This window comes from Pleurodeles waltl, chromosome 3_1 (genome assembly GCF_031143425.1).
Source record: "Pleurodeles waltl isolate 20211129_DDA chromosome 3_1, aPleWal1.hap1.20221129, whole genome shotgun sequence".
NCBI classification, from domain to species: domain Eukaryota; kingdom Metazoa; phylum Chordata; class Amphibia; order Caudata; family Salamandridae; genus Pleurodeles; species Pleurodeles waltl.
In genome coordinates, this window is record NC_090440.1 from 1,934,241,180 (window position 1) to 1,934,313,268 (window position 72,089).

At 45.1% G+C, this 72,089-nt stretch overlaps 1 long non-coding RNA gene across 1 annotated transcript; it reads left to right on the plus strand.

Moving 5' to 3' along the window:
- Nucleotides 1–11,338: 11,338 nt before the first annotated feature.
- LOC138283483 (uncharacterized) lies at nucleotides 11,339–53,674 on the plus strand. Its single transcript, XR_011201267.1, has 3 exons — nucleotides 11,339–11,447; nucleotides 39,136–39,208; nucleotides 52,930–53,674. It is a non-coding gene; the product is annotated as an uncharacterized lncRNA (long non-coding RNA).
- Nucleotides 53,675–72,089: the final 18,415 nt, after the last annotated feature.

The window sequence follows — 72,089 nt, forward strand, 5'->3', positions numbered from 1 at the left end:
TTAACTGAAACTTCAGATGAGCATTGTGAATTTTTTCTTGGTTTTACATACTTGTTTCGTTATTCTGACCACCCTCCTCTCGCACTGCATTTGTCGGGTGAGTCTTGAAAGGAACAAGATTGGCGAGTGTCAGTATATTGGTATTTATTGGGAGTTTTTAAAGTTTCCCTATTTCTAAAATTATGGTATTTGTCAGAGATCTCCGATCACAGAGATTCTCCTTTTTTGTTTTTGACTGTCTCCATCCCAGCATGTTTTAGAGCCCTCTTTGTACTTATTTGGTAGAATCCTTATTGGATTTACCTTGTTATTGTAATTTACCTGGTCTGGCTTCCAAACTGTCCCGACTTATGCTAGTGTAGGTTTCGGCGCTAATTTTTGGCAGCTCACATTCTTGATCCTGTGCAAGAACGTCCTGGAGCTGCTAGCGTACAGCTAATGTAATTGAAGATTACTTAATATTATTGCGGAGACTGTGTCAAAATTACCCATTAATTGCATCCCCAAATCCAGGGCTTGGGCAACCCCGTATTAATCTTGAATCTGCTTTAACACTTCCGGAAGGTTTGCAAGTGTTGGTACACCGCGTGCAGTAGTGTAGAGTGCAGCAAATACTGCAACCCATCTGCCGCAGTTGTCCATTGAGGGAACCATCCCAAAGGGCAAGCACATTGTGAGAATTCTATATTTATATTGGGGTCCCATATGGGGAATTACTGCTTCCAAAGCGCTTATTTTTTTTGCTAGCCAAAACTGAATTTCTTCACGTTTGGTGGGTACCTTACCCAATATTGAATACACTGTTGCAGGATTAATTCCTGCTGTAGCCAAATGTGGTTGCGCTGGAGCAGCCCTTGCTGGGGCGTTGTTCAAGCTCCGCATCACAAATTGTAATAAGCATCTGTCTTATCCAGGTGACTGGTTGACACCTGTTCGGTATAAGTCAATAAGGACGCTCAATGAAGGACCACACGCCAATTATAAATACAATTTAGCTTTACTAGAATTGCAGGTAAATGTAGGCATTTAGCACATTAACAATAGTAGAATAAGAATAGCAACGAAAAGCATCTATTTATATATAAGTACACTACAAAGAGCATCTATGCATATATATATAAGCAAAGAGTTCATTGACAGATATAAGTTTTGATTAACTGTAAACCAAAATGCATCACACTACGATGTTCAGGAAGCAAAATATAAATGAGTTGAATACTTCAGATAAGCTTTGATTTACTGCACACCAAAATGCATGTTTCAATTACTGCAGCAGGCTCTCACTAGACACGAGGTTTAGAAAGCAAAATATAAATGAGCTGAATACTTCAGGTTATAAACACAGTGCAAGCATAAATAATCAGTCATAATAATAGAGCAGAGAAACAAAGGCCTTTCATCCCTGTGTGGAACTTAACTTAGTCCATGAAATGCTGGGAAGCCCTCTACCGCCTGCTTGGACCTCTCTCCTCCTCAAGCATCACGGTCAGCAAAACAGGGAGGCAGCGCTGGGCCATGGCAGCTTTCACAACTCCATCTGCGAGCTTCAAATCCCTCACCCACACTTCAGTGCTTAAATAACTCGAAGCTTGGATTCTATCTCTTTCTGGCAGTTTCTAGCTATGTTATCAGCACTTGGCTGCTCGGCCCTTCTCCAGCCTTTGTTTTCATTCCATCTTCTCCCTGTACTCTCGTTCTCAAGGTTGAGACAGAGTCTTCTACACAAACAAGCTTGAAAATAATATCATGAACTTTTCCACGTTGTTTGGGGGGGTTTCAACAGGCATCATACTCATCTACACTGCTCAAGCTAATTAACCCTTCACGTCACAATGTCTTCTGCACCTTTCCCTATACTGATCAGCATCTATAAATTTCTACTAAATGATTATATAAGCGGCGTACGTACACTACTTGTAAGTTTGCTACATTAGGATGTGGTGTATATGTGGCCAGTTCTGGCCATAAAGGACCTTCGTTACTGAAAGGGCCTCGTCTAAAATTTTGTGGAACGTGTGGTAGGGTGGCATCAAGCCAATTTTGGTGTTCTTGAAAAGATAGTGGTATTTCTAAATATACATATGGTCTGTATATTGCCGGTGTATGTGCTACAGTGTAGTTGTGGAATGTGTGTTCCCATCTGCTGCAAATAGAGCATTTCAGTTCTGTATGCTTCATGTGCCTCAACCACGAACGTAACTTCCCCTCCCTCATCTGTGAGGCCATGATTTAACAAATGTTGTGTGAGAGGTTGTCTCATGTTTGTTGCAATTGCCACCCGTCGAGGGTCCACCATGTTTAAAGAAAAACAGTCAGTTCAGAGATAGAAACACTAATTTGGGGAAATCTTTTTTTAAGGTTCAAGCTTATAAGACCTTCAACCTAAAATAGGGACTACCTATATAGCTAAGGATATTCCCTAATACTACGGACATCTCCTTATAAGGTCATTAGTATGCCTTTAGCTCGTAAAGAAACAGAGATACTTGGGAGATTCATAAAGTTAGTGCCTGACCAAGGTTGGTGGCGCCATGTCATAGGATTCATGTCAAAGGGACGAGACTGTTGGTTTCTGGTGGAAACTAGCATCACCTCCCCAGAACGCATGACACTCACTGACTTCTCAGGGTGGAACAGATCTTACCCCTTTCTCTCAGTTACACAAGTCTCATACATGCAGAGACAAACAGAAGCAGGTTATGGATCAAAACATTTATTGAAGCAACTACGTTCTAGTAAAAAGGCATGAATTGTGATTATTAGGAAGATGAAACACTACACAACCATTATTATAACCAGGAAAGTGAAACAGATGAAAAGTCCCAACATTCTGTCACACTGGTGAATCTAAAATCACCACATGTGCTACTGAAAACCTACATGAGAGCGATAGCAGTGTTAGCCCTAATCTGCCCATACTGGTCTCTGCAAAGAAGCCCCACCCCCATACCTGAATAATAAGCAGGGGTTTTCTGCCTGTGATCTGCTGGCAGCCCTCCCAAGTAGATGGAGCGACGAGGCCAAGTTGAGCACAGCTGTGATGACATGGTACAGCATGAGATGGCTGGCTGGAATGTCCCCCCTAACTTAGTTTGTAGCAGCGTGTTGTTTAACAACAAAACATACTGTTGTTCTGAGAACTGGCCAGTTGTGATAATGCATTTTTTCTCTATAAGGTAGACATCGTACTCTTGGACATGCTGACCACAAGATGAAATGTGATGCAAACAAACTAAATTCTGAGGGGAAGGGCAGCTGATAAAAATAATAAAACATCTCTGATAAAATGAAGCCATGCTAAAATAATGAAAAAGGAATAAATGAAACAAACTAAGTAAAAGGGAACAGGCAGCAGACCCAGAGCAGAAATGAATGTGCACATGCAAGGCTCTAAAATAGCCCCACAACAAGATTGTGTGTTACTAAAAAATAGTTCACAATTTCTGTTAGTAATTTAGACCTTATTTGACTTTAATATACTACATTGTTAGCAAATGGATTTTCGTATTTGTGCAATATAGATGAACGTTACATTGTGTCTGTTCTGTTAGCTAGTTTTTCCATTCCTTTTTGGCTTATGTTTGGTTTTGAATGTTGTGGTAGGTTTTTTCCTACTTTAATTTTTATGTGTAATTATGTCTATGATTTCACTGTTTTTTAAATTTTGTGGCGTATGAACAAAATACGTTGGCTGCATGGCTTTATTTTATAAAGAAAATTGGAAGAATAATAAATAATTGAATTTTAATTACAATTGTTTCAAGAAGTCTGGAGCCTTAATTGTGGAGTTTATTAGCTAATTGTTAGATGTTTTCTCTCAATTGTTGTATTATCTCAACATTTGGGGTGTTAGATACCTGACTCAGGGAGGTGCGTAACTTGCTAGCGGAATAAGGGCAACAAACTGGACAGTGCAGTTGAGTAGTTCTTAGCTGTCCTAAGGTTGTCTTAGGAAGATATGTGCCAACTAGACCCAACAGACAGGAGGAGGGGAACTGGAAGACAAGGACCAGAAAGACCAGGACCTGAAGGCTCAGGCCAGGAGAAGGGCCTGTAGAACTAGGCACAGTACAATAACCTGAGAATGAATACTAAGAGGACCAAGACCTGGAGAATCAGGAACAGGAAGACAGGGACAAGGAAGACAAACTGTACCAGCATATGAACATCATGAGGCTAAAGAGTAAGGCCAGAAAGAGGACAAAAGGAGGGGTGTTGGATCAACTGGAGACAAACCAAAAGGAAAATGAGCAGACAAGAGGAGAGGAGAAAGACGAGGAGACTGAGGAGTAGGAGTAAGATCAAGAGCACCACTACTAGCAAGAGGAAGTGGAGGCAACAGGATCAGGAGATGCTGAAGGAATAGGAGGGTGAGGGTCAGGATGCTGGCAATGATGAGGAGGAGAAGGACCAGAAAGGAGAAGAGGAACAGGACGCAAAAGGGGGCGAGGGAAAAGTAACTGGGGATTGGAGCAGGAGGAAGATCTGAAAGAGTAGCAGGGCAAAAATACAGACCATGAGAAGGAGGAGAACGAGGAGGGTGAGGAGGAGGACCCTAAAAAGAAGAAAGAGAAGGAGGAAGAGGAAGACTGGGAAGAGGATGATGATGAGGAGGAGAAGGGGATGCAGGACGAGGAGCACAGAACTTTAACAAGTTCAAGGACAGGACTCTGTGGAGGAGGACCAGGGGGGTAGGACCAGGGGGGGTAATGTGTAGAAATAAGGGGAAGATGACCAGGAGATAAACCAGGAGGATGAGGAGAGGGGTCTGGACAAGGAGAACTAAGACCAGAACCACTGGGACTAGAATGATCAGGGACACAAGGGCTTGGACACAGGGAGAAAGACAGGCCAGTTGGACTACACAACTGGGGGTAGGCCCATGGAGATACGGATGAGCAGCCCTGTCACCTGTGAGGGTATCCTTGCACTGAGCAGGTGTGTATGTCTCCTCCTGCCTGTGGTAGGTTGGTTAATTGAAAAGTCAGGTCTTCAGCTTCTTGTGGAATTCAAGAAGAGTGGAGCAGGCTCCGATGTGGAGGGGGAGGTTGTTCCATGCTTTAAGAATGATGTAAGACTTTGCAAAACAGTCCAACAGTAAAATACCGAAGATGTTCTTCACCCAGCTGGATGCCCTGGTGAGGATGTTACTTTGGGCAGACCCTATGATGTTCCTAATACTCTGAGGCAACACGGGTCAGCACAGTGAATTACTGGGTGTATGGGAATCAGTGATCAGGGTTATGTACAATGCTATATGGGGGCAAACAGCAATCGGGCGTCAGACATGGTTCTTGCAGTGTGGAGAGGTTTGCTTCGGGAGCTGCAGTGGGACAAACGGCTCACACCCTGCATGTTGCTCTGGGAAGGGACAAGACTGTGACAAGTGACCGCTCTAAAGGGCTTCAAGGCTGAAATAGGATAGGCATCACCTTACTTGGAGATAAATGGGATGGTAATAGAGTGGTTCCTTTTAACTACCTATCAAAACAAGGGTATGTTTTTCCTTCTGAAGAAAATATAAAGAATGAGATAGGTATATTTAAAGTCTGAGGTACAAGAAGAGGTCTGGTCACTCAAGAGTAAGAGCCCTCACACACCCAGAAGGGTGTCATGCTTTATCATATGTCATGCTCCTCATCGGTCCCATGATGCACTGTCTGACTGGCACCCGCTAGGGGGCTCTTTGTCGGACATCTTTTATGTAAAATGCCATATGTGAGGTAAGGGTGTGGGGCTAATGGTGTAGATTGGAAATACAAAGTTGTGAGTGTGAATGAATGTGCAGGATAAAATAGACTAAGTGGTCCTCAGAGGAATTTATATAGAGGAGTCCATCTGTCTAATTAAAAGAATGGTCACTAGCTTAAGACTACCTCCAGAGGAATATCAGATGCTGACTACCCAATGGCTGAAATTTGAACAGTTGAGGCATGCACTCAACCGGAGTATAGATAAAGAGGAGCAGAACCAAGAGGACAGCCCATTGGAAACGAGGCTGCTAGATGGGTGAGTGACAAAACATTGATATCCCTAAAATATGGCACGTTAATGCGGAACACACAGGGGATACTAACACACCTTAAAGACCGATCGGAACAGGCATTGCGGGCCCATTTACAAGGCCATAGCGGCACCCTGTGCCACCGGAGCATAATTATTTTTTCGCTCAGGTGACGCAGGTTGCTGGCCTATATTTACAAGTCCTCTCAAAGCCACCTTGCATGGCTTTTCATGGCCTTGTAAATATGGCCCTCTTTTACGCATAACTGTGCATGAAAGGGGCGTTCCATGGGTGTTGCTGTGGGCATTCCCATACAACATCCATGGAACCTGATGCATTCTGATGCATTCCCAGATTTAAAAGGGTCCTACCCACCTCAGGGGTGCGTTTCTTCCTGCTTTTTCCCTCTTTCTAGGTGTGCTGCGTTCTGCAGCACACCTAGAAAGAGGAAAACACCACCAGTGGTTGTTTATGTGCAGGATGGCACAAGGGTCCGGCGTTGGCCCTAGGCAGCAGTTTGCGCGCCAGTGCAGAGGAAAGTACAGAGATGCATCATATTTCTGTAAATACGATGCATCCCTGCACTTTTGAAATGACGCAGCATGGGGCAGCTGCTAGCTGGCTTGCAGCTCCACATTGCATCCTTTCCTTGTAAATAAGGCCCTGAGTTTCCCAACAGAGGTGGCCAACTACCGGCTAATCCAACTAAAATTACTCCTTAGGATATTTTACACCAGAACATTGATCCACAAAATTGGGAGGGTGGGCTCTGGATGTGTGGTATGGAGGATGCATTTATTCACACATGGTGGTTCTGTCCTAAGATACACCATTTCTGAGAACAGATGAAATCCCTTGAGGGAGCAGTCGGCGCTAGCATTGAGCGAGCTGATGCTCCGGATAGCTCTCCTGGGCATATGGTAACACTCGGACCTCACAAGCTACCAGAAGATCCCAGTAAATGTAGGATTTATGGTGGAGAAACGAGATATCGCTCAGAAGTGGGGATGCGAGGCTGGGACACTGTGATGCAATGCTGTAAAATCCTAGAACAAGAGGTATACAAGGGTACAGGATATGAGATTTTTTTTTAAAAAGATCTGGGGGACCTGGGACCCCAGGGATACAAGCTAGCTACCGGGGAAACAGGATGGTACCATATCAAGTAAAATGAAGTGTGGACACAAGATGGAGAGGGCTTTGGGGGGTGGGAGATTGCCCTTACATAGAGGCTAAGGGAAAGATTTGTCTCTGTCATGAATATTTACATTTTTTGGAATTAAGGTTGTGATGTGGGGACCAGCGAGTGTGGGAGGAGGAAAGAGATCTGTAATGTCTGAATGGTAATGTGAAGCTGTGGCTGTCTGTGTTCTTTTACTTATTGTTGTTTCACAATAAATGAAAATCAATTTTTCTTAAAAAAGAGTGATGTAAGATCTTCATAATCTTGCTCTGTGTATACATGGGATATGTAGGAGTCCTGGGGATGGACGTGTCTGGGTGGTTGGTGGAAGGAGATGCAACTTTTCAGGAAGGAGGGGCCTGAATTGTGTAGTGCCTTGAATGTGTGTGTGAGGAGTTTGAATTGAGTGATTTTGTGTATCAGGAGCCAATATAGTTCCCTGGGGTGTGGTGTGATGTGAGTTCTTGGCATGAATCTGACTGCTGAGTTCTGGATGGTTTGTAGTTCCCATCTTCCAACTTGTTGGTGACTAGGTTGTGGGTGACAGTTTTTCTAGTGTTGCTTGAGAGCCATTTGAAGATCTTCCTCACAATCTTCAGAGTGTGAAAGCAAGATGAAGTGACGGCGTTGACTTGTGTGCTCATGTCCAGTTTGCTGTTGATGATTATTCTGAGGTTCGTCGTGTGGGTTCTGGGTGTGGGTGTGTGAGTTTGGCTGGCCACCAGTTGGAGTCCCATGGTGAGGTGTTCTTGCAAGGATCATTACTTCTGTCTTGCCGGTGTTGAGCTTGAGACAGTGAACCTTTTTCTTGTCTTTGAGGGAGAGTATGAGTTGCCTATCATCTGAATAAGAGAGGATGTTGATGTTGTGTGGACAGAAGACAGCCAGAGGGAACCTGTAAGTGCTGAAAAAGGTGGGTCTGAGCGATGACCCTTAGGTACTCCACAGATGAGTTTGCGGGTTTCTGAGGAGTTAGGTGCCAGTCTGACAGCTTGTGTTCTATCTGTTAGGAAGGGGCGGATCCAGTACAGCATGGGTCCTTGAATGCCAGTATTGTACAGGTGTCTGATGAGAATGCGGTGGAACACCATGTCACATGCTGCAGGGAGATCCAGGAGAATGAGTGCTGCCATGTCTTATGCAGATGTTTGTGGCAGCAATGAGTGTTGTTTCTACACTGTGGTTGGGTCTGAATTTGGACTGTGCAGTGTTGAGGAGCTGGTGGTTGCTGAGGTGATTGGGGTGGTATTGTTTAATTAGTTTCTTTAAGACCTTTGCTGGGTATGGTATGAGGGAGATAGGTTTGCAGCTGGAAAGCGTGGCTGGGTCATGTGGTGGTTTCTTGAGCAGGGGCTTGATGGTGGCATGTTTTCAGGTGTCCAGGAATATGCCTGAGTCAATGGAGGCATTGAGGATGGGTGTTAGTGTTTCACTAATAATTAGGAGGCCTTTGGTGAAGGTGTGGTGGGGGCAACTGTCAAATGGAGCCCCCAACTGGAAGGTCTTCATTGTAATAGCTATGACAGCAGATGATGAGGTCAGGATCCGTTCATCGGTCATGATAGGAAGTTGAGTTGCGACTGTGACAGAGGCAGGTTTCAGGGTGAAAGTTGCTGTATATAGAGGTGTATGGAGATGTTTCCATTACCCACAATATCTCTCCCTAGACTTCTCTCCATTTTCCCTCTTGCATCTTTCATGCAGTCTCCTCTGTTCCACATATATATTTATTTCCCATACTCTCTTCCATTCTTCTCATATGTTAACACAATTCTTTAGATTTATAGCAAATTAGGGAGCACCTTCCATATAAAATCTGTTATTTGTTATTGTACAATATTCATAAAGACATTATTATACTGTTAAACCGGTCAGACTTAGAATAATCCTTCCCCAAACATGTTGCCTTGACTCTCCTATTATTTTTGCTAGGCTTACGTCTCTGTGCACTTTACCACTGCTAACCAGTGCTAAAGTGATTGTGTTCACCCCCTGAAATATGGTAAAATTGGTGTACACCTGATTAGAATATTAAATTTACTTGTAAGTCCCTAATAAAGTGGTATATCATATCACCAAGGCCTGTAAATTAAATTTTGTTAGTGGGCTTACAGCACTTAGGGGGTCATTCTGACTTTGGCGGGCGGCGGAGGCCGCCCGCCAAAGTTCCCCCGACAGAATACTGCTGCGCGGTCAAATGACCGCCGCGGTAATTCTGAGTTTCCCGCTGGGCGGGCGGGCGACCGCCAGAAGGCCACCCGCCCGCCCAGCGGGAAACCCCCTTCCACGAGGATGCCGGCTCCGAATGGAGCCGGCGGAGTGGAAAGGGTGCGACGGGTGCAGTTGCACCCGTCGCGATTTTCAGTGTCTGCTATGCAGACACTGAAAATCTTTGTGGGGCCCTGTTAGGGGGCCCCTGCAGTGCCCATGCCATTGGCATGGGCACTGCAGGGGCCCCCAGGGCCCCACGACACCCGTTCCCGCCAGCCAGGTTCTGGCAGTCAAAACCGCCAGAACCAGGCTGGCGGGAAGGGGGTCGGAATCCCCATGGCGGCGCTGCTTGCAGCGCCGCCATGGAGGATTCCTCAGGCCAGTGGAAAACTGGCGGGAAACCGCCAGTTTCCCTTTTCTGACCGCAGCTTTACCGCCGCAGTCAGAATTGGCCTGGATGCACCGCCAGCCTGTTGGCGGTGCATCCGCGGTCCCCGGCCCTGGCGGTCTATGACCGCCAGGGTCGGAATGACCCCCTTAATGTGCCACCCACTTAAGTAGCCCCTTAAAACATGTTCCAGCTCTGCAATTGAAGACTAAATGCAACTGTCAATTCGACTTGACAAAATAACCCCCTTGCCAAGCTTTAAACACCCCTTTTATTTCATATAACTCACGCCTAAGGTAGGTACATAGGCAGCCCACAGGGCAGGGTGCATTGTAATTAAAAGGTTGGACGTGCCGGGCTGACTGGCAGAAACATTGTAATACAATGTTTCCGATGATCAGCCCAGTGCAAACATCATAATGTGATGGGGGTGAAGCTTCCGGCTTAACGGCCGTCTCACCCTTGCCATATTGGAGTTGTGGCGGTTCAAACAGCCAACTCAAAATGAGACTTTATGGCCCTCATTATGACCCTGGCGGTGTTGCACCGCCAGGGCCAACGGGGGCGGGAGCACCGCCGACAGGCCGGCGGTGCTCCCTTGGGCATTCTGACCGCGGCGCTTTGACCGCGGTCAGAAATGGAAAACCGGCGGTCTCCCGCCGGTTTTCCGTTGCCCATTTGAATCCCCCATGGCGGCGCAGCTCGCTGCGCCGCCATGGGGGATTCTGACACCCCCTACCGCCATCCTGTTCCTGGCGGTTCGCCCGCCAGGAACAGGATGGCGGTAGGGGGTGTCGCGGGGCCCCTGGGGGCCCCTGCAGTGGCACTGCATGGGCCCCCGTAAGAGGGCCCCGCTAGTATTTCACTGTCTGCATAGCAGACAGTGAAATACGCGACGGGTGCTGTAGCACCCGTCGCACCTTCCCACTCCGCCGGCTCGATTACGAGCCGGCTTCATGGTGGGAAGGTCGTTTTCCCCTGGGCTGGCGGGCGGCCTTTCGGCGGCCGCCCGTCAGCCCAGGGGAAAAGTCCAAATACCCGCCGCGGTCTTGCGACCGCGGTACGGTATTTTGACGGCGGGACTTTGGCGGGCGGCCTCCGCCGCCCGCCAAGGTCCGAATGAGGGCCTATGTCTGTCAGGGTGGCGGAGGACATTACTTCCACCATCCTGAAGGACTACTAGCCATCAAATTTAGAGAATACCATCGGCGCTATGTTAATTTCTGTACCTTGAAAGGGCCCGCCATCCCTTCCTCTCAACATTAGTTTTTTTGATAAATGTCAGAATGCAAACGTTGGCTTCCATGTGCACAGAAGGGGAAAATGCTGGGTGCTCCTGTTAGACTGTGTGCATATGCTCAGCTGTTTCCACCCAGCTGCATAGATATTGTTGCAACAAGTCTCACCGGACTAACCTGACTCACCTGTTTTACTGCAGAGGCTCAGTTTGGCCCAGGTGGAGAGAAGAGGCATCACGCTATGTGGTAAGAGTTTCCAATCAGACCAGAATTACCATTCTGCTTATTTCAGCAGGTCGCCGAGGTGTTTGTGGAGAAGTTGGAGGATCCTGGTATGCAGACAGGAGGTGGATATACCAGGGCAGCTTCCTAAAGTGGGGTGGAGCCACATCATCAAATCATCCAGTGTGCTGGGACAAGCAGGTACACTTTTGGTGGCCTTTGCGACCAGCATGGTAGATAATTGTGCAGGGTGTGTTTTTCTTGAAAGAGACCGCAGCAGAGTCTATTGATTTTGATGAGGAGGAGACATTGCTTTAGCGCCATGAAGGAAGGAAATAACATTTCCAGAGGCTGTGGTTAGTCGTGGCTTGTGGCAAGCAGAAGGGGCAGGGCAGCGCGTGGGGGGGGAGTAAAGGGGGAAAATAAATTTAATTATTTAAAAAAAAACACTTACCTGAAAGCAGCACGCCACTCCTCCGTCTCCTCGCTGCAGGCACAGGCTCCCAGCCTGCCCTGCGGCCAATTCTGACTCTGCTCAAAGCAGCGTCGGGGTTGGCTGGGAGCACCCAGGCAGACTGGGAGCCTGTACAGGCTCTCTCCAGTCAAGCAACTGTTCATCTTACCATCCTTTCTGCATTATTGCTGCCCTTTACATCTGGACTGGGTTGAACTTTTGCCTCCTTGGTGTTGAAAATCTTGAAGTGAGGTTAGCGGTCGCTAGCCTCCAGCTTTCTACTCTGTTGGCTCGGGCTCTCTCAAAACCAAACACTTATTGGGGAGCTGACGGTTGAGCTAAGGAGTGAACAGGGGTTGAAACACTGGGAAGGGTGGAAAGAGTGGCTGTACCGCCACCAAAGGACGACAGTACCCACAAAACTAGCCTGCCCATTAACTGAATTCATCGTAGATTAAAACTCAGTTTAATCACGACTTGTCTTAGGGGATAGTTTTTCTGATTGATATTTCTTGATGAAGCTGCCACTCAAAACGTTAAGGCCTCACAGATCTAATAATAAAGCCAGACCTACACAAGACCCAAGAGGAGATCCTATTGCTAGGAAAGTGGCTTCCACAGTCGAAAAGGCTGTCTCTGAATTCAGATTCACTTCTTCTTGGAATCTTTCCCCCACTTCAGGAGTAATGGTGGCAGACGAGCCTGCACTAAGTACCAAAAGAACATCAGGCTGCTAAGAAACTATCACATGATCACAATAAGGAGAGTCTATTGACACCCAAAATCAGTTCTGAAACCTCCAAGTGTTTAACTTCTATGATTCACCATAATACTTGGAAAGGTGCAGTTGCACCTTTGGCTACTGATCAGGCTATGGAACCACTATCCTGCCTTAGAGTCCATTTTCTGTGAACGAAAACGCACATTCAGCAATTCCAGGTTTAAGTGGGCACTTTCAGAATAGTTTAGGTAACATGGCCAATATACCTATAAAAAGCATACAGAGATAACACACTTGGATCCCCTACTAACTCCTAGGGCAGTATAAATTCTATAAAGTCTAGTTGTAGTCAGAGCTCTGTGGATGAAAACCCAGCAAATTCCCAGATTCTGCAACTTTCCCCATCGCTGTGTAAACTTTGCAGAATAGTCTCAGTTGAATCACTGAAGGACACTTAACTGATGAGGAGGCACATATTTCTTTATTCTCTACTGGTAGTGCAGCTGTGGTATAACTCAGTGGGTGAATGCATCTGTTGCTGAAATCTGCATTCAGCCTTTAAAACATAGCTTTGATTATGGCCGGTCTGGCAAGTATTTCACCCTTCTTGGTCAATACTACGAGGACCAGGCTTGCTATTTACAAGAAACATTGGCATAGCCAATAGGTTTCACCTATGTGGGAGCTACTGGCTTTGCCAATGTTTTATTTTTTTATGTTAAAGATGCCCTTTGTGATTCCCAATGCTCTATGGCCCTGCCAAAAGCAATTGCCAAAATCAGTGGGTCTCAAAGGCGAGACCTACTGGCTTTGCCGATGCTTGTTCACATTTACTATGAGACCTCGAAAAGCCAGGAATTTTAAAAAATGGCCGAAAAGTTACAAAAAAGGCACTCAAACACAACTTTTAAAAACAGCGAAGCACAAAGTCCTACGGTCAAATTGCTTCTGTGTGTTTTCAGATGTTCAGTCTGCCCAGGTTTGTTGGGTGATATCCAGGAAGCTATTTTGTCTTCTGAATCAAGAATAAGACAGAAACATAGACATTGTTTAGGAGACCTTTGCTTCAACGCCGATTTAATTCTGTTGTATATAACATTGATTAACTGTCGCGGGGCAGGCCTCAAAACCCAGTTTTGTGCATTATTTGGGGCATTATGGAAAGTAAATGGATTGATGTACCGTTAGTGGGGTTGGGCACTTATGATGACCATGGATGGGTTAGGCGTAGTGCTAAGTGTGGGATGAGGGGGATACTTAAACACAAGGGGTTGGTTGGGAATGTCTTTAAAAAAAGGATAGTTAGTGTAATGCAATCGTCAAATTATTAGCCACTTACATAAGACATGGTATTTGTAGTTGAAAGTCTCAATGGTAATGGCTTGAACAACAGACATAGACTACAGGCCATAATAGCATAGTTAAACATTTAAAACGCCACAATAATTCTATTTCAAGAAACACTTTTTATATGGGGCAAAGTTAATCGGATAAAATGTACTTGGCTAATTCAAATTTATTTTTCATCAGCTAACTTTGTAATTTGCGGAGCAGCAATTTTGATCAACAGGAATGCACGAATAACTGTTACTAATAAACCCCTGCCTGACCCTTAAGGCTGAAGGATTATTGTCCTGCTCAAAAAAGGCTTACAATTCATTAATACTGCTTCTTATTTCGACCCAACTTGAGAGGACCCAACATCTCTTTTAGAATTTAGCTGGAAGTTAGCCCAGTTACCAGGTTTTGTTTGTATTGGAGACAACTTCAGTTTTTTCACCTACGGTAAACTAGAATAATCAAATTTTAGACCAATCCAACCAAAAAAGAAACTAACATTTTTTTTTCAACAAATATCTTCCACGTTTGTCCTTAATGACTTTTGGTAACTAGAGCATCATGAAGAAATAATCTATACCTCCATATTTGGTAGATTCAAGTCAACCTACCCATCAATTTATTTTTCGCTTCTGCCGCTTTGCAAGGTGTCACATTGAGCTATGAATCAGCACCTTTTTTTTTCAGAGCATTCGTTAGTATTGTTTGAGATGCCAAATGTTTGCAAACTCAGATCAGGTTGTTATAGATAGAGGGTAGACAATACTATACTTTTAGAGTAATATAGTATTACTAGTGTGAGATAGGTGATTTTATTTCATTAAACAGTGACACAGCTGACCCCATTATTATGTAGGATGCGTTCAAGGTAATCACATTAACGCAAAATAGAGGCACAAAAAGTCTTCAAACACAGCAGCAGTTTGGAGCAGAGAGAGAGATGTTTTTTCACACCATTTGTTGCTACTGACCAATTTGAATCTTGCAAAATTGCCTTTTTGATGCAAAAAGAAAGTGTTAATAAAAAACTTTTCAGGCTCAAGTTTATGAGGAAGGAGACAGGAGGGATAGATTTCTAGCACTGTCTGATAAAGAAAAGGCAAATAGGAATGTAATTACTGCAATTTAGGACCCTCACACTAATACTATCTTCCACAAACAAGACATGTTTTTCTTTATTTGTAAACCACTATAGATCAATCTACAAAGTAGACTATCTTTCTGTAAAAGAGATATGCATTCATTTTTGGCTAGTCTTTCCCCACCCGTGCGTTCTCCTGCAGATATTACTCGTTTAGTGGAGCCCATGTCTGAAAAAGAGGTGAAAATATAATTTTTTCAATTGGCCAGCGGGACCGCTCCAGAGGAGGATAGTTTTGAGGCTGAATTCGGTAAGACTTTATCTACTAAGCCACTCCTTGAATCGTAAAACTCATCAAGTAAATAGTGGAAGAAGTAACAATGTCTCCATCTTTTGGCAAAGATAGTATAGGGAGGTTTCTTAAATATAGTAAAATTCATTATAATTGGGTCCCTATTGCTCAATTATCATCCTTTTACGCTTTTACATATGATTATAACATTTTATCAAAGGTTATTAGCAACCTCTTGTTAAGATTTTTATCATCATTAATTTACAAAGATCAAAATGGGTTTCAGCTAGTGCACAACTTTGATGCTAGTAGATATTTTCTAGCAGAGGTTTCTGATTATTATTCTATAAACAACAGTCATGCTGTGTTTGCCTTACTTGATGATGAGAAGGCCTTCAAACTGCTGAGCTGAGAATTCTTGTTTATTTTTTCAAATAATACTAATTTGGTACCTGGCTCACTGGGTTGATTGTCTCCTCATATAAAATATCTTCATGCTAAATAATTATCAACCATAAAACAATTGACCAAGTAACGCCAAACATACGGATGTCCTATGTCTGCAATACCTTTTGCCCAACTCATAAACCCCCCATTTATATCTGCTCCTTTTTTTTCTCCAGAGGTCAGCTTTCCTGTGATCACACTTTACAGTGACGATATAGCTTTATATCTGACAGCAGATTAAGAGAATGTCATGGCAGCTTTGACGACCGTCAAGTTGTATACCACATTTGGTGGTTATCGACTCAATAAGTCCAAAACAAAGGTTTTGTTTTTCAGTACCTCTATTGAGGTATCTTCCACCTACATTATGTATAAATTATAATTCCCTTATCAAGCAGTATCTAGGTGTACGATCCACTGAAGAGCCGAATTCCTTCTGTGAGAATAACTATGTACCCCTGATTATTGTGGTCAAAAGTCCCTTTAAGAAATAGAATAGACTACGATGATCAATTATAGGCTGAATTTCCTTCATTAAAATGTTGATATTTCCATTATTTTTGTTTTTCTTTATGACCTTTCCCTGTTTTTATCCAAGGTTCTTTTCTACAATAGGCGTCATTTTTTCAAGCTTTATTTGTGCCAATAGGAAAACTTGAGTTTCTAGAGGAAAAAGACTGGACTCTGTATGGAGATCTTCCTGATCTCTGTCTGCATTATCTGGCATTGGCTATGAAGAAATTCAGCACTTTGTGACTAACATGGATGCTTAAGAGACATTTATATTTTCAATCTACCAAGCTTTATTAAGCTGCTAAAATCAACCAAAAAACTCATGCAATAACAAAATGTGGGCTTAATAAAGCAGCTCAAATTCTGCACGTTCGTTTTGATACCGCCCTAATTGAATTACTGAACTTTTTCCCAGCCATGGTCCCTAAATGGCCTCAACGGTGAGCTCAACTGGGTATCTTAATAATTGGGTATCTAGGATAGATTCCAAAAGATATCTCTTCGTTTCCATCATCTGACACGAAAGATGTACGTTGGTTGAATTTATCATTTATTCAGTTAATGTACATGGTTAAGCAGTTCTGTGTTTCAGAACTTAAAGAAGATACCCCTTTCAACACTGAATATGGTTGTTTTCCTGCCAGCTATGTTTTGGTCTCTCTGGCACAATTTAATGAAATGTTTGCCTGAACCACAGTACAAATTTGGTTTTGGTCTCGATGATGCTCTCTCTCCTCTGTTTTAACTTAGGGTGAATGACCCCAATTTACATGGGCTCAAGGGACAGGGGTCTACTATGGTTCAAAGGTTGTTGAAATGCAACTACATTCCCAAACACAAAATCCGTATGTGGTATGCCTTTTCACACACTTCCTTTTGGTTACTCTATGGTATATAACTGTAAAAATCAGATCAATAAAGGCACCACAAGTAGTGGATCTGTTAAAGATTTGAACAAGCGTGTCTTTTAACTCACTGTAGAGAGTAAAAACAAAATACCTACCCTTTTTTCAATGAGGCAATTAGCCTCTAACACTAACCTTTGAGATGCTAACTGTGATAATAAATCGTATTTCCTTGCCTTAAATCCAAAAGTTCCATGTTCACCTATTGAGCAACTGCTCTTCAGTGAAACATTTGATGGAGGTGCTGGGTGCACCACCCCTCTTCAGTATCTTTCTGCCTGGACCCTCAAAATGGATCTTTGTCTAAGAGTGGCAAAAGGAATTTCAATGCTGCTGTAATCAATTATTTAGCACATTATGTTCTTAGAGTCAATAAAGAGTCTTAATAGTTTGAAATATTTATTCTCAAAATATTTAGGATGGTTGAATAATCAAATATTAACAAGTTACAGAAACACACATGAATAGTTGTATAGTAAAGGACCGGATTATGTTCCTACTCCATTCATCTCCGTCCCACAAACGCAGCACGTCTGAATCATACTGTTTCTCAGTCTGTAAGAGTTGGAAAAGAATGTTAAATCTGTTACATTACACAAGATTCTCGTCGTTAACTGTCTCATGTGCTTATGGCTATTGTACTATACTGAAACAGTTTATCAGCTCTCTCTAAGACCTAATAAATTGTTGCAATGTAATGAATAACTCTGTTGTATTTCTTAGCTCAGTAACTAGAACATTCTCACAATGATCTCTACACTCAATACTGTTTCCCTGGTGTACTCAACTCACTGTGATCTATCTCTAAAATGCTGATTCTCTCTGTAATTCATTAGTCTATACAATCACTTATAGCTCCCAGCTGCAATGATAACAGCAACAATGGAACGGTGGCTTGAGGGACACATTGGTCGTCTCTCAATCTCTCATCAGTGGACTCAGCATAGCCCCATGTTCTCTTGTCTCCGATTCTGGTGATATTGTGTTGTTTGGCTAATATATTGTCTTGTTGGATGGTAAGGTTGGATACCTCTTGGGTGGTAAGGTTGGATACCTTCTCTTCCGTTCCCATACGCTTTCATTTCTGTAAGAACAATTTTGCATATATAAGTATGAAATCCATGTAATTCACACCATTCATTTAATGTTAATGTTTCCAAGTTTCGAAGCAATGTTACTTTTAAATAAATGTCAGTGCATTCTAGAGCAGTTTAGTAGGTATGTAAGAATGTAAATAATACTGGTTCTGTTGTTTTAAAGAAAGGTGTCATTTGACAGGTCAGGAAGAGTGTATAGGAGAAACGTTTTGCATTTTGTTGTTTTTTATCCAGCCTAGCGCGTTTCGCAAGTCATGCAGCACGGGTTAGGCAAAGTTCAGAGGATGCTTTTAAACATTCAAGTAACAACAGTTTTGACCTAGCAGTTAATTCTCATGTTAATGATTAGAACTTATGATTCTTATTTTTCAAAATTTTCTATGGAGGCCTTATCAGAGGTCTGTCTGAAACAATTCCATGTTGTATAGTAAAGGACCAGAGAAGTGGAACAAGAGGTGGCATCAGACAAGACAGCATAAAAGGCAGTTTGGTCTCTGGGGTGGATAAGGCTGTAGGATGATATAAAAAGGTAATCTTCATTAGGTCATGAAAAATCAAATCTTTTGAGGATCGAGGCAGTTGAGCAGGGACTACAAACAAAATAAACTGTAGTTGTTTACCTTTAGTATTACTGCATGTGACGTCCGATCTTCAGCCAAGGATATCTGTTCAGCTAATATCGTACTTTATCACTGAGATACTCTTGCTACCTTCCTGCTGGAGCCCCTGATTTTCCACCTTAAAACATTCTGTATAGTTCTGTAAAGCACATAAGGCTTGTCCTAAATCTGTAGGAAGTATGTACTTGGAGTGCATGCTTTTCCAAAACTGTCAGACTTTCCATGCCTCTGCAGGGGTGTCCTGGTACCCACCAAAACTCCACCTTACCCTCTAAGACCTCCTGCGCTATGTAATAACAAGAATGCAAAGGAATCCCAAGGTAGAGAGGATGTGCTGAGGTGAACCCTCTAGTTTGGTAGGGATTGTTTTCTTTTGATTTTTCGTTGTGTAAGGAAAAGAAGGTGCATGTAAGAAATATATGAAAGGTTATGTGTTAACATTAAATAATTGCAACATTTGGCTTCTCCCCATTTTCTCCCTCTCTATATGTGTGCACATATATGACTCTACCTTCGTCAAAGTCACCCACCGCTTCAGCTATTTTTTTATGTAATTGATACATGCATGTGGTTCTTTGTAAAGCAACATACATACATACGTTTGTGGAATAAAGAGGATAAACTAAATGTGAGTATTCACTGTAGCTACAGTAACTGAACATAAATAGTTCAAGTGAGGCTGTTAATCACATGAAAATAGATACAGTTCCAGAAAATTCAATTATCCAAATTCCTTGGTGTTTTTCAATATACAGTACTGTTAATATGTTATACCACAATCTACAATAATTAGAGTAAATGATGTCCAATGGAAAAAGAACAATAGTCTCTTTGTTTAGGCAGTAGGGGCCAGATGTAGCAAAAAAAATTTGCGACTTGCAAATTGCGAGTCATACCGACTCGCAAATTGCAACTCGCAAAATAGTATGCAGAAAGGTGTCTCAGACACCTTCTGCGACTCGCTATGGAGTCGCAAAGACCCACCTCATGAATATTAATGAGGTGGGTTGCAAATTGCGACCCCATAGCGAGTCCCTGCACTCACAGGGATGGTGGCCTGCTGGAGACAGCAGACCTCCATGTCTGTGACTGCTTTTTTTAATAAAGCAGTTTTTTTTTTAAATTGCAGCCCGTTTTCCTTAAAGGAAAACGAGTTGCAATTCAAAAAAATAATGAAACCATTTGGTTTCATTTTTTCAGAGTAGGCAGTGGTCCATTGGACCACTGCCTGCTCTGAAAAAAATATTTTCAGCGACATTCACAAAGGGGACCCATGGCGACCCCTTCCCGTTTGCGAATGCGTTACCACCCACTTCAAGTGGGTGGTAACTGCGAGTTGGTTTGCGACCGCTTTCACGGTCACAAAGCAACTCAGCATGGCGATGCGGTCACAAATAGGAAGGGAACACCCCTTCCGATTTGCAAGTCGGATTCACATTTTGCGAGTCGGTACCGACTCGCAAAATGTGAATCTGCATCGCAATGGCCGTTTTGCATGTCGCAAACTGCGTTTTTCGCAGTTTGCGACATGCAAACCGGTTGCTACATCTGGCCCTAGGTTCCAGCACAAATCCTTCCAGAACGGCAACTCCAGAGCTTGAGAATCCAAAAGAATTCACAAACAAGTAGTGTTCACTACCCAAAATACCAGAAGTCCAACTCTGGAACAATACATTAATTCCACAGACGAAGCCAGAAGCGGTGAAGGAGTTGGCTTGGATGATGTTGAAAAGCATTGACAGACTGTCAGCTTCTTCCTTATACTGCAGACAAGAGTGCCACTCCCGCTGGAAATCTCACAAATCAACATATTTTTTTCCAGTTGCTAACTCCCACTGCCTCTGATGCCACTTACTGGGAGCAGGTATATAACATAAGTTAAGGGTATGCCCGGCGCTAGTGCAGTTCTGGGCAACAGTGATACGCCATCTATTTCATCTCTCGGGGTAAGATGGCAAGGTTACATCTTGCTTTATAGACTTTGCCCTTTTGCTGGTAGTTCATTCCATCACACATTTGGAAGGCCCATACCCCGTTGGCCATCATTTGGCATTCAACAGTTCTCTTTGGACAGGCTAAGCATGCACACTGCTTTGTCGGAAAGAGCAGCAGCGGCTTCTCCGCTATGGCGAAGGAGTGTCGCCCTCCCTTCGAAGCCAACAGCTGCAAAATGTTTACAGTAATATGATACTAACCTATGTTCATTATCATTTCATTGAAAAAAGGGTGGGGCCATGTGGCGTGACAGGGACAGGGCTTTCTCCAACCCTGTACAGTGTTGCATGGTTGGCGACAGTAGGCCGAGGCTTCCGCTCTGCCTCGGAACACCCTGGCTGGGTGCTCCATCCAATCCTAATGCTGCTTTCATGCTTCCAGCAGCATGAAAGCAGAATTAGGATTGCCCGCAGGGCAGGTTGGGACCATGTGCCTGCTGTGAGGATCGAGGAGCGGAGTGGCGCAGCAGAGGCAGCGAGGGAGGTACTTTTTTAAAATTATTTTTTTTGTTTGTCGTTTCCTCTACCTCCCACCACGTGCCGCATCGCCCCTCCCTTACCCCCCACCCTGCAAGCCGTGACCGGGAAATAGGCTTGGGCCTCTAGTAAGTACCCACTCTCGCTAAGCTGGAATGAACTTGTTGAAACTTTTCACATCTAGGCCACACATCTTGAGTGTGCTGACATGGTTTAATTCCCTTCTGTGGTGCACTCCTAGCTTTCCCCCTGCTCTTCATCACATGAGATCAGTCGCTCCAACCCCCTCCCCTCGATTTACTTCACAACCCACAGAAAACTCCTGTGTATCCTTATTTTGGGGTCCCTAAATCACCCTGTGGTTGATCACTTTTTGCTCCCCACTTATGAACTGCGCTTACAGCCTCCAAACCTATTTTGCTCTCTAAAACCCCTACATTTGATTATATAGCTCTGTTGTCAGCGCATATTTTGACTACTTATATTTACAATGTCTGAACTCACTCACAATAGTTAGATTTTGTTCTACTGATTGTTTTTCTTTCATATTCTCCAAAGACGAGCAAATTTCGCTATAATGACAGCACTGCCAATCGGGCGGTCCTAGCATTCTTAACATCACCAAGGACAATGTCGTGAAACATCCTTCTTCACTGTAATGTGTCCAGATGTGACTTTCTTTATTGTTTCTGTCTCTCTGTCTCTCGCTCTCTCTCCCTCTCCCCCAAGGAGATTGGAGTGGACTTTACACCAGGAAGTCCTGCAGGAATGAGCAGACAAAATGACCCTCTGTGGTGATGTTAATCAATGCATTGTTGTTTATTGAAAGTATGCACTGGTGTCCCCACAGTTGCCTGACAAATGTCCAAAGGAAGAATGCCTTAAGGTGAACAGTAATAATGGCCTTTGCTCAGACCAAATGAGGTCAGTAGGATCCTCTCTGTCTAATGCACAACACAATTTGATTTCTGAACCAGCTTTCTTTTCTTTTCACCATCAAACTCAACAAACAGCTGATCATGCACCCTGCAGTCCTTAGTGCTATCAATATAGAAGCAAAAGGCACTCTGTAGATCCATCTGGTTTGGCCACTCCTCTTCAAATAGACAAAGGGAAGAAAAGAACATAGTAAGTGTGATGGACTGCGCCATGAGAAAAGGTGACTGACGCTCTTTTGAGAACTGATGGCTGAACTGACAAGACGTGCATCTCACTAATAAAACAAGTGATGACAATGTGAAACACAGTTTTCAGAATCGAGGCTCTTAGAGTACAACTATGAAAAGGCTTCAAAGGGGCATACATAAAGAATAGTTGAACCAAATTGAGATCCTTTCATAGCGTAATGAATGGAGCAGTGGGAAACCTATTTGAAATCCATTTCCGAAACTTGTCATAGTTTGAATAGTTTGATTAATGAGGATTGTTCAGGCAAATGAAGGAAGGATGTAAGGGTCTTAAGAGAGCCCACAACAAAGACACTTAGGGCCAACTTTAAGCGAGCTTGCACTAAAGCCTCGCTGAACCAAAGATAACATGAACAAACGTTTATCAGACAACCTAGCTGGCAAACTGTCATCCCACATCCTTTCTTACCAGGCAATAAACGTGGGCCAGCAGCCCAAATACATTGATTTGTTGGAAAGGAATGAGCAGCAAAAAAGACAACTAGTACTTGACACAGTACATCAGAGCTCCTCAGTTGATTCTGCTTAATATCTACACATGAATGTGTAATGTGTAAATTGTGGCGGTTAGGCTGCAGCATTCTGCATTTTTTCTGGGACAGTAAGTCTGCCTGAAGAGGAAACCAGAGTGGAGGGCAGCTGCACAGTGTCATTCAAAGTACCTGGCTTACCTGGCCCTATCTGGGGCCACCAGAGTCCATTATGCCCCATTTTAGATATAGATGCAAATGATCCACCTACTCCTCATCATCCACATTATGTGGAACATGTTGGAGGTCCTGAATGACACCCAGATCCAATCTAAAGACATCTTCCATCCTCTAGAAGCACAGTTGACAAAGCGCGGAACTGTCCCTAGCATTTATGTTGCAAATCATATACCACAACATAGGATCTAGTTGAAGATGATTCCACATCCAAAACAGGTTGGTGACAGATCTGGAGCTGGTGTTTCTGAAAACGTAGGATGAACCGATGGAGGACTAGAAGTCAGAGCTGTACCAAAGGAGTTAATGCATGGCCCAGTACTATTGGTGGAGCGACCTGACTTCAACAGGGATCAGTCTGCACCAGGGGGCAGCACACTAGTAGAAAGTGCAGCTGTAGGCCCTGCAAGTTCCATAGGGCTAAAAGGTGAACCAGCGGGAGCCAGAAGGAGCTTAAATATTTGAAGCATGGAATCTCAAAGGCTTTAACTTGCTGTAGAGTTGAAAATAGCCTGGGGAACTTGAGGCACAAGGACTCGTAAGCTCTATGTCATTCCAAGGACCACATTTGGTTTATCCAGGAACATTTAATTTATGCATTAATAATGTTTATTTGAACACATTACTCTCTAGATAACCTGGTAAAAAGAGAACAAGATCTTCCAAAACAGGATACAAACCCTCACCCACATTTGATCATTGGATTGCTCCTTGTCAGCACCTTTTTACTCATCCTGAGCTCTTGGAGTCGTTTGCATCAGAAATTTGGTGTTAAATGGCCATTGATACAAATTTGCTTAAAGTAAAATTTTTCTGATGGATACACCTACCTGTGGATTCCTCACCTAATGAATTCTCAAAATGCGACAGCATGCAACGGAAATTTTCTTCCCAGCTCTGCACGTCGACGAGGACGTCACAACTGCCCGACTCCCACGCAACACCGTCTGACGTCATCGAGGCAATAAGAGGTCCTCACCGGCGTGCTGATGTCAGTTCCCTTTTTTCCGTGCCTTCGGAGTAACGTTTTTTTGGGGAGCTACTATTTCTCGGAGGTGATACTTTGTAGTAAAAATGTCTCCCCCTCGGAAGTCCGGCTTCAAGCCTTGTAGGGAGTGCGGGGGGCGTATGTCGGTGACGGACCCACATAATGACTGTTTATGGTGCTTGAGCTCCGAGCACGAAATGGAGGAGTGTGGTTCATGCCAATAGATGAACCCAAAGGTGCTCAAAGAGCGTGAAGCCAAGCTGTTTTTGGCTAAATCAAAAAAGAAGGAAAAGCACCGACATCGGAGGTCGTCCTCGAAATCTTCAAGGTCTCATAAGAGACGGCGTCGTCATGACTCTCGGCGTCGGCATGATTCCCGATGTCGTTTGGAGAAAGACCAATCCCATTCGAGATCTCCATCTGCTCGGCGTTGTATGACGTGGGAGGTCAGCCTGACAGTGATGCCTCAGCCACAAAGCCCTCAGACTTCTCCGGCACTGTCGGATTTTGAAGTGGACGAGCCTCGCCAGAGTCCTGGCTTCTCGCCTGCACAGTCAGAAGTCGCAAGAATATTCAGTGCCGACGCTGCAGAGGTATCCTGCTTTCCCGGCTCCAGGTGCGGATCTGGCGGCATTCTTAAATGCGATGTACAGCATCTTCAGCTGCATGGCCCCTGGCGGTGCACCGGCTGGTCACTCAGATCCATTGGCTTTTGGGTTGGGCATTCTGGCTCCATACAAGCCGACGCCATTCATGCCCTTCTGTCCAGTAGAGGGTGCTGGTCCGGCGCCGGTGCCTTTGACGTCGCTGAGAAGACCTTCGCCGCCAGTGGCTTCTGCTGATCGGGTGGCGCCGTTGACTTTGCCACGGCTCCAATCGACGCCGGCAAAGAAGGCTCACCTTTCCATGGCACCGATGGATCCGGCGTCGGAAGAATCCAAAGATCAGCGTCAGCCGAAGTCGTCGACATCGGCTAATTCCATATTGACGCAGAGGATAGAGGCCAGGTTGCGCTCGAGGAGGAAGTTTCTGAGGCTATTGGAGGAGCAGTAGTATCAGAGGCAGCTCCTGGAGGAAAGAGAGATCGCAGAGCCCCTGGGGGACTTTCAGGGTTTGGACTCTGCCAGCAGTCTCAATACTTCCCCAGAATGGGACTTAGCTTCTCCAGGCGAGTTTACTGAAGAGGCTACTTCATTCCACTCAGTAGTGAGGAAGGCAGCAGACTTTCTAGATCTCTCGCTACCTGCAGCTGAGGTGAAAACCAATATCCTCACGGAAGTGTTACACCCAACTTAGAGCCACTCCTTCCTTTTAATGAGGCTCTCACTGAAACGATTTTTGAGGTTTGGAGAAAACCAGTGTCTTCAAATGCATTTAGCAGATCAGTGGCGAGGAGATACAGAGTGGCCCCTGGAGACCCGGGCTTCCTCTCTAGGCATCCGACTCTGGAGAGTCTGGTGGTTCAGGCCTCCTGCTCCTCGCGCTCAGCTCTTGGATCCTGCACTGGGGCTCCGTCGGACAGGGAATCAAAAAGGATTGAGCAGTCGGCCAAAAAGATCTTCTCTTAATGCAGTATGGCACTGAAGTCAGCTAACGCACTTGTGTTTTAGGAAGGTATATCCATGCCTTGATGGATATGGCTAAGGCTGAGATGCCGGATTTGCCCCAGGACATGCGGGGTCTTTTGACTGATGCTCAAGCGGCAGCGACTCAGGTCATTCAGTCAGGGTTAGATACTGCGGATTTGGTGGCCAGAGCAATGGGAAAGTCCATTGCAACCAGGAGACATGCTTGGTTGAGATTGTCTGGTTTTTCATCTGATGTGCAAACAACTCTTTTAGACTTGCCATTTGATGGGGACAAACTATTTGGTTCTAAAGCTGACTCTGCCTTAGAGCGCTTCAAGGAGAGCAGGGCTACTGCTAAGTCCCTAGGTTTGCAGGTTTCAACCACCACCCCATTCAGATCATTCAGAAGGTTCCGGGGGTTTGGAAGAGGCTCTCCCTTTGGGGGGAGACTCCAGCTTGCAGGCCAACAACCACCTACGCTTCCCTATAGGTAATTTAGAAGGAGGGGTAGAGTTTGAACCAGAGGGGCCACACAGCAGCACCCTGCCTCTTCCTCTTCCTCTGGGGGGTTGGGGGGGGGTGCAACAGGGAAAACAGCCTTAGTCCTCCGTCCATTCCATCCTATACTTCTCCTGTAGGGGGAAGGTTGTTTCATTTTCTCCGCATGTGAAAGCTGATCACATCGGATTCCTGGGTCATCAATATTGTGGAGAAAGGTTATGCACTTCCCTTTCTGGAGTTTCCCCCTTCCATCCCTCCCCGTCCCTCCTTTTGCACAGAAGACCATCTCCTGTTGTTACAACAGGAAGTTCAGACCCTATTGTCAAAAGGTGCAGTGGAGCTGGTTCCAGAGCAGGAAAGGGGTCAGGGTTGTTATTCGAGATATTTCCTGATCCCCAAGAAGGATGGTCGGTTGAGGCCTATCCTAGACCCGAGGGTTTTGAACTAGTTCCTAAAGCACGAGAAGTTCAAAGTGCTGACCCTAGCGCAGGTGCTTTTGGGGTTGAACGAAGACGATTGGATGGTGTCTGTCGACTTGCAGGATGCTTACTTCCATATCCCTATTCTCAAGTCACACAGGAAGTATCTCCAGTTTGTGGTGGGGTCGCAACACTATCAGTTTGCGGTCCTTCCTTTTGGTCTTACTTCCGCGCCTCGAGTCTTCACGAAGGTGATGGCGGTGGTTGCAGCACATCTCAGGAGAATGGGGATATTGGTATTCCCTTACCTGCATGATTTGTTGATTAAAGCCAAGTCTCCAGAGCTCGTGCTGCTTCACCTGCAAATGACAACGCAGTTGTTGTTCGACCTGGGCTTTTCGGTAAACGTGCCCAAGTCTCACCTGAAGCCCTCTCAACGCCTCCTGTTCATAGGGGCAGTACTGGACACAACATTGAATCGGGCCTTTCCTCCGCCTCAGCGGATTCAGGACATTCAGGCATTGATTCCAATGTTTCAAAGTGGAGCGGTCGTTCCAGTCCTCAAGGTCCTTCGTCTGCTCGGTCTGTTCGCCTCATGCATTCTGTTGGTCACTCATGCACGCTGGCACATGAGGGCTCTTCAGTGAGGCCTCCGCAGGCAGTGGTTTCAACACAAAGGGGATATCGAGGAGTCGATAAAGATCTCGAGAGACATTGCAGCGGATCTACGATGGTGGGCTGTGGACGACAATCTTTCCAAAGAAAGGCCGTTTTCACTGCCGCCTCCAGTGGCCACGGTGATAACGAATGCTTCCACTCTAGGGTGGGGAGCTCATCTGGGGGATCTGGAGATCAAAGGCCGTTGGTCTCCATTGGAACAGATGTTTGATATCAATATGATGGAATTGTGGGCGATACGTTTAGCTCTCAAGGCCATCCTCCCCTCCCTTCGTAGTCAGTTGGTCCAGGTTCTGACGGACAACACTACCGCGATGTGGTACATCAACAAGCAGGGAGGAGTAGGGTCGCACCTTCTCTGCAGAGAGGCTCTACTGCTCTGGTCCTGGGCACAGGACCATCAGATTTGCGTGGTAGCAAACCATCTGGCACGAGTTCAAAACGTATGTGCAGACAGTCTCAGACGGCACTTCTCAGCCGATCACGAGTGGCGTCTCCATCCGGACCTGATCCCTTACATCTTCCGGATGTGGGGATTTCCTCAGATAGACCTTTTTGCCACTCGGGAGAACGCACACTGCCCATCGTTCTGCAGCCTCCAGTATCCAGTGCAAGGGGTGTTGGGGGACGCTTTTCAGAGGTCCGAGCATGGCCAGATGCTTTACGCATTTCCCCCCATACCCTTGATTCCTGGGGCTCTAAGGAAAGTTCGCCAAGACCGGGGCAAGTAATCTTAATGGCTCCTGATTGGCCAAGAAGAGTGTGGTACTCAGGTCTTCTCCAACTCTCACTGAGTCCTCTGCTCCATCTCCCTCACAGGGCAGACCTCCTCTCGCAGTCGCAGGGGCAGGTTCAACACCCCCACCTCCAGAGTCAGCACCTACTCTCCTGGAGATTGAACGGGGCAATCTGAGTTCCTTTTCTCTCCCGCTGGATGGGGTGGACGTTATTTTAATGGCCAGAGGACACTCCACCAAATCGATCTATGCTGGTGGATGGGCAAAATTTGTGGCCTGGTGGGAGAGAAGCAAATTGATCCCTTAAAAGCCTATTTGTCTGATGTTCTGTTGTTTGCTTTTACTTTAGCAGAGAAGGGTTGTGCAGTTGCGACTGTCAAGGGCTATTTGTCGACGCTGTCAGCCTTTCTTTGCCTTCCGGATCAACCTTCCTTGTTCAAATCACCTATAGTTGTTCGGTTCTTGAAAGGCCTAACTAATAAATATCCTCCCACTCACTTTCTCATGCCTCAGTTGGATTTAAATCTGGTTTTGACTTTTTCAATGGGTTCACTGTTTGAACCTATGCATTCTTGTTCTTTAAGGTTGTTGGTCTTATAGGCAGTTTTCCTTGTTGCTATCACGTCTGCTAGGCGTGTGAGTGAGCTTCAGGCTCTTAGTGTCAAACCTCCCTTTACATCATTCTATGCTGACAAAGTGGTGCTGAGAACCATGGCGGCTTTCCTTTCTAAGGTTGTTACTCCTTTCCATGTGGGGCAGTCTATTACTCTTTCATCCTTCTATCCTCCTCCTCATCCTTCAAAAGAGGAGGACAGACTCCATCGCTTAGACCTGAGAAGGGCTCTCAGTTTCTATGTTGATAGAACAAAGGATTTTCATTTGGATGACCAACTCTTCGTTGGATATGTGGGCAAGATGAAAGGCAGAGCTGTTCATAAAAGAACCAAATCCAGGTGGGTCATTCTTTGCATTAAGATCTGTTATTCATTAGTAAAGAAGATTCCTCCTGAGGGTATTAGAGCTCATTCTACAAGGGCTAAGTCTTCCACTTCAGCTTTGGCTAGAGGTGTTCCTGTAGTAGATATTTGTAAAGCAACAACTTGGGGATCTCTTGGTGAGACTAGTCAGGCACCCACCTCCGAGTGCAGCACTGCTTTGGGACTCTATTCATAAGGTGAGGACTCCACAGGTAGTTGTATCCATCAGAAGAACAGGTTACTTACCTTCAGTAACGCTTTTTTTGGTGGATACACTAGCTACCTGTGGATTCCTCACAGTCCCACCCACCTACCCATTGCCTGTCTGGTCATACCAAGACTTTTCTCATATAAATGTATATATGTTTTGATTATTTTTTATATTAATAAATGTTGTGCTTGTATTGCATCCATATGTATATATGTGCTATCGTGAGGTCGGTTTTCACCTGTTTGCCTCAAAGGCACGTCAAAAAGGGTGAAACTGACGTCAGTACGCCTGCGAGGGCCTCCTATTGCCACAGTGACGTCAGACGGAGTCACGTGCGGAGCCGTGCAATTGTGACGTCCTCGTTGATGTGGAGAGCTGGGAAGAAAATGTTCCGTCGAATGCTGGCGCATTGGGAGAATTCATAAGGTGAGGAATCCACAGGTAGCTAGTGTATCCACCAGAAAAAGTGTTACCGAAGGTAAGTAACTTGTTCGTTTGAGCACTTATATTGATGACTAACGCATCCATAGGCTTCCCTTAGAACCATAAACCCTAACTGTCTATATATCATATTAGGTTACCTTCACCTTCTGAAAAAACAGATAAACAGTTCCTTACCTGTATTAAACTAGAGCACGTCCCAGAATCCTATGGAAAAATCACATTAACAGCGTAGGTATACTCGTTTAAAGTGGAGCATAAAAGCACATAGCCTCCTTGTCCTATTTTCCTTAGTACTGTTCTTCTTTGCCCTCGTTCTCCTGGAGTCAGCTCTTTTGGTTGTGTTGTTCTGTCCCTGGGTCCCAGTCTCAGTCCTCTTGGCCCTGGTCCAGTTCCTCGAGCTTACAGGCCTGTTTCAGTTCCTGGCTCTTCTTACTCCTCCTAATCCTTCTGACACTGGTCATCTTGGTGCAGGTGCCCTTGTTCCTTTTGGTTTTCTTTGCCCTGGTCCTCTTGGTCTTGGTCCTTCTGTCACTGGTCCCCTATTCAATGTCCTTGTTGTCCTAGCCGGCTTGGTCTTCCTGGTTTTGGACCTTCTGATCTTTCTGTCTCTACTCCTCCTGTTCCTGTTGATCCTCCTATTCCTTGACCTCCTGGTCTTAGTCTTGCTTGTCTTCCTGACCTTGGTCTTCTTGGTACTAATCCTTCTGGTCTCCTGATGATCCAGTTCTCCCTCCCTCACTCTCCCAGGTCAGTTAGGTGCCATCTTCAACTTATTACAAAGGTTTTTTCTTTATCCTTCTTTACCTGCTTCCAAATGTTTATGCTGGAGTCGTGATATGAACAACAGAAAAAAAGAACCGACTAGGGATCACTAGCAACGCCCCTTTTTTATTTGTCAGCACTGAACATCAGCAGGACCCACTTACTCGAAAAACACTGAGGTTAATGCACTTAATGGAGAGATATGTGTAGCACCTCTGGTCACAGCAAAAGGGAGCTCATTAGGAACCCCTTTTATCACCTCTTTATTTTTCCCTTTGTTGGTGCAGAGCTCCAGCAGGATCCACTCACTAAAACCACAAGGGTTATGGCACTTGCCACATACATGTATGTGTTTCACGGTGTTGCAGTCATATGTCAACTGATGTTTAATGTATTAGGTGCAGAGAGATGTGTGCCATGCTCACAGGTTTTGAAGTATCATGAAATGGCATATAGGGTTAATGTGCATGCTTCGGAGTATGCAATATGTAGATCACAGATATGCATTTTATGTAAGATAGATCAGTGATCTGATGGCCTTGTTGCAGAGATCTTGTTGTACCATGAGGGTTACATGTTACAGTCCTAGTAAAATAGGCGAATGAGTAATGTGCCCGCTTTGTACAACTCCATGTAACTTGCAAGGCAAAAGTTTGAAACCTTTCAGGTTTTAGCTCAGTCTTTCGTTACTTAATGTTTGGTACCATGGGTTCAGTTGGGTAGAACCAAACACAAAAAATCATTTTCTATTGTATGCTATAGAAATGGGTGAGTCTGGTTGCACACAAAGACAGGTATACTTGATGCTGTTAGTAGGCATTCACCTCCAAATCTTACATTATACTGAGCTTGGGAAAGACTACAGACTCATTCAGATCATTTTGTCTTTTGTTGAGTGTATACGCTGCTGGTCATGGTGTTAGTCTCCAGCTGTGCTTCAAATGAGGTACATCTAGGACAGCAGGTGTTTTGCATTTGCTTACTCCTGCAGACTATGTCAACATGCACAGTGAATATGTGCAGGCGCCATGGCTATGCCCTAGCACATTCTACCAAAAGAGTCAGGGGAATTATCTTTGGGACCTGCACAGACCCCAGATCTGGTTCAAGAATAGCTACCATATCCCAGAGCTGGTTCAATACTCCATGATTAGAGCAATGTACTGAGATTGTGGCTGCCTTAAGTATGGCGCTATTCTGGGCTGTGTGTGAGTCTTGATGTTGGAGCCATAGTGTGAGCTGGGAATGGATGCACTAAAGCTTCTGAGGTGAGGACTTGAGACAGTGGTCAAGCAATGCTGATCAAGTATTATGGGTGATTAGGACTCACAGAAATATTATGGTTATGAAGAAGCCTGAGGGGCTTTTATGTAAGTTTACAGTTGCTTCTATTTACAGAATGATTTACAAGTAGTATCTTTACAAGTGCGGAGCCTCCGCACATAAAAAGACCAATATTTTTATGTGCGGAGACTCCTCACTCGTAAGTCCATTTAGAATGACAAACAATCGTTAACTTACACAAAGGTGTCAGTTTATATATTTGTGACTCAGGTCCTAAGTGTGTCAGTCTTGGCCAGGAGTGTGGCCTAAGTCTGACACTGCCTCACCTCTTTATCAGCACTGTGGGTGTTTGGAACTCACAGAAAGGTGTCCAGGGCACTGGTGCAATCAGCACTTTTCATTTGGTAGGGATTTTGATTTCTCGCTTGAGACAAAAGTTTGTTGGACAGCCACTGTCTGGCTAGGTCCTCTGCTAAACTAGTACTGTTAGGGCCCTGTCACAAGCTTGCCCTCCACTCGTCTTCTTTAACAAGCATTGGTAAATGCTTTAAGATTCGCCTATGTGATTAATAATAAGCTGTTTTTTGTTTTTAAGTTGTAGCTTGGTGAGCGGTTGTGCAATATAAGTTACTGAAACTCCGTTAAAGTGTTATGACTTGTATATTGAGAAAGGCAATATATTGTGCTGGACACAATGGGGCACATTTACATGAAAGTGTCCTGATGCGTCACTTTTCTTACGTTGCCCATGTCCCACCTAACGACTCCATGGTTGCACCATATTTGTAATATGGCGCACCATGGAGGTCGTTAGGACAATAGTGCACTTTGCTGCACTAGCATCACAAATTTTGATGCTAGTGCAGCAAAGCACAGGGAGGCCCATTGCTTAAAATGGGTGTGTCATTTTAATGCCTGCTCCATGCAGGCTTTGAAAATGACAGAAAAAATGGTGCAGTGAAATGTAAATTTCACTGCAACATTTTTCTGGCCTCCCTGTGTCAGAACACGGCCCCTGCATACATTATGCCTGGCACACGCATAATGTGGTGCAGTGGTGTACAAAGTGGCACAATGCAAACATTGCGCCACTTTGCAAATGTGGCTTGGGAGTAAGGTCTCCTTAACGCCACCTTAGCGTAAAAAAATGGAGCTAGGGCAGCACAAGGTGACTCTAGAGGCTAATAAATATGCCCCAATGTGTCTGGAATTGCCAATATTTTGGCAGGGGCAGCTACCGTTATGCTATGTGTGGACACATTTGTGCTATCATTATGTCAGAGCTGTTCACTGCACTTCCAGCTACAAATGGCCACAAATAGGCCAAGGATGTCCATAATATGTTGCACATTTGCATTATTATGCCAGAGAAGGATCTTTTAATGCCAAGAATGTACAATAAAATGGCAAACATAACTATCAGTATGCCAAAAATGCAAAGTTTATGCCAGGAAGGATTACAACTAGGCTTAGAATGGTCTCAGCATGCCAAGGATAGCAGCAAGAATTCCAGGGTTAGGTAAAGAATGCCTAAACAATTATAGTGGTAGAGTCAGTGTGACCCTAGCAATAATCGCCAATCATAAAATAATTGCGAACTACCGGCCGGCTGTCTGTCTGCCCGAGGAAAACACACCTATGGTGCATATTTTTGTTTTTGTTTTTTGGCAGTGTTTGACAAAGTGTGCAGCTTAGTTGCCAGACTGGATTGAGAGTTAATTAAATGTGAAGATGTTTATGATTTTAGGAAAATATCTGTAATTGGTGGCAAATCCAGCAACTTAGTGTGAAAACACCTGCCTATTGTGATGCATTGTGATACGGTTACTGCGCTATGCGAGGAAGACTGCATGGGATAAGGCAGTCAGATGGTATTGACAGTCACTCAATGTCGTTCCTCAAGCCGTGTCTCTCTGGCAGCGCTGCCACATGGAAAACCCGGGGATGGGCTCAGGCTGAAAGTGAGACTTGGAGAGCGATGCATTCCAAGCTTCGTGAGCAACAACAAGGGGAAGTGAAACATGCTGCATGCAAAACCCGGGACATGACTCAGGGCTGAAAGCGAGGCTTGTAGAACTATGCCTTCCAAGCCTCATGATCAACAACAAGAGGGAGTGAAGCAAAGCTTACCTAGTAAAAATGCAACAGTCACTCGATGCCGTTCCTCAAGCCAAGAGGCGACCTGAAAAAACAAGCGTGCTGGTTCACTTGAAACTGGGATGAACCTCAAACAAGCATTTGCAATGCAATAGGTCTCCCATTTGCAAGTATTAGAGCTATTGGTGTTGTTGATGTTAATGTATTATAACACAAATAGTATTGTGAGCATTTAATAAAATATTTTCTGCAACAATGAAGTGTAATCTCAGAAAATGGTATACTTTTTATTGACATTTTAATTCAAGTTTTGTATCAGTGGGAAAGAAACAGTGCTGTTTGTAAATAATGGATGCCAAAAGAGGGATGAAAAGAGAGAGTGCTATGTAAATAAGAGAAATAGATGAGAGAGAACAAGCGGAAATTCCAAAATGTTTGATTGACAGAAAGTGTTAAAAGGTTATGTGTTGGCGATCGAATTTGTGTATTTCTGTGAGACCATATATGTTTAGTAGAACGCGTGTGTATTATTAATAGCAAGCTAACTGTCTAAACGCATGCTAAATATCTATGTACAGTAATTATGCCTTAGAAATGTAAAATCCCAAAATGTAAACGATCGTACAGTCTGCTATATGTAAACCCGTAAGAAAATATTTAAAAAATAAACGTGCAACCAGGAAATAAATCAAAGCGGCCGCAGCAGGATTGTAATAACATACTACAAACTTCCCCAATTTAATGTTTGTAAATCTATCATTGTGCATACACAACGAGAATTCCACCCTCGCAGTGCTCTATTCACGAAAAAGTCTGAAATTACTAACCGAAAGTGAGCCAAAAGTCGGAAGTAGTGCGAATGTGTGAAAAAACAAAGGAGGACCCAGATAAGATACCACTCCTCTTCGAAGCAAAGAAAATTAGCATACTTGTAATGTCAACATCCTGACCCACACATGCTGGATACATTCCTGATATAGATCTTTATAGCTATGCTAAATCTCTCCATTTGGCAGGTAAGCAAACTCTTCAGCAACTCATAAACAAACTACAGACCTCTGTCTGCTCACTAAAGAAGCTTTGTTTGTTTTCTGGCTAAATAGCTTTTCTGTGCCTTTAAGAATCCGAAAGAATTCAGTCATTACTGGCCTTTAACTTGATGCTACTAAATAATATTTTAGAAACAGGCACAGCTAAACGTTAACCGCTTTTATGTGTAGCTGTGCCAAAGTAAAATACAAGTGGACATTAGCACTTGTAAGCTTTTAAATGCCAAAACATCTCAAAATATTAAGAAGGCACAACTAAGCCTGTACTGGCCATGTTGTAAAATGTGTCAGTGTATAATTAAAACTACGTTAACACTGTAATAAATTGTCAATTTAAAGAACGAAAATTCAGCCTTAAATGGCTTCGAAGTAAGTACTAACACTACAGGTACATATTCGTGTGTAAAGACAAATAAGCGCAGCAGTATGAAGGTTATAAACTCGAATAAAGTAAATGTAACTGAATGATAACTGTGATTAATATACCGGTGAAATATTAAAATTAAACCCAATAAATCAAGTGAACATTTGTCTATATTTAATAGCGTTTCAAATTTGAGTAACAAAATAAATTTACCAAAACACCACATGCAAGCTAATATGCGCCCTGCTGTATTGAAGTACTTTTTTCACTGTAGCAAACAAACGAACAAAATCCTCAAAATATGCACCTAAAACAACACTGTAATGTTGAGAAATACATTCGTTCTCAATGTGTCTGTGAGTGCTGTGCTACCACAGAGTACGTGTGGGGAAAAGAGAGGACTTCTATGTGTAGTGTATTTGTCTAACAAAGTGTATGTGACCCAAAGCATGAATATGTTAGGATGTGAAATAAAAATGCACTTACATTTAGCTTAATGTCGCCGCAAAGTTATTATGCACGTAAACTTTGCTTAATGTCGCGCTGGAAAGTAATTATGCACGTAAACTTTGCTTAATGCCGCCGCAATGGGATGAAATATGTAAATTGTGCAAACAGTACCTAACAATTAGGCACGTTTAAATATAACCAAAAGAATCAAACACCCGCACTGCTATCTTTAAACACGTTAAATTAAGCACGCTGAAAAATAACCAAAAGAATCAAACACCCGCACTGCTATCTTTCAACACGTTACATTAAGCACGTTTTAAAATAACCACAAGAATCAAACACCCGCACTGCCATCTTTCAACACGTTAAATTAAGCACGTTTTAAAAAAAATAACCACAAGAATCAAAACACACGCACTGCTATCTTTACACGCGTTAAAAATAAGCCCTGCTTAAACACACTAATCGCTAAAATGCCAGGACACAAAGTAAGAAAAAAAAGTTCCACACACATATAACAAACGAACCGGTGTAATAAGATTGTACTTGGTCGCTGCGCTTTGGGAGGGATAATCCAAAAGAAGGCATGCCAAATGCATGCCAGAAACCAATAGCGACAACAGAATTAGATTACAAAAAGCACACAGCCAATAAAAAGCCAGTAGGTGGGCATTGAGCCCACATAGCAATTACAACAGTCCGAGAGACAGCGCATGCGCGCTGCCTAGGCTCGACCTAAAAATGATAACTGTCTCGCTGGCAGCGCTGCCATAAACTTGAAAGAAAGTACCATAAAGCAGATTAACACAGTACTTGGCCGATTGGGGACTGATAAGAAAAACACCCAGAGGAGCAACAGGAAATAGTATGCTGCAGCCAATCGAAATGGTGGAAAAGTAAATGGCAAGCACACGAACCAATGAAAAGTGAGGCGGTATGTAAGCCCCTTTTAAGATTTATATTAAATACAATAGATTTCACAAGCAGAGTGCAATCGCTGTGCAGACAAAAGCTAAAAATGGCACTGCTGAGCAGTGCTTACTTTGTAAAGTAATGAGTGCTGGTGTCTAAAGCTCTGGTGAGAAGCTTGGTTGACGCTCTTAAATGTCAGTGCACCGAATACCAAGGCTGCTTCATCTTAAATTCTGGTCAGGCCTGTTTCTGCACTGCCAGACACTCCCTGCCTCTTTATCTCACTCTTGCAGGTTCCTCCTTTCTCCCCTGGAAACATTGTTTCTGAATACAACTACCTGTGGATTCCTCACCTTATGAATTCTCCCAATGCACCAGCATTCGCTGAAAAAGTTTATTCCCTGCTCTCCACGTCAACGAGGACGTCACAATTGCACGGCTCCGCATGCGACTACGTCTGACGTCACCGTGGCAATAAGAGGTTCTTGCCGGCGTACTGACATCAGTTTCCTTTTTTCCGTGCCTTTGACGCTAACGGTTTTCTCCTGGCTCTCGGGGAGCTACTGTTTCGAAGGTGTCTTTTTGTCTCTAGTTACAATGTCTCCTCCTAGAAAGTCAGGGTTTAAACCTTGTCATGAGTGCGGGGGTCATATGTCGGTCACGGACCCTCATGATGACTACTTATGGTGTCTAAGTTCGGCACATGACATGGAGGAGTGTGTGTCCTGTCAAAGGATGAATCCGAAGGCGGTGAAGGAGAGAGATGCCAAACTCTTTTTGGCTAAGGCGAAGAAAGGACACAGACTGCGTCATTCGTCTAGAGGTCGTTTACGATCCAGGTCTCCATCTAGATGGCGTTGAGCGACGTGGGAGCGACGTGGGAGGTTAGTCCTATGGTGACCCCACAGCCTCAAAGTCCTCATGCTTCTCCGGCGAATCGGTCTTCGAGGTGGTTGCACCCCAAGAGAGTCCTCGCTTTTCACCTAGGGTGCAGGATTCTGATGACCAGCCGACCCAAGTGCTGCAGGAATATCAGCGGTATTCTGCCTTCCCTGCTCCGGGAGCGGATCCGGCGGCATTCTTGAATGCCATGTTCAACATGTTTAATGCTATGGCCCCTGCTGGTGCACCGGCTGGTCCCACAGGTCCTTTGGCATTCTCCTTGGGCTCTCCGTTCATGCCTTTTTATCTGGTATTGCCTCATAGGCCTACGGCGCCGATGACATCGCCTTATAGGCCTGCGGTGCCGATGACGTTGCCTCATACACAGTCGATGCCGGTGACGGGACCTCATAAGTCCACAGCGCTGATGGGATCAGCTCCGGTGCCATATGGATCCCGATTGGATCGTATTGTGTCTCCTTCTTCTCCTGGTCCACGCCTATCGGTCCTGAAGCCGGTGTCGTAGACGTTGGCTAACTCTATGTCGACGCCAAGGTTGGAGGCCAGGTTGAGGTCGCGGAGGGGAGCACCGAGGATCTAAGAAGAACAGGAGTACCAGAGACAGCTGCTGGAAGAAGGAGAGATTGCTGAGCCCTTGGGGGAATATCAGCGCCTAGGCTCAGCTAGTGGGCTGGACACTTCCCCTGAGTGGGATCCTTCATCTCCAGGGGAGTTTACAGAGGAAGCGGCCTCTTTCCATTCTGTGGTCAGGAAGGTGGCAAATTTCTTGGACCTTCCATTGCCGGCTGCTGGGGTTAAAACGAACATTTTGACCAAGGTCCTTCATCCTTCTTCGGCTTCAGCAGAACCCTTGCTTCCATTTAATGATGCTCTTATGGAGCCTATATTGGAGGTTTGGAGGAAGACTGTGACATCGCCAGCTGTAAACAGATCTGTTGCAAGATGGTACACGGTGGCTCTGGGGGATCTGGGACTTTTATCGCAGCATCCGGCTCCAGAGAGTTTAGTGGTCCAGGCCTTATGTTCGGCTTGTTCTGCACCAGGCTCCTTCCCTGTTACTCCTTCGGACAGAGAGTCCAAGAGGATGAAGCAATCAGCCAGGAAGACTTTTTCATCCTGCAGTATGGCCCTAAAATCGTCCAATGCTACCTGTGTGTTTGGTAGATATGTGCACGCCCTGATGGACACGGCTAAAGCTGTAGTTCCTGACTTACCGCAGGATATACAGGGGCAGTTCAGTGAGCTCCTGTCAGACACTCAAGCTGTGGCAAAGCAGATCATCCAGTCTGGTCTGGATACTACAGACTCAGTGGCCAGGGCGATGGGTACTTCAATCGCTACCAGGAGGCATGCGTGGCTGAGGTCTTCTGGCTGTCCTACACATATCCAGACCCTTTTATTGGACCTGCCTTTTGACGGAGAAAAGCTGTTTGGGGCCAAAGCTGACTCTGCCTTAGAGCGCTTCAAGGACAGTAGGGCCACAGCAAAGTCTTTGGGTCTACAGGCTTCCACTATGTGGTGGGTTCTTTCACTGTGAATATAGATGACGCTCTTAGACGAAAAGGATGATTTGATAATTTATTAAGTGTGTTTTCTTATATTCTTATTGAGGCTTTTTATAGGTCTTTTTTGTTTCTGCTCTTCTCAAACCTTTCTTTGTTCTTCTGGCTTGTCTTTATTTCTCTTTATTTTCTTTCTTTATTTCTTAGGTATGGACCGGTTTGTAGAGAAGAGCAGCGTTGGTGACATTCCCCGGGGAAGAGAGAGGAAAAGATAAGAAAGGTAAGGGTCTTGTTTTTCAGACCTTTTTTTATTTTGAGGATAGGGGCTGTGGGATTTTCACCAAAAGAAAAAAACAATAGCGACCTCCCAGTGAATAGGCTTAAAAAGAAATGATCTATGCTCTTTTGGGAAAAGAAAACAAGCTTCTTGGGAGTGAAGACACAAAAGAGTCAGGGTTCTCTGGTTTTAACCCAGCATCAAAACTCATATTTCCTTCCTATCTGAGAGCGGTATGAGAAGAAAGGAAGAGAAATCCCAGGAAAAAAAGTTGAAATCCCCAGTGACTAAAAGGAAAACTAAATGAATGAAACGGATGTGGAGAATAAGGAGCTATAAACCCCTTTTACCAATAGTATCCCAAGGGGTTTAGTATGCAGGCATGTACCTGCGAAAGCCACGTCCCTCCTGGGACGTGGCTGGCATTATGGCGTGAGGAGTTGTTCTCCGGTAATTCTTCTTGAGGAGTCGGTCCAGGTGTCGCCGTCTCCGCTCCTCTTTCTCCTGTTCCGTCTTCCTAGTTTGGCGTCTCCGTCCATCTTCTGCTCGTCAGTGGTGGGCGTGCGTGCGGGATCCTGGAGTTCCGGTGAGTTAAATCTGACACCCGGGTCGTCGGCAGATGGCGTGACTTCCGGGTGCAGGAAAGTGCCCCTGGGGGACTGTTTTGCACGTCCCCGGGGAACAGTCTGTAGTGGAGTCGCGTCGGCTCTGCTACACATCCGTCCCCTTGGAAAAGGCTGATTGAGACTCTGGCCAATGGGATGCCTGGAAAGGTAATCCGCGGTAACTAACTGATGTCCCGGGAGATGTTGAACCTGAAAGATAAAGGGTTCTAACTCCATAAACCACCGCTGAATTCTTGGATTAGTGTCTTTGTGCCACGACAACCAAGTAAGGGGTGCGTGGTCAGTCTGTAAGATGAAAGGATGACCCAGAAGGTAATATTGGAGAGTCTCAATCGCCCATTTGATGGCCAGACATTCCCTCTCTATGATGGGATAACGCTGTTCGCGGGGAGTAGCTTCCTACTGATAAAGACAATAGGGTGATCATTGTCATGGTCATCTTTTTGATATAAGACTGCCCCTAACCCTACTTCAGAGGCATCAGTTTGTATTAGGAATTGTTTCGCAAAATTAGGACAGTGAAATACAGGTTCAGTGGTTAAACACTGTTTGAGAATCTCATAGCTCTGTTGTTGTGTGTGGGTAAGTTTCGTTATTTTAGATGGTTTCCCTTTTTTTAGGAGGTCCTTTAATAGGGCGGCTAATGTAGAGTAGGTTGGGATAAAACGTCTATAATATCCCACAAGTCCCAAAAAGTATCATATCTCCTTTTTTTAACTCGGGACTGGTATCTCCAAGATGACCTCTATTTTGTGCATTTGGGGTTTAATTTGTCCGTTCCCTATATAATATCCGAGGTATGCTATATTATTGTTTGCCATAGTACATTTTTTTAGATTCACTGTGAGCCCTGCTCCTTTTAGCGTATGAAATACTTTGTCTAGGTGATGAATGTGATCAGCCCATGACTCAGTAGAAATTACAATATCATCAAGATAGGCAGCAGCGCATGGAGTGTGTGTTTGTAACAGTCTACGCATTAGTCTCTGGAATGTTGCGGGGGCCCCATGCAACCCAAATGGGAGAACAGTAAAATGGTATAACCCAGAGGGTGTGAAGAACGCTGTTTTTTCTTTATCCAGGGTGTATGAGGGGATCTCCCAGTATCCCTTGGTGAGATCTATTGTGGTCATATATTTTGCCTTACCCAACCTCTCTTAACAGTTTGTAGGAAGTTGCCTCTGTATATACTATCTCAAAGTAGAGGTGAAATAGTGGCAACATTAGATAATTCTAATGCTCTATTTTGTGGTAGTGTGGTCGAGCAGTAGGCTTATCAGAGGGTAGTATTAAGCATTTGTTGTACACACACAGGCAATAAATGAAGAACACACACTCAAAGACTTAACTCCAGGCCAATAGTTTTTATATAGAAAAATATATTTTCTTAATTTATTTTTAGAACCACAAGTTCAAGATTTGAAGTAAATACATAAAATGCAAGGTACTCCACATAAGTAAGTTAGGAACTTTGAATTAGAGCAATAACATATACAGTTTTTGTTAAAATGGCAATATGTTATTTTAAAAGTGGACACTGCAAAAATCAACAGTTCCTGGGGGAGGTAAGTATTGGTTAGATTGTGAGGTAAGTAAGACACAAGTCTCAGTTCCTGGGCATAGGCAGCCCACTGTTGGGAGTTCAAGGCAACCCCAAATTTAGCACACTAGCAGCTCAGGGCCGGTCCGGTGCAGAGGTCAAAGAGGTGCCCAAAACCCATAGGTGCCTATGCAGAACAGGGGTGCTCCGGTTCCAGTCTGCCAACAGGTAAGTACCCACGTCCTCGGGGGCAGACCAGGGGGGTTTGTAAAGCACTGGGGGGGGGACACAAGTAGGCACACAAAACACACCCTCAGTGGCACAGGGGCGGCTGGGTGCAAAGCAGGCGTCGGGTTTTGTATTGGATTCAATGGAGGGACCCGGGGGTCACCCTAGCGGTGCAGGCAGGGCACAGGGGGGCTTCTTGGGCCAGCCACCACCTGGGATATGCAGAGGGTCACCTGGTGGTCACTCCTGCACTGAGGTTCGGTTCCTTCTGGTCCTGGGGGCTGCGGGTGCAGTGCTTGGTCCAGGCGTCGGGTCCCTTGTTACAGGCAGTTGTGGTCAGGGGGAGCCTCTGGATTCTCTCTGCATGCGTCGCTGTGGGCATCCAGGGGGGTCGTCTCGGGCTACACACGAGGTTGCAGTCGCCTGGGAGTCCTCCCTGTGGTGTTGGTTCTCTGGATCTCGAGCCGGGGGGTGTCGGGTGCAAAGGGTGAAGTCTCACGCTTCCGGCGGGAAGAGTGAGGTCCTTTAAAAGTTGCAAGAAGTGGCAATATTGTTGATGTTTGTTGAGCAGAGCCGCTGCTCACTGGAGTTTCTTGGTCCTTAGGTTCAGGGCAGTACTCCGAAGCTTCAGAGGTCGCTGGTCCCTGTTGGATGCGTCGCTGTTGCAGGTTTTCGAGTCAGGAGACAGGCCGGTAGTCTCTGCAGGGCTTTCAGGTCAGCAGTCCTTCCTCTTAGTTCAGGTTGCAGGAATCTAAACTCCTGGGTTCTGGGGTGCCTCTAAATACAAAATTTGAGGGTGTGTTTAGATCTGGGAGGGCAGTAGCCAATGGCTACAGTCTTGGAGGGTGGCTACACCCTCTTTGTGCCTCCTCCCTGAGGGGAGGGGGGCACATCCCTAATCCTATTGGGGGAATCCTCCAGACTTAAGATGAAGGATTTCTAAAGGCAGGGGTCACCTCAGCTCAGGGCACCTTAGGGGCTGTCCTGACTGGTGGGTGACTCCTCCTTGTTTTTATAATTATCTCCTTCAGCCCTGCCGCAAAAAGTGGGGGCAGTGGCCGGAGGGGCGAGCATCTCCACTAGCTGGGATGCCCTGTGGCGCTGTAACAAAAGGGGTGAGCCTTTGAGGCTCACCACCAGGTGTTACAGGTCCTGCAGGGGGAGGTGAGAAGCACCTCCACCCGGTACAGGCTTTGTTCCTGGCCACAGAGTGACAAAGGCACTCTCCCCATGTGGCCAGCAACTCGTCTGGTTATGGCAGGCTGGCAGAAACTGGTCAGCCCCACACTAGAAGTCGGATTGGTATTCAGGGGGCATCTCTAAGATGCCCTCTGGGTGCATTTTACATTAAATTCCACTCTGGCATCAGTGTGCATTTATTGTGCTGTGAAGTTTGATACCAAACTTCCCAGATTTCAGTGTAGGCATTATGGAACTGTGGAGTTCGTGTTTGACAAACTCCCAGACCATATTCTCCTATGGCTACCCTGCACTTACAATGTCTAAGGTTTTGCTTAGACACTGTAGGGGCATAGTGCTCATGCACATATGCCCTCACCTGTGGTATAGTGCACCCTGCCTTAGGGCTGTGAGGCCTGCTAGAGGGCTGACTTACCTATGCCACAGGCAGTGTGAGGTTGGCATGGCCCTCTAAGGGGAGTGCCATGTCGACTTAGTCATTTTCCCCCCACCAGCACACACAAGCTGTGAGGCAGTGTGCATGTGCTGAGTGAGGGGTCCCCAGGGTGGCATAAGACATGCTGCAGCCCTTAGAGACTTTCCCTGGCATCAGGGCCCTTGGTACCAGGGGTACCAGTTACAAGGGACTTATCTGAGTGCCAGGGCTGTGCCAATTGTGGAAGCAAAGGTACAGTTTAAGGGAAAGAACACTGGTGTTGGGGCCTCGTTAGCAGGGTCCCAGCACAATTTCAATCATAACTTGGCATCAGCAAAAGGCAAAAAGTCAGGGGGTAACCATGCCAAGGAGGCATTTCCTTACACAACCCTCCCTCCTCAAACGAAAGAGGATGAGACTAACCTTTCCCAGGACAGTCTTCATTTTCTAAGTGGAAGAACCTGGAAAGACCATCACCATTGGCATGGGCAGTCCCAGGTCTGTGTTCCACTACAAAGTCCATTCTCTGTAGGGATATGGTCCACCTCAACAGTTTAGGGTTTTCTCCTTTCATTTGCATTAGCCATCTGAGAGGTCTGTGGTCAGTTTGAACTATGACGTGAGTACCAAAAAGGTATGGTCTCAACTTCTTCAGGGACCAAACCACAGCAAAGGCCTTCCTCTCAATGGTACTCCAGCACTGCTCCCTGGGGAGTAACCTCCTGCTAATAAAAGCAATAGGCTGGTCAAGGCCATCATCATTTGTTTGGGATAGGACTGCTCCTATCCCATGCTCAGAGGCATCGGTCTGCACAATTAACTGCTTAGAGTAATCTGGAGCTTTCAAAACTGGTGCTGTACACATTGCTTGCTTCAGGGTGTCAAAGGCCTTTTGATAGTCCACGGTCCAGTTCACTTTCTTGGGCATTTTCTTGGAGGTCAGTTCTGTGAGGGGTGTCACTATTGATCCATAACCCTTCACAAACCTCCTATAGTACCCAGTCAAGCCAAGGAATGCCCTGACTTGAGTCTGGGTTTTTGGAGCTACCCAGTCCAGAATTGTCTGGATCTTGGGTTGAAGTGGCTGAACTTGGCCTCCACCTACAAGGTGACCCAAGTAAACCACAGTACCCTGCCCTATCTGACATTTAGATGCCTTGATAGAGAGGGCTGCTATTTCCAGGGCCTGCAAAACCTTCTTCAGGTGGACCAGGTGATCCTGCCAGTTGGAGCTAAAGACAGCAATATCATCAAGATAAGCTGCACTAAAGGACTCCAAGCCAGCAAGGACTTGATTCACCAACCTTTGGAAGGTGGCAGGGGCATTCTTTAAGCCAAACGGCATCACAGTAAACTGGTAGTGCCCATCAGGTGTAGAGAATGCTGTGTTTTCTCTTTTGCTCCAGGTGCCATTCTTATTTGCCAGTACCCTGCTGTTAAGTCAAAGGTACTTAAGTATTTGGCGTCACCTAATTTGTCTATGAGCTCATTTGCCCTTGGAATGGGCTGAGCATCTGTCTTGGTGACAGAGTTAAGCCCTCTGTAGTCCACACAAAATCTCATCTCTCTCTTGCCATCTTTTGTGTGAGGTTTAGGGACCAAGACCACTGGGCTAGCCCAGGGACTATCAGGGTGCTCATCACTCCCAATTCCAGCATCTTGTGGACTTCCACTTTGATGCTTTCTTTAACTTGTTCAGACTGTCTAAATATTTTGTTTTTGACAGGCATACTGTTTCCTGTGTTCACATCAAGGGTACACAGGTGTGTCTGACCAGGGGTCAATGAAAAGAGCTCAGCAAACTGCTGGAGGACTTGCCTGCAGTCAGTCTGCTGTTGGCCAGAGAGGGTGTCTGAATAGATCACTCCATCTACTGAGCCATCTTTAGGGTCAGTGGAGAGAAGATCAGGGAGAGGTTCACTCTCTTCTTCCTGGTCCTCATCTGTAACCATCAACATGTTTACATCTGCCCTATTATAAAAGAGTTCGAGGCGGTTCACATGGATCACCCTCTTGGGGGTCCTGCTAGTGCCTAGGTCAACCAGGTAGGTGACCTGACTCTTCTTCTCAAGAACTGGGTAAGAGCCACTCCATCTGTCCTGAAGTGCCCTTGGAGCCACAGGCTCCAGAACCCAGACTTTCTGCCCTGGCTGAAACTCAACCATAGCAGCCTTTTGGTCATACCACATCTTCTGGAGCTGTTGGCTGGCCTCAAGGTTTTTGCTTGCCTTTTCCATGTACACTGCCATCCTTGAACATAGGCCTAGTACATAGTCCACCACATCTTGTTTAAGCTCATGGAGAGGTCTCTCCCAGTCTTCTTTTACAAGAGCTAGTGGTCCCCCAAAAGGATGGCCAAACAGACGTTCAAAGGGGGAAAACCCTACTCCCTTCTGTGGCACCTCTCTGTAGGCGAAAAGCAGGCATAGCAAGAGGACATCCCATCTCCTTTTGAGTTTTTCAGGGAGCCCCATGATCATGCCCTTCAATGTCTTGCTGAATCTCTCAACAAGGCCATTGGTGTGTGGATGGTATGGTGTGGTGAATTTATAAGTCACCCCACACTCATTCCACATGTGTTTCAGGTAAGCTGACATGAAGTTGGTACCTCTGTCAGAAACCACCTCCTTAGGAAATCCCACTCTGGTAAAAATACCTAGGAGTGCTTTTGCTACTGCAGGGGCAGTAGTGGACTTACGGGGAATTGTCTCAGGGTACCTAGTAGCATGATCCACTACTACTAGGATAAACTGGTTCCCTGATGCTGTGGGAGGTTCAAGTGGACCCACTATATTCACTCCCACTGTTTCAAAGGGGACCCCCACCACTGGAAGTGGAATGAGGGGGCCTTTGGATGGCCACCTGTCTTACCACTGGCTTGACAGGTGACACAGGAGGTGCAAAACTCCTTTACCTTCTGGGACATATTGGGCCAGTAGAAATGGTTGACTAACCTCTCCCATGTCTTGGTTTGTCCCAAATGCCCAGCAAGGGGAATGTCATGGGCTAAGGTCAGAATGAACTCCCTAAATTCCTGAGACACTACCACTGTCCTGGAGGCACAGGGTTTGGGATCTCTTGCCTCAGTGTAAAGGAGGCCATCTTCCCAATAGATCCTGTGTGTTCCACTGACATTTCCCTTTTCTTGCTCAGCTGCTTGCTGTCTTAGGCCTTCAAGAGAGGGACATGTTTCCTGCCCCTTACACAGCTGTTCCCTTGAGGGTCCCCCTGGGCCCAAGAGCTCAACCTGGTAAGGTCCCAGCTCCATGGACTCAGTTCCCTCAGGGGATAGAACTTCTTCCTGGGAAGAGAGGTTCTGTTTCTTTTGTTGTGTTGAAGCTGATTCCCCAGTCTTTTTTCCTTTTCTCTTGGAAGGTTGGGCCGTTATTCCAGACTCCAACACTTCTTTTTTCACCCTGAGAAAAGGGCACTGTGCCCTTTTCTTGACACACACCAGTTCAGGGATACCCAGCATGGCTGCATGGGTTTTGAGTTCTACCTCAGCCCATGCTGAGGACTCCAGATCATTTCCAAGCAGACATTCTACTGGTATTGCAGAAGGGACTACCACCTGTTTCAGGCCAGTGACCCCTCCCCATTCTAAAGTTACCATAGCCATGGGATGGACTTTAGACTGATTGTCAGCATTGGTGACTGGATATGTCTGTCCAGCCAGGTATTGTTGTCCTGGGGAAACCAATTTGTCTGTCACCATAGTGACACTGGCACCTGTATCCCTCAGGGCTTCTACTCTAGTCCCATTTAAGAGCTGCTGCCTGTATTTTCGCATGTTAGGTGGCCAGGCAGCAAATGTGGCTAGGTCCACCCCACCCTCTGAGACTAATGTAGCTTCAGTGTGAACCCTGATTTGCTCTGGGCACACTGTTGATCGCACCTGGAGACTGGCTATTCCAGTGCTAACTGGAGTAGTAGTTGTTGGACTTTTCTTGGGACAGGCCTTGTCTCCAGTTTGGTGTCCATGCTAAGTACAGATGCAACACCAGGCCTTTTTGTGATGAACATTTGTACCCTTATACCCAAATTAGGATTGTGAAGAGGCTTTGGACCCACCCTCCTGAGCAGGTTTTTGGGGCCCCTGGAGAGGCTTTGTGACCCCTTCCTGTTGGTCACTGCCTGTGGAAGTCTTGGTCACCCTAGTCTTGACCCAATGGTCTGCCTTCTTAACCAATTCTTGGGGAGAAATTGGACCTAGGTCTACCAGATGCTGATGCAGTTTGTCATTGAAACAATTACTTAAAAGATGTTCTTTCATAAACAAGTTATACAGCCCATCATAATCATTTACACCACTGCCATTTATCCAACCATCTAATGTTTTGACTGAGAAGTCAACAAAATCAACCCAGGTCTGGCTCGATGATTTTTGAGCCCCCCCTGAACCTAATCCTGTACTCCTCTGTTGAGAATCCAAATCCCTCATTCAGGGTAGCCTTCATGAGGTCATAGGATTCTGCATCTTTACCAAAGAGTGTGAGGAGTCAGTCCCTACGCTTTCCAGTGAACATTTCCCAGAGGAGAGCACCCCAGTGAGACTTGTTTACTCTTCTGGTTGCACAAGCCCTCTCAAAAGCTGTGAACCACTTGGTGATATCATCACCATCTTCATATTTTGTTACAATCCCTTTGTGGATGTTTAGGATGTCAGTATTCTCTCTGACCCTATTTATGCTTCTGCCACCATTGATGGGAGCTAAACCCATCTCTTGTCTTTCCCTCTCTATGGCTAGGAGCTGTCTCTCCAAAGCCAATCTTTTGGCCATCCTGGCTAACAGGAGGTCATCTTCATTGAGGCTGCCCTCAATGCTCCCAGAGTTACTGGTCTTCCCTGTGGAAGAACCAGTTTCGCTGACTATCACTTGTGGAGTCAGGGTTTGAGGGACCCTGGTCTCCCTAATTAGGACAGGAGGGAGGGATTCATCCTCCTGGTCACTAATTGCTCCCTCTGTAGGATTATCCTCAGAGGTGTGGTCCTTTGCAAACTCTGCCAAAAGCTCCTGGATCTTAACTTTGGTAGGGGTGGACCCAGTCTTTATATTTTTTAGCTTACAGAGAGTCCTTAACTCTGACATCCCTAGATGCAGGTAAGGGGTGAGGTTCCACCACCATCTTGTCTGTGCTAGACATTATTTCTCTAAAAGTTGGGATACTTTTTAAGACTCTAAAACTATTTCTAGAACTTAATCTAAACTTTTACAAAACTTTTAAACTCTAAAAGAAATGCTAACAGAGACTTACACAAGGCCCTAGCAGGGTTTGTAAAAATGTATAAAAATAGCTCAGATTTCAAAAATCAGTTTCTAATAGCAATTTTTGGAATTTAGTCTGAGTAGTCCAGCAAATGCAAAGTCTTAGACCCCACCGCTGATCCACCAATGTAGGAAGTTGGCTCTGTATATACTGTCTCAAAGTAAGAGATAGTGTGCACAGAGTCTAAGGGATCCCCTTAGAAGTAAGATAGTGGCAAAATTAGATAATTCTAATGCTCTATTTTGTGGTAGTGTGGTCGACCAGTAGGCTTATCAGAAGGTAGTGTTAAGCATTTGTTGTACACACACAGGCAATAAATGAAGAACACACACTCAAAGACTTAACTCAAGGCCAATAGTATTTACATAGAAAAATATATTTTCCTAATTTTTTTTTAGAACCACAAGTTCACGATTTGAAGTAAATACATAAAATGCAAGGTACTCCACACAGGTAAGTTAGGAACTTTGAATTAGAGCAATAACATTTACAGTTTTTGTTAAAATGGCAATAAGCTATTTTAAAAATAGACATAGTGCAAAAATCAACAGTTCCTGGGGGAGGTAAGTATTGGTTAGATTGTGAGGTAAGTAAGACACTTACAAGTCTCAGTTCCTGGGCATAGCCAGCCCACCATTGGGGGTTCAAGGCAACTCCAAAGTTACCATACCAGCAGCTCAGGGCTGCTCATGTGCAGAGGTCAAAGAGGAGCCCAAAACACATAGGTGCCTATGGAGAACAGGGGTGCTCCGGTTCCAGTCTGCCAGCAGGGAAGTACCTGCGTCCTTGGGGGGCAGACCAGGGGGGTTTTGTAGAGCACTGGGGGAACACATGTAGGCACACAAAACACACCCTCAGCGGCACCGGGGCAGCCGGGTGCAGTGTGCAAAGCAGGCGTCGGGTTTTAGGTAGGAAACAATGGCGGGACCGGGGGGTCACTCTAGCGGTGCAGGCAGGCACAGGGGGGGCTTCTCGGGACAGCCAGCACCTGGGCAAGGCAGAGGGTCGCCTGGGGGTCACTCCTGCGCTTAGGTTTGGTTCCTTCAGGTCCTGGGGGCTGAGGGTGCAGTCTTGGTTCCAGGCGTCAGGTCCCTTGTTACAGGCAGTCACATTCATGGGGAGCCTCTGGATTCTCAATTCAGTCGGCATTTCTCAGCCGATCACGAGTGGCGTCTCCATCCGGACCTGGGCCTTAACATCTTTCGGATGTGGGGTTTCCGCAGATAGACCTATTTGCCACTCAGGAGAACGTGCCCTGCCCGTCGTTTGGAAGCCTCCAGTATCCGGTTCAAGGAGCTTTGGGGGACGCGTTTCAGATGTCTTGGTGCGACCAGTTGCTTTACGCGTTTCCTCCCATACCCCTGATTCCTCTGGGTCTGAGGAAGATTCGCCAAGATCGGGCTCAAGTCATTTTAATAGCTCCGGATTGGCTGAGAAGGGTGTGGTACACGGACCTTCTCCAACTCTCACTGAGCCCTCCGCTCCGTCTCCCTCTCAGGGAAGATCTCCTCTTGCAGTCTCAGGTCCTACACCCCCACCTCCAGAGCCTGCACCTACATGCCTGGAGTTTAAACAGGCAATCTGAGTTCTTTCTCTCTCCCACCAGAGGTTGTGGATGTTAATTTATCGACCAGGCGACACTCCACTAAGACTGTTTATGCCGGCAGGTGGGCAAAATTCATGGCTTGGTGTGGAGGGAAACAAATTGATCCCTTGAGAGCCCATCTGTCTGATGTTCTGTTGTTTGATTTAACTTTAGTGCAGAAGGGTTGTGCAGTTGTGACTGTCAAAGGCTATTTGTCGGCACTGTCAGCCTTTCTTTGCCTTCTGGATCAACCTTCCTTGTTCAAATCCCCTATAGTTGTTAGGTTCTTGAAAGGTCCAACAAATGAATCCACAGGTAGCTAGTGTATCTACCAGAAAAAGCGTTACAGAAGGTAAGTAACTTGTTCTTCCGCCTTTTTCTTCCTTCTTCTTTCCAGTTTGTATGTTTTTCCCTCTCTTACTTTCGGAAAAAATGTCAGCTTAGGGAAAATAAGCGCCGGTCCCCAATATGGGTGCCAGTGATGCCCACCAGCAACCACCAGTTCAAATTAAGCGCTGCTGGTGAGGCCCCACAAATTAACTGGCACTGTACGGTTCCTCTGCCAAGCTAGCACCACTAGCACACTCTGACAAGCTCCACCTCCTCATGTCCTCTTCAAACGTGACACAGCAGACACCCTTTAAGCTAGCAAGGGAGAGATCTTCTGATGAAGTAAATGAGTTACACTTCTGATGTTCGTCGCTAAACTAGGTCAGCAACGACCATACTTTGCACTAACTCTGCGAAGGCCTCAACTTGGACCCTCTTTAAGCTAGCACTGCTTATGCTCATCGCTAAACTAGCTGCCGCCTAGTCTTCTGCTAGACTAGTGCTGGTTAAACTCATTACGAATTAACAATACTTGGCCACTCTTCCGTGCCACCACTGCTCAGGACTGCCACTGAACTAGCAGTGATATGTTTTTAAAAATTAAGCGGTTGGTGTGTCCTGTTTAAATATTACACATCTTAGAAGCGCTCAACATGTAGTCCATTAAAAGAATCTTGTTGCCATCTTCATGCGCTAAATCAGTTCGTCAAATCTTTATTTTCATACACATTTTTCCAACCAACGCATTTATTTCTTTATCAGTTGGAAAACAATATCAAAAGAGAAACAAATACAAATATAAACAAATGCATATAAATGCATTCAAACATACAAAACATTGATTCAACCAATAATGATGATAAACAATGATTAAACCTATCATAACGAAAAATCCAATATATTTATTAAAAAATGGGTCATTTTCCAATGAACTTCAAACAACATGGGCAAATGGACACTGATTTTCCATCTGCTGTTTCTTTTGGTATATTACTTCTCTTTAGACTTTTTACTGTCAGTGATGGAACATGTGCCCATATACTTGGTCTTATTAGTGTTTCTATTCCAACCATCCTGTTAGGGGGATGATATTTTGGCAAACCATGTCTATAGCAACATGTATATGGTGCAAATAATGTGTATATAAATTTGTTCCTTGGACATGGTTATTGTATAATGTTACAAATGTGTGAAATTAATTGTTTCATTTAAGTATGGCAAGTACACGCTCTAAAATTCATAGTGGCATGTACCACTCATAGCCAAAAATGATATCAGTTTGCCTTTGTTGTTTGAAATTAATTGTGACAATAAGCAATTTTTTACAAATATTTTGGAATTGTTATTATGATGGTTTTAATCATTTTTTATACTATATTTTGATTACAACTCTGAACAAGTTTCTAAAGATGAAGAATGGAATGCGTTGCATTGACCACTGCATGAAAATATGAAACTAAAGATTTGACACATTTAGTAAGTAAATTAACCTAACTACCAGAGTTTTTTTTAATTGACTAGCTTCTGCAAGCTTCTAAGATGTTTAATATTTGAACGGTGCACAAAAATTAGCTTAATTCTTGAATCGTCAGTTATGTCCCACATGTCTGGGAGCCTTTGGTAGGGGGAGTGTAGCAGCTAATCCCTTATGGTTGTGGATGTTCATTAGACATTATTAAGAAATGACCTATGTGAATGGTACGTACACGTCTGCCTTAGCAACTATTTTATAAATCACTACAATTTAAACATAATTTAAATTCTAGAACTGTTACTGTGCCTGGTAAGTATGATACATCCTGAACTATTGCACAATCATCTATGTTGGCCTCCTCAAAACAACAGGGTCCAGATTTACAAGGCCCTAGCACCTCCTTGCGCCACACTAGCGTCATTTAAAAAAAGTAAATGTCACTCAAGGAGGCAATTTCGCCATGCCATATTTCCAAAGTAGCGCAATGCATGCATTGCTCTACTTTGCGACCTCATGCGCCACATTATGCCTGCGACAGGTATAATGTATGCAAGGGGGGGTTCTAGCGTTAGGAGACCCGCAAAAATGGCACAGTGAAATTTACAAGATTTTACTGTGCCATTTTTGGCGTCATTTTTAACGCCTCCTCAAAGCAGTTGTTAAAGTGATGCACACATTTTTATCAGTGGGCCTCCTTGCACTTTGCTGTACTAGTGTCAACAAAGCTATTGGCCTAACGTGCGCCATGGTGCACAGTATTTGTTTGATTAATGTAGTAATACATCATATTGAGGGTTAGTCATTATGTGTTAGCTTTATTAATTTGTAGGCCTTAACTTGGCAGAGGTCTTGGCCTTGTAGCACGACCTCATGTCAAGCAGTATTTCTAAACCGATTAATAAAACGTTTGCTTAGAGAATTAAATGGTGATATTCCACTGTGCTGACCAAATGAGCTCGTAGCTAAAAGTCTTTCTCATGAGAACCACTTGCTAGAAGATGCTGTTCTTGTAAAATGTAACATTATAAGTGTAATATGTGTAAGACTGACTTTCTCAGGAGGAGAACGATAACCGCACTGACTGGAGTACAAGCTGCAGCAATATTGTTACCTGACGAGCCGGATGATGAGGACATTACAAGAGAAGCCAGTCAGCGACATGTGAACCGTGAACTAGTAGAAACTATATATTTGATATTTTAGTTTTATTGGACAAAGTGTGAACATGCGATCTCTTGACCAATAGGGACTTGGGAAGTAATTTTAGGAAATCTAACTTAGCTGGACTGCACCAAGAAGAGATGCGCCATTCTCCCCATCTTACTCAAGGGTTTGCCTCTATTCTTTTGAATTGCTTAAAGACTTTGCGTTTTCTGAACTTTGATCCTGAATCCTGATGCCTTGCTGACCAAACTGATGTCCTGATGACGAATACTTTCTTAGCTTGCCGATCCTATTGAGAAAAGGTTGTTACGCATGTGTTTTGTTGTGCCTATTTGCTTTTTCTTTCTAGGTACGAACCGCACGATTTTGATAGAGCCATAGTTAGATGTTTTCTAAATTTGTGTTGACTAAGATGTTTTGCATGAAGCCCAACATACTAATGCTAATTTGGTGTTAGATAAGTATCCTCACCAATGAAAGTCTGCTATAGGGAGTAATAGTCGATGTCTTTCCTTTGCTGAATCTAAATGTATGTGATATTGTTTGCGCAATTGTTCTTGTTATTAATTTGTACCGTAGTCTTAGAATGTATAATTGTTCAAGCTTTGATTAGATTAAGTTTCTTTTGCAGATTTGGACAGCCAGTGATGTTTCTGTATGTTTATCATTTGATTTTGAGATTATTGTACGTCACATTAACATTGTTAATATAGGGAAATAAATATTCTAACTTTTAATAAAAAGGGTGGTTATTCGTGACTGAAAGGTCATGGTGTGTGATAATTACTGACTCCAATTGATTACTAATGCTATTGATTATCATTAATTAGTGATGTTATTGATTAATTATTGATTATTGATCTGCATGTACTGAATCTATGGTGGAAACACCTTAAATGCGAAATGAAAAGGTTCATCGACCTATTCGCATCCCCTTGTAAGTTTACCTATGAAGGTCTGACGCGCTAACACTCCCATTTCAGCAATGGGTCTCTTACAAAATTTTGTGTATTGGTCACTGTGCCGTATATGGGAAAATTTATGTTTCATAGCCGGATTCCTGAAGAGGTATCTTCTTAACAGGACACTACATTCCCCCAACACTTTCCCTTTTTATATTTCAGAGTTTTGCAATGGTTGTCTTGGTAGCACAGCTTTCTCAGTATGAGCACATTCTGCCTCAAACAATCTTCCGAAAGAGCTGCAAATGTTTTCCAATCATCTTTTCTTCAGAATATCTGTCAAAACCTGGCTCTTTGGCTCACTTATTTCTTGTTACTATTCAACTTTAGATCTCAATGTCAATGCCTGGAGACCTTCTGATGACAGTGTGCTCTACTTAATTCTTAACCCTATAGGTGAGGGTGATGGCCAATGGCTGACACCCGCACTACCTCTTCAGTGTGTGTCGGCCATTGGCCAACTCTAGGGAGGCACCCAAAGGCCCCTCTTGTGCTGCGCACCTGAGGGGACCTTTATTTTTTTATATCAGGCTGCCCGGGAACAGCAGTCTGATTGTGTTTATTTTATTTATTTTTTACCACAGTGACGATTGTCGTGAAGGGTGCACTGACATCATTGTAGGAAAAGCGAAAGTAAAATGAGCCGATGGGTTTGTTTTACTTTCACAAAAGTGAATCAGTGCTCGGGGGCTATCCCAGCCCCCAGCACTGATTCTAACAGAGACGTATTGTTGGGCAGGGAAGAATATCTCTTTCCAACTGAACTTCTGCTCAGTGGATCCTTGCTTGGGAATCACCACAAGACAGTGATCCCCAAGCAGGGATCCATCCACTGACCACCAGGGATGGGAGAGCGGCCCCTTGGACAAGGGCTTGTGTGCCCCCTGGCCATTTTTATTGCATCCTTTCTGCCTCCCAGAGGTCAGATGCGGGCAATAACTTCAGAACTGCCTCCCCACTCAGGAGGGCAAAAAGCTAACTGGATGCCAGGGATTGTTTAGTGTAGCAAAATATAGGGTCTGGGGCTGCTCAGAATGGGCATGACAATGCCCCCACCCACAATAAATGGGCAAACACTCTTACCCCTGATCTGCCGCCATGGGGACTGAAATCCCACAAGACACCATGAAATTATTTTTTTTTAAAAGGAGAAGTGTGGACCGCCCACCATGGATACAACAATGCTCCTATCCCAAATAAATGGGGACACGGTCTTTCTGCCCCTCTCCTGGGGGTAGATGGGGGTAATTCCCCAATCTGCCCCCAAGAGGGGCAGAAACTCACTAGATGCCTGGGAATTATTATTTTTAACAAACAAGAGGGGCGGAGTGCCCACCATGGGCATGGCTATGCCCCCACCATAAATAAATGGGGACACGGAGGCCACCTGGAAAAACCTACCAAACCCAGACAGTTCTGAAAACTAGACATCTGGGGAGAGTCCAGGGTGGGGTAATTATTCACGATCTGACCCCGAAGGACCAGGAAATGTTTTTGTTAAATATAGTAGTGGAGTATGTTCGGCATAAGCATGGCCATGCCCCCTAAATGAATGGGCAGCAGTCTTTCTGCCTCCCTGAGGGCAGATGGCTTAATTACCCCAATCTGCAATCTGCCACCCCGAGGCAGAAAGCCCACTATATGGCTGTGATATATATTTTTAATAAAATAATGAGGTGGGTCTTTCACATCGTAACATGGATATGCCTCCACCCCAAATAAATAGCAACACTGTTTTAATTCCCCTCTAAGGATCAGATGATGGTAATTATCCACCCCCAGGGCCAGGGAACTTTTTTGTTTAAATATAGTAGTGGGGTCTGCCCGGCATGAGCATGGCCATGCCCCCCAGTAAATGGGGCAGCAGTCTTTCTGACCCCCTGGGGGCAGATGGCTTAATTACCCCAATCTGCTGCACCCCTCCCCGCCGGAGGCAGAAAGCTCAGTGCATGGCAGCAATATATTCTTTTAATAGATTATGGGGTGGGTCTTTCACATTGTAACATTAGGCACCACCCCTAAAACCTCAACAGTCTTTCTGCATCCCAATGGCAAGCAAAAGGACATTTGATTCTTTTGGCTGTTTATTTTGCATATGGGCCAGGAGAGTTTGGCTAACTCCCAGTATCATCCCACTTGCAATGTTGAACGGCTTCACTTTTTGGGCTTGGGTACCCACCTGCCACCTGGAAAAACCTACCAAACCCAGACAGTTCTGAAAACTAGACAGCTGGGGGGAGTCCAGGGTGGTGTGCTTTGCATGCATACCACACCATTTTCTTACCCACAATGCCCTGCAAATCTCAAACGTTCACTAAAAACAAACATTTTCCTCATTTTGCTTTTTCTGTGAGGAAAAGTTCTGGAATTTGCGGGGACCTATGGATTTCCTACCACACAGCATTCCCTCAAGTCTCCCAATAAAAATGGTACCTCACCTGTGTGGGTCGGTCAAGACACCTTGACACAAAAGGTCCTAAAGTCCTACGTGGAGAGATCAGCAATAGAGGTAGCTGTGGGATTTTTGGCCATGCTCGGCCGCCACCCATAGATACCTCCCAACCATAGACATTTTTGAAAATTAAAAAACAGTGGATTCCGGAATGATGTGCCTTGTGTGATTTACATGAGGTTTTTGTAACCACAATGCCCTGCAAACCTTACACTTTGGCTGAAATCATGCATTTTCCTTACATTTCTTTGATAGAAACTTCTGGAATCCACAGGAATCCTCAAACGTTTGATGCAGCTCTGCATGTTCCTGAAAGCTGGGGAGATGGTGACTTTAACACATCAAACCATTTGTTGATGCCATTTTAATGAAAAAACAGAGACTTTAATCCAGAGCACTTTTTCCTATTTTTCACAAAAAAACTCAAAATGTAGCTATATTTTGGCCATTTTCTTGGTCCCCTCCAGGGACATCCACTAACCCTGGGTACTTTTAGAATCCGCGGGATGTTGGAAAAAAGGGACACAAGTTTGTTGCTGTGTATAGCTTATGTGGACAAAACGTTATGGACCACAAACTACCCCAAATAGTAAAAAAAAAAAAAAAAAAAAAAAAAATAAGGAAAAAAATGACTCAGCACTGGGAGGAAAAAGGCCCAGCAGCTAAGGGGTTAAATTAAACTAATCAAGAAAGTATGTTAGGAACAGGGCAGGTGAAGCAATGCCAGAGAAAATGTGACCGAGGGACCAATAAAAAATGCACTGGCATGTAGACGAATAGGACTAAGAAGACCAGGGGCAAAAGAAAGACCAGTCCCAGGCCTCTGGCAGACAGAAGCAGAATTAGAAAAACAAAGGCTCAGACCAGGACCTGGGGGAGAGTTACAATCAAGAAGATCAAGACCAGAAGAACCAAGGCGAGAAAGACCAAGAAGGCTAGGACCAGGAAGACCGGGACAATAAGCTCCAGTCCATCCCCAGGAAGACCAGGCTCTGTGGGATAAGCCCTAAAAGAACCAGGAGAAGGTGGGCCAAGAGAAGGAGGAGGAACATAAGACAAATCAGAAGGATGAGGAGGAGGACCTACATAAGAAGAAAGAAGGACATGGAACAGAAGAGACAGGATCAGGTGGAGGAGGAGGGCCTACGGCAGGAGAACCATGACCAGGAGCAAAAAGGATTAGGAAGACATGAATCAAGATGTGGGATAACCAGAGTCCAGAGGAGGCCATGAGTATCAAAATGTTTAACAGGGCCAGAACAAGGAGGCCTCCGAAAGGCCCAGGACACAGCTGAAGATCTGGATGAGTAGTGGCACCAGACATAAAGACAAGTGGGAAAGGACAAGCTTAGAAAGTGGAGAAAGACCAGTAAGAAGAGGAGCAGTAGAATGATTAGCCAATATGTTTCTAAACAACATGTATAAGGACATGCAGAGGCAACACTTATTACAAACAGTTGTTAGTTACTTATTTTACCTATTTTAGGCCACTGTCCCTTTAGAGATTCTACATTTTTCAGTCCACATCAAGCATTGCCTAATCCCCCTCAGCTATCAAAAATAGCCTGTTTGTGACCAATTATGTAAACCAAAGCAACATTACCATCACATTTTCCTTGCTGCCACTTTATTTAGGTTCAGGGTTTGTCAAACATAATGTGCCGGTTGACTGCCATTGCTTCTACTTATCATGACACCACCCCTCACGAGTCCTTCCCTTTCTACTGCACCAGATTTGTGGGTTCTCACAGTAAATTTTATTCCATTTCCAGCACTTTTACACACCACATTCATCGAAATGTAAAACTGAAGGATTTGACATTATCATACAACCCATGTCTTGTGCTAGGGTAGCACTCTTCCAGTATGGCACTGACATTGCTAGGACCTCTGCTGGGGTGTCACTGGCACAAATTGGACGCTAAAAACCTAGAAGTAGGGCAATTCTAAGCGCAGTGCAAGACCTCTGTGACACTGAATAGAACTGTGGCGTGATCTGCACGGCTGTCCAACCATGTTGTGCATAAGAGACACCCTCCATGAGTCTGTTGTGGTGGAGAGGAAAGACTGAAAATCATGGCATTATATTTGCTTGACATTTATCTGGCTTTTCTCTGCCCCAGAGAGGAGATAGTGGCATGGCTTGTGGCTGACTCTAGCTCAGCTTCTTCTATGTTTTATTTTCCAAGGACAGACCTATGCAGTAATTTAGATTGGGTGGAAATGGTGGGGTAGTTTCTAAAAGGAATATGACCAAAGACCGTAACTAGGAATCCTATCCAAGACGTGCAGCACATGTAATTAAGTGTGAGGCTTAAAACAGGTAAACTAAAATCCTGTGCTTCAAACAGCATGCCTCCTGGCTCATATTTGGGTGCCTCACTGCAAGTTTTCTGTTACTGGATTCAGACATTTCACACAGCAACCAATATATATATATATATATATATATATATATATATATATATATATATATATATATGTATATATATATATATGTGTGTGTGTGTATATATATATATATGTATATATATATATATATATATATATATATATATAGTCACTGAAAAAACTAAAGGTTACAGGGACGTTATAGTTAGGTTGATGTTTTACCCACACAAAACCAAAGAAATTCAGCAGTTATAGTTATACTTATACTTATGTTAAGAAACTATAACTCATTGCCTAAAGTTACTTTGCGGAATAAGTTATAGTTTCTTCAGATAAGTATAACTATAAGTACAACTATAACTGCTGAATTTCTATAGATTTTATGGGTAAAACATTAACCTAACTATAACGTCCCTTTAACCTTTGTTTTTTTCAGTGAATTTCTATTGTTTTTGTAACTTATATTTTAATATTTCTGTTAGGTTGCGGCCAGCCAATCACAGCATTGCTTTTACCCTGGATTTGTTTGAGAAGTGTCTGAGGAGGATCCAAAGAGGATCCACGTCCCTAGATATACAAATTTGATTTTCATTTAATGACTATAAAATTACTGAACAGATTCACACCAAATCACAAAAAGGGCACTTTCAGGAACAAGAGCTAGTTTTCTGCCAAAGTTGGTGTAAATCCATTCAGCAGTTCGGGCTATGGGGTGTCAGTAGATAAGAAAATGGGTAAACTAGGTGGGCTTGGTGGCACCAAAGTGAGTCTGATATATTGTAGCTGTGTGCCTTACTGCATGGACAGACTCTTGATAGAATCACAAAGACAGATTTTGAGACTCACGTGATGGTTCCAGGTTATATAGAATTTGGTACTAATTAGTGCACATTGTAAATACGGCTACAGTGATGTGGTGTGTTTAATGAGTAGCATATCTAATTTCACCTAAGTTCCCCACCTTAGAGCGAAGTCTAACAGATGGAATCTGTGTTTACCATACCCATTACTGCATGTTTTGTATTGAAGTCTTAACTATTTTTCTGTTGACATCTGTCAGGAGAAAAGTGGTAATTGGTGCACAACACTGAATTACGATCCATGTGCAACCATCCATTTGCACATGGATTGGAATTTAATAAATAACTTAGAATCGGGTCCTGAGTAAAGTCTGTACCTTCATAGAAGGCAGGCATAGATTATGTCACATAAAGAGATTTGCCTAGCTCTGTATTGCCATTACTATGGCCTTTCAGGTAGGTATGTGGAAGTTAATGTGATTGTTGAGGAAGATAGGGCTGAAGTTGTGCAGGGCTTCAGTATATGTGCATGCGGAGTTTGGAAAGTGCCCATTTGTGATGGGGAGCCAGTGGAGATCTTTGAGCTGTGGGGTGATCTGGTTGTGGGGGATAAGTCTGAGTGTGAGTTTGGTAGCTGAATTCTATATGGTCTAGAGTCTTCTGGTCAGTTGTGTGTTGTTCCTATGTAGAGTGCATTGCAGTAGCTCAGCTTGCTGGTGCTGAGGGCAGTTCTGCAGGTGTTAAAGGGAAAAAACTTGATAATGGTCTTGAGCGTTTTGAGTATGCAGAAACAGGAGGGGTAGGCTGCATTCACTTGGCCTGTTAATGTGAGTTGGTTGTTGACTATTATTCTGAGTTTCCTCGCATTGGTGGTTGGGTGTGGTTCTGAAATCAGCAGGCCACCAGGTGGAGTACCATAACGAGGTGTCTTTATCAATGATGAATATGGACATCATGTCTGTGTTGAGCTTGATACAGTTGGTTTTCATCTACTTGGTAACTTTGGACATGATTGATTTGGGTGTTCAATGTTTTGATGGAGATGTAGAGTATGAGCTGGGTGTTGTCGGTGTAGGATATAATGTTGATTCCATGGGTGCAGATGATACTGGCAAGTGGGGCCATGTAGGTGTTGAACAGCCTAGGACTGAGCGAAGATCCTTGTGTAGCTTCTAAGATGGGTTTAGCAGTGATATTCTTTCATAGATATGCCAGTAGTGTAGTCTGTGGTCTGCAAGTGTAAGCGAAGATGGGAAAGATGCGAGGCCCCTCCAAAGTGCGATAGAGTCCCACACAGTGAGTGTAGAGCACGTGACAGGGGAGAGATACAGTAGCCTGCCCCTCACGCCTCTAGCAATGCACATGACCTGGCCCATGGGCCAAGCTGCCAGCTTCTAGTCGATGTGGCACCATTGTTTATCAGATTCCCCCTAACCCATTCTATTACAAACCTAAGTTGTGAGGCATGATAGTATAAGATAAGTTGGGGGATGCCCAGCCCACCTGTCCTAGGGCTTTTCTATCAGATCTTTGCTGCCAAGCAGAACAATCACCCACCCGGATGGATTGCATGCAAAGTGTCTGTAAGCGAGATATGTCATCTATATGGAGTTGAATGGCCTGGAAGAGATATATATTCTGTAGGAGTAGGGTCATCTTGAATGCGACTATATGTCCCATTCAAGAGAGAGAGTGGTTTCTCCACAACGCCAGGGTGGCTCTGCTCTTGCGTAGGAGGCAATCAAAGCTGAGTTGTGCACACATCTGGGGGTTGGGCATGATTTGAATGCCCAGGTAGTGGGTGGAGTCAATAGATCAGCAGTAAGGTGTAGTGGTATTGAGGGAGTCCAGAAGTATCCGCCCGCCCACAAGAACCAGACCCTTAGATTTGGTTATGTTGATCTGGAGGCAAACCACTGCTCGAAATTCCTCAAGGAGGGGACAAGCTCCAATAGGTAGCATTAGGGCTCAATGAGGGTCAAAATGAGATCATCTGCAACAGCAGATACATTGAATGTGTTGCAACAGAAGGAGATACTGTGTATCTGTGGGTGGTCCCTGATTTTCTGCAGGAGAGGCTAGAGGAAAAGGTCAAAGAGGAGGGGGGAGAGGGGTGTCTTCCCTGTCTGGTGCCGCTTGAGATAGGCAGGGGTGTTGAGGCTAGCTCATTACCTTAGACCATGGCTATAGGTTATGCGTAGAGTTCAATTACTCACACGCTGAAGCAAGGTCTCATGCCATATTTCTGTAACACATCAAAGAGCATTTCCCAGTCCACCCTGTCATATGCTTTTTTGCTGCCCTGCCTTATTTCTGGCGATGTCAATGAGATGCAAGATCTGCTTGATCTTATCGCCAGTGGTGCAGTGGAGGACAAAGCCTCCCTGGTTGAGGGGGACCAGGTCGGGGAGTAGTTTATCCAGACAGTTGGCTAGGACTTTACTGGGAAGATTGAGGTTCAGGTTGAGCAGGAAGATGGGGCGGATGAAGAGCAGAGCAGGGATCTTTGCCCAGTTTGGGGATCAAGACAACAGAGGCCTCAGGCCTGCAACAGGATGCCAGAGCCATCAGTTAGTTTGTTGAAGAGGGCCATCAAGATGGAAAGATGTTTAGGGGTCAGCCGTTTGTAAAATAACACTTTGAAGCCATTGGGGGCTGGGGCCTTGGAAGACTTAAGTTGGCCAGTGGCTTCCAGGATCTCCAGGGGGGAGACAGGTTGGTCAAGGGATGCCACAGCAGGTGCCAAAAGGCGAGGGAGGGAGACAAGATAAGGTAGGCATTGAGAAGGACCTAGGGTCCTGGGGAGGCAGCGTCGGTCAAGTGGTAGAATGAGTAAAAAGCCTGGATCTTGTCTGGTGTGGTTGTTTGCACTGTGCTGTCACTGTCTCAGATCTCCCCCAAGAGTCGTAGGGTTTGGTGTGGCTGCAGTTTATGGGCCAGGTGGGTCCCCAGTTTATTGCCCCTTCATGATACAGTTCCCCAGCCTTGTGAGGAGGTTGCTAGTCTTGTCTAGCTCTAGGGTGCAGAGTTGGCCCCAAACAATCAAGATCTTCTACCAGACTTTATTCGTGGTGAGCGTTTATGCTGTTGTTTGAAGTCAGCCAGATCTGCAGCCAGGTTGGCCCTAGTGTGGTCATGCATGTGTTTGAGTTGGGTGGCCTCCTGGATGAAGGTCCCCCACACCACTGCTTTCAGGTCATCCCAGACAACTCTCCTGTGCACGTCCCCAGTGTCATTGAGGACCACATATTCCATGAGGGTGGATCTGATTGCATCCATCATAACGGGGTCATGGAGAAGGAAGTCGTCTAGACCCAAGAGGCCCCATAACGCGGGTGAGGAGGTTGGATCCAGCAGATTGTCACCACCACGGGCTGTGTTCAGAGAGAGTCATAAGAATGTGGCCAGCCTCAAGGAGGTTGCCCTCAAGTTGCATGTCTCTGAGGATGGGGTCTGTCCTGGCATAGGTGCAGTGAGCCATGGAGTAGTGGGAGTAGTCAATCGTTAGGGGGTGCTCTGTGGGCCACATATCAAGAAGGCCAATCTCCATAAGCCACGCACGGCCCTCTAGGGACAGGGGAGGGGTCCCTCCGTGGCAGTGTTGTGATTTGTCTTGTAGTGCATTGAAGACCAAGGTAAAGTCCTAAATGCAGGGGATCCTGCATGAAAGCAGTGATAGTTTGCAGCGTGGATCGGATGAAGGCCTCTTGGCCGGTGTTAGGGACATGTACAGAAGCGATATATAAGGTCTGGCCATCCCAGGTAACGTTGAGTGCTACCCATATACTTCTTTGTCAGATTTGTTGTCATGCTCTGTAAAGCATAAGGGTTGAGAGATCAGAATCACCACTCCTGCCTTTTTGGCCTTGGAGGAGGTGTGATGCTGGAGCAGGAACTTGCAAGAGTAGAGTCTACGGTTATCAGTGCATAAAAAATGAGTTTCTTGGAGCAGGCAGATAAACGCTCCAGTCGCCTCGAGCTCTCCCAGAATAACAGTCCATTTAGAAGGGATATTAATACGCCTGACATTGTATGTGACTACTTGTAAAGTGGGTGGCTAGTAGTGGCCGAGGGGGCAAAGGTTGTGTGCCGTGGGGTCTCATGGCGTACTAAAGAGTTAATAAGAGTGGCCAGTGACATTGGTATATTCTACCCTCCCATCACTCTCAAACCCCAACCAATAACTACAATCATGTCCATAAACAACAGAACAAAGAGAAAAAAGGCAACAAATTATGGAAGTCTAGTCCTGAGAAAGTGACACTGAAAAGAGGGGATGAGTTCCTGTGTTGACTAGGAGCCCGGTACTGATCTCCCACACCCAGCGCCAGGATGAGCAGGTGATTGTGTCTTGAGGGAGCTTATTCAGCCTGCTAGAGCCAGAGGGACAAAGTTTAAGTCACCAGACTGGGATGTGTCATCTGTGGAGACGGAGATGTCCCAGGAGCGATCTACTGGATGCATTTTCAGTGGGGCTACTGCAAAGTCGTCCACCCCAGTTGGAGTCTGTTTGCTACCCATAAGTCGATGCCTTGGATTGCATCAGGGCTGTTGGGGCCTCCACCTCCATCGGCTCCGAAAGCATTCCCTGTACCCGAGTTACCTCTTGCGGGAAAGTGAGTGCATGGGTGCAGCTCTCCCACGTGAAGAGGAGGCAAAATGTATGTACCAGCAGTATTTGGTACGATAAGGGTGAGAAAGTCCGTTGCAGGTTTGAGGGCACACTGCCTGGCCAGCGTAACTTCTGAAAGGTCCTAGGAAAGAAGGAACTGGCACCACTGAATAAAGCCCCTTCCCCCAAGCTGCATCTTAGACATGATTGATTCCATGTCTGTGAAGCAGTGGGTAAGGGCCAGAATGTCCGGTGTGCGCATGCCCACCCGAAAGAGGAGGACCACTTTGTGGCCTCTGTCATTGGGGATGGGGTCATCCCAGGAGTATTCCAGGACAGCTTTGAAGAAGTGTGAAAGATATTTGGAGAGCTCTGCGTCCAGAACAGTGGTTTACCCCCCTGATGTGGATGTTGTTGCTGTGTGGCCTGTTCTCCAAGTCCTCACATTTCTCCTGGAGAAGGGAGAACGGATTCTCTAGCTGGAGGAGTCATTGTTGGGTGGTCTTGATCGCTTTGTTGAGTTTGTTGATGAAAGTTTCAGTTTTGGGCTCTCCGATGTCATCAACATCTCTCTGGAGGGCATGAAGGTCTCATTGCAGGTCGCCTTTAACACCTTTAATGCCTCAGAGTTCCTGAAACAGATGAAGGAGCAGGTCCCAAGTGACTTTTGGTTGTCTGTTTGATGGGTGGTCCGGCTTACGGTATTAGGTGGGTGGGCATGTCTCCTTCCGAGAAGAACTGAGTTGGCTGTTGGAGGAAAGTCTTAATGGTGGGGTCCATCTTGTCTTTGCTCTTGGCCGTGGTGCAGGCAGCAATCCCAGGCAGGGACGAGGACTGGTTATGATCTCCAGGGACAAGCCAACAGGGTCCCCCAGAAGCTGTCACGTGGTGCTGTACTGGACAGTCCAAATGTATAATATGCCGTTAGGGTAGGCTCAGAGGGCAAAGGCAGGGCGTGGGTCCTCGGTCCCCAGCCGTTGGTTGCTGAAGATAGTGCTAAGGGGAAGTGCGTTGTCAGAGGCAGTTATTTTTAAACGTTTCTTTTTTGCTTTTAAAGAGACCACACAGCATTGTAACAAATCAATATAAGCAACAAGTACAAAATAAATTTACTATATAACCCATCCCCCACCCCACCCGCCTGCTTTACTGTTGTGAAATATGTGATAATTTACAGTCTTTAATTAAGAGGAGGACAGACTCCGTTGTGGATTTTTTGTGCAAGTATTATGTACAATTCTATTGAAGTGTATAAAGTCTGATCAACAGTGGGGCCGATCCCATACAAGTTCACTGCAACTGCGTCTGTTTTAAAGTGTTCTAACACTTCTCTTCGTCCCATTCTCTTCCCCCCTCGGTCACTGTCGCTATTGCTAAATTTCCGCCTACCGCCTACTTTGTTCCCTCTCTCTCTGCCTTTGCTCCTCTTCTCCCTTCTACCTTACCTCTTCTCCTATCATGAATAATGTCCTGTTATTACACCTTTCTCTCTCTCTGCGGCCCTTGCGTCTCATAGTCCCGAGCTAACTGCTGCTGTGAAACTTGACATATCAGATGTCAGATATACCTAGTCCAGCACCTATCCTCCCCCTCTGCTAGTCGGTATTGTTTGTACTGGTTTGGAGCCTCGCGCTGTGCATCAGGTCACACTTGGCATCTCCGCACCCTCCACCATGTTATTATATGTGCAAACAGTTACCTTATTTCTTCTCCTGCCCTCTTCTCTTCCCCATTCCTCTTGCATTTCTATTCTTTTCTCCCTGGTCGGTACGCCATATACCCTTTCCTGATATTCTGACCTCTCTTTCCCGTTAACTACCTATGCCTTTGGTTTCTACGACCTTGCGGAATTGTTCAATCCTTCCTAAAGGCCTACTCGCTCGAGCCCTCCTCATGCTGCCTCCTTCACTTCTACTGATAGTGGCGGATGCTAAAATATGGGGAAGTCAGAGTGCAGTAATAAGCGAGGGTATGCCCGGAATAGGAGTCCTCTATGTATACTGCGTTAGGGCACAGAGGCATGGACGCAACCCCGCACACCTACCTGAATGCCTGCGTTATATCGCTAGTTACATTGTACTCTGGGACTACGGCAATTGTTGATAAGCCTACGCCTGAATTTACCTTTTCTTTTTGTCCTCTTGTATGCTTTTAGATTTCTGCATGAATATGTTGGGTTTTACTGAGAACTGTGTACTCATTCCATGTTGAACAGAATTTATGTACAGTATCAATGCTTTTGATTTTTAATTTTGAATAAAGAATTACAACATGAAGTGTTCTAGCACAGTGTCCCATGACATAACTATGTGTTGCTTACGGAGACCATGGTATTGTTCTCTAAGGAGCGCTAGGCTCTCCGCAGAGCCCCAGCGCCATAGATCCTCGTGCTAACTTAGAGTCAGGGGTGCAGTGAAGGATTTCCAACATCTCATTATTTGCCTATTAGCGACGAGGAGCGCTAAATCCACATAAAGTGCCATCACTTTCGAGAATTTAGGTCTCAGGTGAAGGCCCAAAAGACAATGTTCCATCGTATCCCAATGTGCTTTACCTGTTAGAGATCTAAGGGAGGCACTGATTTCCGCCCAGTACATTAATAAAGCAGGGCGTGACCATAGTATATGTAATAAGGTCGCCTCTTCAGACTGGCATCATGGGCATGCAGACGAGGCCATGGGGAAGATCCTGTGCAATTTAGCAGGTACCAAAAAAAGCTCTATGGAGGAGCATAAACTGAATTAACTTGAAACATGTATTGTGTGGTATTATGCTAGACTATTCCACAATGAAGTTCCATTCCTTCTCGTGCAGGGCGCAGCCTATATCTGTTTCCCACTGTGTTCTCAATACGTCATTTTGTGTGTGTAGATGGGGGCAAAGGCCTTTTCTACAGCCATCTAATTAAGTGTCTGTTGGTGCCCATTACATGCATTGCCTGCACAAATGCATGCATTATAGGTTTTGCGTCCATTGGTGCCCAGTGTTCCCGGACATAAACTAATATGTTGGCATGTGTGAGGAAATGAGCTCCAGGGAGATCATGGGTTTGCATGAAGGCCTGATGGGACTGTAATAAGCCATCCTCAAAGAGGTCACCGAGCACGGTAAGCCCCATCTCTTGCCATGGTGCCAGCCACGTGGATGTTAGTGCACCAAGGGGGGTAGGCAGACCACATAGGCGGTTATTTGGGGCATAGGGTAGTGTATTGTGTGTGTAACGGAGTGCTTGCCTCCAGTACATTATAGCATTATGAAGGAGTATGGGGAGCGCAGAAGGGCAGGCGACCCTAGTAACAGGAGTCTATGTAAGCGACCTGGACGTAGCATAGATCGGGTATAGCCAATTTCCTGCAAATGTATTCCAGCCTGCCAGTGTGAAAGCCATTGCAATTGGTCTTCGAGGAAGTACGAACAGAAATTGGAAGCGCCCAATCAGCCATCCACTGTAGGCCACTGTAATTTCGAAAGGCTAACTGGACGTCTGCCAGGTCCCAAATAAGGTCTCGGAGAACGGAGTCTAGTCCTTTGAAGACTGAATATGGGGTGATAATCAGCAAATTGTCAAAGTAATATAATAATTTTGGCAACATGTCCATCTTGAAAGAGCCAGTCGGCCAGTTGCAGAGAGAGGCAGCGTGACGCAGAACCTCACCTGTGACAGCAGCAATGGCTTTAAGTAAGTTTCCATCTAGTAAATCCTTAGGCATTCTATAGATCTGAATTCCTAGGTAGTGAAATGTAGAATGCACAAGAGGTATAGTCAGGGTGCCCATGGAAACTGTGTTGCGGTGTGTGTCATTATGGAAATAGAACACATATGATTTCGAATGATTAACCTGGAGGCCCAACATTGTCCCAAACGAGTGTAATATTGTGGCAATCAGTATGAGGTCCATGTTTAGGTCCCATGTATAAACCAGCATGTCATCAGAGTATACGGTAACTGCATATGTTTGGGGTCCTCTCAGAATAAACCAGTGGTTTGATTGTAGTCTAAGCTTCTATGCAAAAGGTGCCATTGCTAACACAAAAAGCAAAGGTGACAACAGACAACACTGGCGAGTGTCCCTGGACACCAGATATTGTTCTGAGATGTGTGTACCTATTTTGGCTCTTGCTGTAGATGTAGCATATAGTAATTTAATCCAGTTGATAAAGGTGGGAGTTATGTTAAATATTCCCAAAACTGAGAACATATAATCGTAATCTAACAAGTCGAAAGCCTGGTGAAGGTCTAATGAGAGACAATTGGCATTTGGGAATGAATCTTGCGCAATCCCCATCACATAGTATATATGTCTAATGTTCATAGAGTGGTAGGGTGTGGCTTAACGGCCTGAGCTGCTGACTTCGGAGCTGGAGCCAGATTCAAGTCTCAGTGTCGGCTCAACATCCTGTGATTCTGGGCAGATCACTTAACCCAACCGTGCATACAATTCAATGCATTGAGACCCTCATGGGTGATTTGCTATGCTTTACAAATCCTATATTTATTTATTTATGGAGGTACAAAGCCACACTGATCAGTATGAACCTTGTCCAGGAGAAGAGAAAGTAGTCGTAGAGCTAACACTTTGCTAAGGATCTTATATATTGAGGTTAAAAGGGAAAGTGGTCTGTATGAGGAGAGATTACACAGAGAGGTAACTAGGGCCTTTTTGATGGTTGGGGGCAAGATACCAGTCTTAAGGGATGCCATGTTTAATTTCTACAACCTCGGAATTAATCGAGAATCAAATATTATGTGCATCTCTTTTATTGCTTGCCTTAATTAGCAGCTGTTAAAGGGGCTTCCAATGATGTACGAGCCAAAGGGGAGATTTTGGGGAGTCCAAGACTAGTAAGAAAGTTGTGTTTGACAGTGGAAGGAAGTGTAGGTCGGGCAATACATAGTGAGGAACAGTACGATCGGAAAGCTTCATTGATCTCTGCTTGTGTAGTGCATGTTATTCCAGATGCTGTTGTGATATACAGGATTGGGGTTGTGGACAGTGGCGGGCCTATCATACTGGCAAGCGGTGCCCCAGCTCTATCACCCTCTGAGTGTATTTGTTGTGTATATGACCTATAGTCTATTATTCGCAGACGTTCTAACAATTCCGCGTAGCGTACCCTAGCATTTTGGAGGTCTTCTATGCGTGTGAGATCTTGTAGGGATTTGCGTTCTAGACAACCAAACTGTGATTCAGTATTGCATAAATCACATAGTACAGAGTGCTTTGCACCCACTACAGTGACTATGAACAATCCATGGATCACAACTTTGAATGCTTCCCTTTCCATGAATGGTGTAAAGTCCTTACCTTCATTATACATGAAATGGGAATCTATGGCAGTGCCCAGGGTATCGCGGAAGACTGTATCTTCCAGTTGTGTTGGGTAGGGATAGGTGTCGGGACCCACCCTCAAGTTAGGACGGGCTCCAATGGATTATGGATTATGGTCAGAAAGGGTCTTAACCAGGTAACAAGGTAACCAGGTAAGTGGTATCAGTAAACTTATGAATCATATCACACTTATGTGATGGACAGAAAATGTAATCTAGTCGAGCATGTAGTGGGGTAAAAAACGAGTATTCATGCATGCCTCTGTTATATTCAATCCATACATCTGTTAGGGACCAATTGGACACCCAGATCGAAAGGGCTTTCAAATGTTTGGTGGCCCCTGCACTCGGAAGGGGGGATGTGAGCGTTCGAGACTGGCATCCATAACTGCATGAAGATCTGCTATTAACCAGGGGAGGTGGGACCATTCCGCTAATACTGTGGATACATGTTGGAGGAATGTATCTTGGTCCATGTTTGGTGTAAATATATTACCCAGCACCAACAATTCATCACCTAAGGTCCCTTTGTCAAAGACATATCGCCCGTTGATATCAATTTTTGTGTCGTGTTTCAAAGGGGATTCCAGCATGCAACCATATAGTTGTTCCACGAGCAAACCCTGAATTTGTAGTGGTGAATAATTGACCCTGCCATTTATACCATAATTTATTGGCTTCAACAGCTGAGAACTGGATCTCTTACAAGTAGATTATGTTCAGCTACGCCAAGATCTTATGGCACTTGTGGACTAAACACATGCCCCTGACGTTCCAAGTCAATATCTTATAGTGATGAGGTGTAGCGGATATGGAAGTATTTTATATTTTACCCACTTGAGGGGGTCCATCACATTATCTATATTGGCATGACGGGCCAGGGGGCCCACGTAACAGGCAGTGAAACTCCCACCAAGTACAGGGTCCAAAGGTTCAACCAAATAAACAAAAACAAAATCACACATAGTGCAATCGCTTGCGGAGGGGGGCAGCGCCCTTGTCCGTATGACATTTTGCATAGTCATAAACTGGAGCCTAAGCTCTCTACTCAGGAGCTACAACATATAGTCATATAGGAAAATGGTGCAGACACCTGCTGTAAAATAGGTGGCTGTCAGAGGCAGTTCAGAAGGTAGCAAGAGGTTTGGGGGGTATTCCACTCCTCAGTGGAGGGGGTGCAGAGTGCACTAGTGTGCACAGCGCAGGCTCCCTCCCTCAGGGGGACCTAGCCAGTGGTGAAGTCCGATGCAGGGGGGGAAGGCTGTCACGTGGGGGGGAGACCAACCTGCGTAGCTGTCTCGTCCAGCTTCAGGCAGGATGTACCACCGTTATCCTGGTCTCCAAGGATGGGCCGGGACAGCGAGCCACTGGGGGCGAGCAGAAGATGATTGTTGACTTGGAGTTCCCTGTGTCCCACACTGCTTGGTGCACTTCCCTCCTCCCAATTTAAGGGTGACCAGCTGGGCCCAAGATACAGCAGCTGCACTCCACACCGTGTCACGGTTTCCCCTGGTGCCCCAATGCATCTGCGAGATTCGGGTGCCACACACCGGTCGTGCCACAGTTGTGGGCTGGATACCCCTCCCGGGGCTGGAGGAGTGAGTCACTGGTCTCCCGGTGTTACAGTTGGGCCAATGACTGCTTGTGGAGGACTGGGAGCTGTGCGAAATGCGACTGGGCGGAGGAGCTCAAGCTCCACACATCCACCGTTTTACAGGGCTTGGCCATGCCCCACCAGTTTCTGTTTATACAGTGCCTGGTGTTAAGAATGGGTTCAAAGCATTACGAAAAAGCAACGTTTCTGCCATATGGACTGGCCTCTGAAGGATTAGGAATGTGCTACAGAAATGCCACTACAATATCATTGTTTCTTTCTATTACATTCTGATGGAATCTTGCATTATCTGTCTTTTGTTCAAGTTGACATTTGGTGAAGTACCCTTGCTCTGTATTTGAAGATTTGGTGTAATCTGATAGCTGGGCCTTTTATCCAGTGGTGAGCACAGGTGGGGCGCAAACTCATAACCAGCAAATACCAGTACTGTGTGGTAACAACACTCGAGTACTGTGCAATTACAAGTTAACCCCTACACAATGAGGAATTACTGTCCAGAGTTTGATGTACCAGGAGGTATTCTGCATTGTTTTGCCTTTCCTGTGAGGTTTGACATATACATTTAACAACTGCACATGTGGAAAGTGTGTGCTGGGAGCTGTTGTAAGGGGAGAGTGAAGGGAGGGGGTGAAGAGTGTGAAAGAAGGAGTGGGGAATGATGGCCTGCATGGGGGTGCACGTATTGCTCCCTTGTGCCCTGTTTGAGGATCGGCCAGAGTCTCTGGAATGTGTCACTGTTATGATGTACCTTTTTTTTCACAGTGGTTTTGCCCACTAGATTGTTCAGCTGGTATTGGGTTTGGGGTTCTTTCACCCAGTAAATTCACATGCAAGAAAGCCAGACCTCTTACATTTTTGTGCAACGGAGTTCTGCACTGGAATTCCACTTTGCG